Source organism: Pinus tabuliformis, chromosome Q (genome assembly GCF_031772625.1).
Source record: "Pinus tabuliformis cultivar Carrire ecotype Pingquan chromosome Q, CPIR1, whole genome shotgun sequence".
Taxonomy (NCBI): Eukaryota; Viridiplantae; Streptophyta; class Pinopsida; order Pinales; family Pinaceae; genus Pinus; species Pinus tabuliformis.
In genome coordinates this window covers 1,030,626,484-1,030,698,572 of record NC_142296.1, presented here as the reverse complement: position 1 = coordinate 1,030,698,572, position 72,089 = coordinate 1,030,626,484, and the positions used below count along the sequence as shown (strand labels likewise).

The 72,089-nt window shown below is 36.2% G+C and overlaps 2 protein-coding genes across 2 annotated transcripts; one reads left to right on the top strand and one right to left on the bottom strand.

Annotated features, from left to right (window-relative positions):
• Positions 1–15,738: 15,738 nt before the first annotated feature.
• LOC149223009 (cysteine-rich receptor-like protein kinase 44) lies at positions 15,739–20,867 on the top strand. Its single transcript, XM_089387747.1, has 7 exons — positions 15,739–16,032; positions 19,053–19,206; positions 19,423–19,565; positions 19,693–19,900; positions 20,014–20,248; positions 20,364–20,514; positions 20,601–20,867. Exons 1-7 carry the CDS (start codon positions 15,739–15,741, stop codon positions 20,865–20,867), a joined length of 1,452 nt encoding a protein of 483 aa, XP_089243873.1.
• A 33,790-nt stretch (positions 20,868–54,657) lies between these two features.
• On the bottom strand, positions 54,658–55,032 carry LOC149223008 (uncharacterized). The gene has a single exon (XM_089387746.1). The coding sequence runs from the start codon at positions 55,030–55,032 to the stop codon at positions 54,658–54,660; it is 375 nt and encodes a 124-aa protein (XP_089243872.1).
• Positions 55,033–72,089: the final 17,057 nt, after the last annotated feature.

Genomic DNA, 72,089 nt, shown 5'->3' with positions numbered 1-72,089 from the left:
AGATTGCATGGTGTTCCTAAGAAGATTGTATCAGACAAAGATGCCAAGTTCACTTCCAGGTTTTGGAAGGAGTTGTTTGCAGGCTTGGGGACATAACTGGCTTTCAATACAACTTATTATCCGTAGACAAATGAATAGACAAAGAGGTTTAAAAAGATTATTGAGAATGTATGTCATGTATCAATAGAGGAAGTGAGAAGAGTATCTTCCACTTGTGAAGTTTGAATATAAAAATGGGTATTAGGAGTCTTCGAGGATGAGTCCATTTGAGGATCTTTATGAGAAAATTTGTAATAATCCTATTAGTTGGACGACCCAGTGAAAAAAGTGTTGATCAAACCGGATATGTTGGTAGAGATGGAACATGAAATGCATGTTATTAAGAGGAATTTGAAGGCAACACAAGACATGCATAAGAGTTATGCATATCAACACATGGAATTCAAGGAGTTTCAGGTTGGGGAGCATGTGTAATTGCACATAAATCCCAAGAAGAGATATTTGAGGATTGGATAACGTGCCAATCTTACACCTCAGTATTGGACCAATGGCCTACAAACTTGCACTGTCGCCAACAATGAAATTCCATGATGTTTTCCATATTTCATTTCTTAAGAAGTATGTCTAGGATTCTGACCGTGTGATTGATTGGTATGTATTGTAGGTGGAACAAGAGGGATAATTCCAGCCATAACCTTAATGCATTTTGCTTCGGAAACAACTAATGCTTCGGAACATAGCAATTGAGTAGGTTAAAGTGTAGTGGAAGCACTTTGGGCCTAATGAAGCTACATGGGATATGGTTGATCAAATGCGGGCTATATATCCTTCATTATTTGTTGGTTCAAGAAAATGAGTTTTTGGTATATGTATATGTATATGGATTTTGTAAATACCACAATGATTTGTGTTATAAAGCTCCAATAAGCAGTATGTTTGATTTTTTTTTCAACATGATGTCATTGTAATTATTGCATTGAGCTATGTTATAAATCTCCATGGGTAGTATGTTTTGCTTTTAACGATTTGCTAGTCATAGGTGTCATTGAACATCGAGGACGTGTTACCCCAAGGGGGAGTGGTTTTTAACATCCCCTAGATGATTTTCCATGTAAATAAAATTATACCAAGATCACGGGACACATATTCCATGCTGAATGTTAGGAAAAACACTTTAGTGGGAATCAGTTGTGATTAATTAATGACTATGTAAATCGAGAAAGACATTGGCAAAGAAAAAGTGGCAATAATTGTCATTTAATTATGAAAATAAAGGAAAATAGGAGAAAAGGAAGGTGAAGAGACACAAATTTGCATGCAAGGGAAATTAAAGGAAAATTGAAGGAAAATGAAGAAAATAGAGGCCTCAATGATAAAAAGGCTTCTAAGGACCAGTTCATAGCTTTATGTTAGTTCAATTTTGGAGCTCTCATTTCATTATCTCATTGTCTCATACTCTTGCACACTTAGATAAATATTGGAGCATTCTTGGATCACTCTAGAATTCGCTTGGATTTGGAGAAAGAAGACAAAGGAAAGTAGAGAAGCGTGAGGAAACAACTGGATCAATAACTGCAACTTTATTTCTTTGAAAGTAATAGATTGCATGTGTAATTTACTTGCTTATTTTTCAAGCATGGTATATGCATGTGATTCTATGGTTATGTGTTTTCATTGGCATGGATATTTTTCTGAATTAACAGTGGTTTCAGGCTTGCCTTGCCATTTCCTAGATATCCATGGTGTTGTGTTGTCATTGGCCTGGATATTTTCTTGGATTGATAGTGGTTTCAGGCTTACCTTGCCATTTGTTTGATAGCTTAGGTTCCCGATGGTTGTGGATTGGAACAAATGATTTGGAGGCCCTGGTTTAACAACTTGGGTTGCGTTACTAGTTCCTAGAGTTGTTGGTTGGGACAAATAGTCTAGAGCCTGTTGGTATCATCCCAAGACCCTTTTTCCTTCCCAAAAACATATCATTTATCCATACATTTTCATTATATATCCCTCAAAATCCTTGAATATTGATTATTAATCGTTTTATAGTTATTAAATTGCATAGAAATTAATTTAGGGGTTTTATGTTCAAGAATTGGAAGTTTTTGATGACATGGTTACAGGAAGTACCCACATCCTGTAATGAGCTTATCGTTTGACATGTGGCGCAGCAAATGAGCTAGAACGAAAGGCATGGGCGAAAAGCAGAATGTCCAATCATGGACAAACACCTCTCTCCCAGCCAAATCGAACCTCCTATGTATGCGGTCAACTCAAGTCAAAGCAGGGCACTCTGACAGACAAAAGCAGCAACAGCATTGTTCCATTTTCATTTTAGTTTTTTTGTTCTTTTTGAAACACTTGGCATGGAAACATTTTGAAAAGGCTTATGTGATAAAAGCGGCAACAGCCGAATGTACATTCATTGTATCGATGACATGGCTGTGCGTACGCATATGTAAATACAGTCAGGGTTATGTTTAGAGTTAGTTGTTGAATTGTTTTTCTCAGAACAGAATTTTAAGTTAATACACAGACCTATTCACAGTCACGACGTGTGTATACTTTTTGCGTTGATTTGATAGCTGATCAGTTATAGCCAGTATACCCTTAGGCGCGGACGGGCCCTGCGTTCTTCGATTGGTATACTGTTCACTTGTTTTGTTACATTTCAGTTATCACATGTTCGCACAATATTTATATTGGATTTGATTTATATCGCATATGGTTTGCATCACAGTTACGATTACATAGCTTTCGATTTATATAGCATATGGTTTGCATCGCAGTTACATAGCTTTCGATTTACACAGCCTTTGATTTTCATTGCATGTATATTGTGTGCGCTTATGAATGGTTTATGGTTATGTTGAATGGTCAGCACTAGGATCTGGAAGGGAGTCTTGTAAGGGATTCGATCCCTGTGTGACTCATAGAGACATTATCATAAACTCTGTTTTGCTTCACAGTTCATTTATGCTCTCTTTATATAGTTTGATAGTGTAAATATCTTTGCATGCTGTGTGTGTTTACCAAACAAGGGTTTTCTGAGTGATATCTCTGTAAGGAGGTTAAAATCATTGTTACAGTCATACACAGTACTTAGGTTCATGGTTTTATTTGATAGATGCATCTCATAACAAGCACTATAATCAAGCATATCAGTAGAGTAATCTAGGTGTGTGAATGTTAGGCTACATATTCCGGTCTTTCGTAAAGAAGCCTTGTATCCTACATCCTAATCACTTGGCCAGAGATTCTTTATGTCTATATATTTTAGACCACGCCTCTAAGCTTACGTACCTCGGTCGATATTAAAATAGAGTCTTGTCTAGTACCCTAGCTAGAACCACTACATATATCGAGTTGGTTACCTGGTATATATATATCGCTTCCTTCAGTCTTCAATATGGTGCTTGGCCGGTCGATATGACTGTGATGGGAGTTAGAAATAAAATGGTGATGCTTTCCCTTTTCGGCATTCACTGGTTTCACTGTGTAAACCGACCCCAAACGGTGATACTCTCCTCGGCGCTCCTTGCTTCAGAGTTTCACTTTGTAACTCCACCCAAATGATAATAATCTCCTCGCGCTCCTTGCTTTTGATTCTCACCTTAGAAGTTATGGGAATCATTCATCGTTATGGAAGTGAAATAACTCTGTACTCACTTTACAATGTAATCATTCATTTAAAAACAGAGTGTTGTACGCTTGCATGCATGTTATCACAAGAACGCTGAGAGCGTACCCATAGTGCTGGGCTATAATGCTGGGTGGCGAAGTTATGATTCGGCTGTGTGTGGAGTCAAATATATATAGGCCGCTTGGTATGATTTATCTGTATGGAGTGAAATATATATATATATATATATATAGGCCGCTTCCACATCTATCTCATCCTTTCTATTTAAAAATACATAGCTCACCACGTGCCCTCTTCAATTAGCATTCGGTCACATAGAGAATGTTGGTATGCCTGTAGGGTATATGACAAGGTAGATGTGTTGGTAATGGATATGGATAGGTTAATGTAGGGGAATGATGAGAATTGGTGGGATAAGGGTGATGGATTGATGTATATGGGTGTCCTTGAAATCAATTACAACAGCTTATAGTCACCAAAGTTACATTAAAAACCAATCTAGGAAATTAAATGTTTAAGAACAGAAATACATTACTCCTTTGTTGATCATTTGACATGTTGAGTTGCTAATTCTTTTTGACTGTTCTTTTTGACAGGTCCTCTGAGGGAGGTTGAATGCACAGGTCACAGGTCTTTTGAGAAAATTTTTTGAAGATATAACAGGTCCCTTGGAAAGATTTGAATGTACAGGTCCCTTAGAGAACTGAAGATGTAACAAGTCCTTTGAGAAAACTGAAGGTGTTCATGCAGCTCTTTGTATTGTTACAGGTTCACTGAGCTTGCCATTTGCTGAAGTGTTGGTACCCAAATCCTTGTAAAATCTTGGTGAAAGTCTGTTGAAGTAGCCTTTGGTGTCAAAAACTTTATTTTAACAGGTCCCAACTGAATGTTTTAAACAGGTCCCATTACTGCTGATTGGAATGTCTTAACACGTGTCAATTGCTGAAACAGGTCCCTTCTGAAAATCTTAAACAGGTCCCATGGCTGCTGGTGTTGGACTACTAGTGTTGGTAGCATAGATGTCTAAACAGAACAGGTCCCCCTGCAAAATATTTATAACCAGGTCCCTTTGAAATAAAATCATGACAGAACAACTTATTTGTTAAAGTCTGGAATTACTGCTGGTAACAAGCTGCTGTTGGAAATTTACAGTGAAATATAGAATAAGAAATCTGAAGTATTTACAAGGGAGAGATAAAAGTAACAGAACAGATGCCTCTCTCCCCGACTTAAAGGTTGACTTGTCCTCAAGTCATGATTCAACTGAGAAATGAAACAATGAACAAAAGAAAGAGAATTCATACCCGCCAATAAATTGGTTTTCAGGTAGGAATTCGGGGTTAGATTGTGCCAGATACTGGTTTTCACATCTAACCCATTATTATTTTTTTAGTTTTTGTTTTATTTATTTATTTATTTTTTATTATTTTTGTTTTTTTTTTCTTTTTATTTTTTCTTCTTGATTTTGAAATTGAAAGGAAATGAAACTAAGGCAGTGATACTGCAGCTGAGGGCTGCAGTATCACTGCCTTAGTTTCATTTCCTTTCAATTTCAAAATCAAGAAGAAAAAATAAAAAGAAAAAAAAAAACAAAAATAATAAAAAATAAATAAATAAATAAAACAAAAACTAAAAAAATAATAATGGGTTAGATGTGAAAACCAGTATCTGGCACAATCTAACCCCGAATTCCTACCTGAAAACCAATTTATTGGCAGGTATGAATTCTCTTTCTTTTGTTCATTGCTTCATTTCTCAGTTGAATCATGACTTGAGGACAAGTCAACCTTTAAGTCGGGGAGAGAGGCATCTGTTCTGTTACTTTTATCTCTCCCTTGTAAATACTTCAGATTTCTTATTCTATATTTCACTGTAAATTTCCAACAGCAGCTTGTTACCAGCAGTAATTCCAGACTTTAACAAATAAGTTGTTTTGTCATGATTTTATTTCAGAGGGACCTGGTTATAAATATTTTGCAGGGGGACCAGTTCTGTTCAGACATCTATGCTACCAACACTAGTAGTCCAACACCAGCAGCCATGGGACCTGTTTAAGATTTTCAGAAGGGACCTGTTTCAGCAATTGACACCTGTTAAGACATTCCAATCAGCAGTAATGGGACCTGTTTAAAACATTCAGTTGGGACCTGTTAAAATAAAGTTTTTGACACCAAAGGCTACTTCAACAGACTTTCACCAAGCTTTTACAAGGATTTGGGTACCAACACTTCAGCAAATGGCAAGCTCAGTGAACCTGTAACAATACAAAGAGCTGCATGAACACCTTCAGTTTTCTCAAAGGACTTGTTACATCTTCAGTTCTCTAAGGGACCTGTACATTCAAATCTTTCAAAGGGACCTGTTATATCTTCAAAAAAATTTCTCAAAAGACCTGTGACCTGTGCATTCAACCTCCCTCAGAGGACCTGTCAAAAAGAACAGTCAAAAAGAATTAGCAACTCAGCATGTCAAATGATCAACAAAGGAGTAATGTATTTCTGTTCTTAAACATTTAATTTCCTAGATTAGTTTTTAATGTAACTTTGGTGACTATAAGCTGTTGTAATTGATTTCAAGGACACCCATATACATCAATCCATCACCCTTATCCCACCAATTCTCATCATTCCCCTACATTAACCTATCCATATCCATTACCAACACATCTACCTTGTCATATACCCTACAGGCATACCAACATTCTCTATGTGACCGAATGCTAATTGAAGAGGGCACGTGGTGAGCTGTGTATTTTTAAATAGAAAGGATGAGATAGATGTGGAAGCGGCCTATATATATATATATATATATATATATATATATATATATATATATATATATTTCACTCCATACAGTTAAATCATACCAAGCGGCCTATATATATTTGACTCCACACACAGCCGAATCATAACTTCGCCACCCAGCATTATAGCCCAGCACTATGGGTACGCTCTCAGCGTTCTTGTGATAACATGCATGCAAGTGTACAACACTCTGTTTTTAAATGAATGATTACATTGTAAAGTGAGTACAGGGTTATTTCACTTCCATAACGATGAATGATTCCCATAACTTCTAAGGTGAGAATCAAAAGCAAGGAGCGCGAGGAGATTATTATCATTTGGGTGGAGTTACAAAGTGAAACTCTGAAGCAAGGAGCGCCGAGGAGAGTATCACCGTTTGGGGTCGGTTTACACAGTGAAACCAGTGAACGCCGAAAAGGGAAAGCATCACCATTTTATTTCTAATTCCCATCACAGTCATATCGACCGGCCAAGCACCATATTGAAGACTGAAGGAAGCGATATATATATACCAGGTAACCAACTCGACATTTCTGTGCTTAAATTTTAAAGGGTATAGACAGAGAAGGGTTAGAGGCACAACCCTCTGCCATCACCATGACTAATAGGGTCGAACCCAGTATATTTGACAGCTCACAATACCATAAGGATTGCATTGAGATTCTTAGAGAAGCACAGTGGTTACCTTTTCTGGAAAAATTCCATGGGAGTAATGAGGAAATCACCAAGCAATTTGCCTTCACCTTTAATGGAGAAAAGGCCCTAATAGGCACCTTCTCCTTCAGAATCTCAAAGGATACTATAGCTCAGGCAATTGGACTCAGTCCTGAGGGAGAGAAGTACTTTAAAACCAAACAATTTAAGGAGAAATCATGGACACAATTCATGTCCAGATCTAGAGTTTCCTCAGTAAATTGGAAGAAGGGTGTTCCAAGAAGCTGGTTAGTTCATCCTTGGGATGAAATGGTTTATATTCTTCAAAAGTTCATAACCTGTGAAGGTAGGTATAGTATTGTTTATCTATACCACATCAAGCTACTCCTCCATTTAAAGAAACAATGTGTAATGAGTGTGCCATATTTTCTGCTGCAAAGTTTAACAAAGATGGCCAAAACTATTCAGAAGCAAAAAGGGAATGAAGACAAAAGCCTGTACCATTTTGGCCTAATTAAAATCCTCATTGAACATGAGTTGCAGAAGCGAGGGAAGCCATGGGAAGAATTCTTAGCTGTCAATCAAATCAGAGATGAGGAGGAAAAAGAGGAAGCGCAAGAAGATTCAGGGTTTATGAAGGACATTGATGAGGAAATTCCAGTGTCCAAAGCTAGCAGAGCATCTATACCTGTGGGCAGCATAAGGACCAGGAACATGCAAAAAGAGGATGCCAAGAGGGCTGAGAAAGACAAAAATTTTACCACCTACTCACGAAGAACAAGGAGGACACCAAAAACTCAGCTGCAAGAAGACCAGTTTGAATCTTATGCACCTGCACAAATGGATGCTGGGAGTGGTGACCATTCACTACCAGCACCAAAAGTTGACATAGAGGTAGAGAGCCATAACAAACAAGAAAAATGTTCACCACCTCCCACCAAAAGACAGAAGAAATTAGAAAAACAGATTGAAGAATTGAAGGAAGAGCTCATGGAAGCTAACATGTTGGAAAAAGTTATTAAAAGGGAAAATGAAATGCTCAGGGCGCAAAGCAAAGAAACACAGAAAACAAATGAAAAGCTAAAGGAAAGAATCAGTGAGTTGGAGACTGAGCAAACTGAGATTTCCAACTGGGCCACTAAGTGGTACAATCAGAAGAAGGCTCTTAAAGAAAAATATAAAAATTTAAAGCAAGAGCTCAAGGGACAGAAAGATCACCAGGTGCAGAAGAATGTAGATACCTTGTTGAAAGGCAGCAGAGATCCATGCAGGGACAGAGTTCAAGGGGAGTACTTCTGGGGTAGCATGAGGACATGCTAAGTCCTTAAGTCGGGGAGAGATGTTGGTATCATCCCAAGACCCTTTTTCCTTCCCAAAAACATATCATTTATCCATACATTTTCATTATATATCCCTCAAAATCCTTGAATATTGATTATTAATCGTTTTATAGTTATTAAATTGCATAGAAATTAATTTAGGGGTTTTATGTTCAAGAATTGGAAGTTTTTGATGACATGGTTACAGGAAGTACCCACATCCTGTAATGAGCTTATCGTTTGACATGTGGCGCAGCAAATGAGCTAGAACGAAAGGCATGGGCGAAAAGCAGAATGTCCAAGCATGGACAAACACCTCTCTCCCAGCCAAATCGAACCTCCTATGTATGCGGTCAACTCAAGTCAAAGCAGGGCACTCTGACAGACAAAAGCAGCAACAACATTGTTCCATTTTCATTTTAGTTTTTTTTGTTCTTTTTGAAACACTTGGCATGGAAACATTTTGAAAAGGCTTATGTGATAAAAGCGGCAACAGCCGAATGTACATTCATTGTATCGATGACATGGCTGTGCGTACGCATATGTAAATACAGTCAGGGTTATGTTTAGAGTTAGTTGTTGAATTGTTGAATCGTTTTTCTCATAACAGAATTTTAAGTTAATACACAGACCTATTCACAGTCACGACGTGTGTATACTTTTTGCGTTGATTTGATAGCTGATCAGTTATAGCCAGTATACCCTTAGGCGCGGACGGGCCCTGCGTTCTTCGATTGGTATACTGTTCACTTGTTTTGTTACATTTCAGTTATCACATGTTCGCACAATATTTATATTGGATTTGATTTATATCGCATATGGTTTGCATCACAGTTACGATTACATAGCTTTTGATTTATATAGCATATGGTTTGCATCGCAGTTACATAGCTTTCGATTTACACAGCCTTTGATTTTCATTGCATGTATATTGTGTGCGCTTATGAATGGTTTATGGTTATGTTGAATGGTCAGCACTAGGATCTGGAAGGGAGTCTTGTAAGGGATTCGATCCCTGTGTGACTCATAGAGACATTATCATAAACTTTGTTTTGCTTTACAGTTCATTTATGCTCTCTTTATATAGTTTGATAGTGTAAATATCTTTGCATGCTGTGTGTGTTTACCAAACAAGGGTTTTCTGAGTGATATCTCTGTAAGGAGGTTAAAATCATTGTTACAGTCATACACAGTACTTAGGTTCATGGTTTGATTTGATAGATGCATCTCATAACAAGCACTGTAATCAAGCATATCAGTAGAGTAATCTAGGTGTGTGAATGTTAGGCTACATATTCCGGTCTTCCGTAAAGAAGCCTTGTATCCTACATCCTAATCACTTGGCCAGAGATTCTTTATGTCTATATATTTTAGACCACGCCTCTAAGCTTACGCACCTCGGTCGATATTAAATATAGAGTCTAGTCTAGTACGCTAGCTAGAACCACTACAGAGCCCTTGGTGGTTTGAGTTATTAGCCCCTGGATTCACGGTTGGAAAAAACACTCTGGAGCCTTGGAAGGCTGTGGGTTGAGTTAATAATTCTTGGAGCCTTTGACAACTTGGGTAGAGACCGATTTGGTTGATGTTAGTGATTTCCGAACTGTAGAGGTGGAATCACTGTGGTTGAGGGTTGAGGTGGTTTAACATCTGGAAGCCCTGGTTGGTTTTGTTTTGGTTTATTTCATAATATCCCACATTCATGCTTGCAATATGGCGTGGGGGTGATTTGATGAAAGAGAGATTTGATTCAGCCAATCTATGGTCGAGTGGTATGTGGAAGTCTGTGGCATGGTTGGTTTTTTCCTATATTAATTGTTAGAAAATTATATATTACAAAGCAATGGAACACATAAAATATTGCAGAAACACAAACAAATAAAAACACATAAAACAAGAGAGACACAGATATACATGGTTCGTCCAATTTGGGCTATGTCCATGGAGAAACAACTAGTCCTTCCTTTAATATTATCTAGAAAAATGAAGAGATACAACCTACAACAAATCTGTTGTAATTTCCTCTTCGCTCTCACAAAGTCTCCTCTCTCTTTCTTAGTCAGAATACACACCCACAACCGCATACAATTACCTCATATAAATCGAGGGGTTTCCTTCTAGGGAAAAAACCCTAAATTAAACATAACTTCTACTGTAAGAGCATTTTCCTAATGAATGACTCAGATTGATAACGAAATTACAATATTTTACAAGGCAATTTTTCATCTATTTTTAGCTTGGGGGGGCTCATAAAATTGCCTTCACCCCCCTGGACCCCCCTGATGGCAATTAAATAGGTGGCGTTGCCACCCCATTATGAACTGGGGTCCAACACACTGATACCTCTGAATAAACAAGATAATCAAGCTCCACACCCAACATTAATAAGAGCTATTTTACTACTGTGATTTATGAATACTTGTAGTGATTATGTTGGTGATATTATGGACGAATTTCAATGGTTGCTATGTTGGTTATACGCTAGTTAAATGATGCAATATATCTGTGTCTCTTGTCATGATTTATTTAGTTATCGAATGGTTGATGAATTTATGGAATAACAATCGTTGTTGTAGCTAACTAGAGAGGGTATAGATCCTTCTCGATGATTCTCGGATGGAGACTATCGTTTTATGATTAGATATTCATTAATGACCTATAGATTACATCTTTTCGATATGTTTGATGAAATATTTGTCATGGATTAGACAGTCTAAGACAAATGGTTTATTCAGGTTTGAATGTTTGGATTTGTCATCATGTGAATTATGATTATCAAAAGTTGCAAGCAATTCTAGGTAGTGGTCTAGAGGTTGTCCTAAAAATGTGACATATATCTGAGGACCGCATGCTCAAATATGAAGAGTTTAAGCCATAACTACATGGAAGAAGGCTTGTGTGTGCGGTTGGAGGCCTATAAATGCATCCTTTCCTTGTTATGTGTGCGGCTTGGGTGTTAGGTCAGAGAAACAGAGTTCCATCTTAGGGATTGATCACCAAGGGTGGTTGTTAAACTCTTGAGTTATCTGTAGTTCTTGTAGGATGTTAGTATGTGTTCAATTTGTAGGCCCCACTTCCTTAACTATAACTTGGAGGTTGGGTCATGTCATAGTGAAAATTATCTCATGTTTACCCTAGCAAGCTTGTGAATTTGGATAAATGTGGGAGGGGATGGTTACAATAATGTCTAGTTCACACTATTCTCTTCATTTGATTTCTGTTTTTGGTATTAAATTTCTTATTGTCCCTGTCTGGCTTGCATGTTCCCAGTTGCCCTCCATATTCCTCCTAGTCCACACTTGAAGCTCTGTATTCATCCTTGTCCACTCTTGAAGCTATGTATTATTCCCTTGGTCATTTAGTCACATGCTATTGTTTACTTTTGTTAGATTCCTTAGCAGGCTTAACATTTTCCCTCATCACCCCTCATGCTCTCATTGATTTTCTGTGAAAAGTTGACGCCCTCCTAGAATCTGACTTTTGGCTTCATCTATCTCTCCACTGTTGAGCCCCTTTCCCTCCTTATGTGGCACTCCACCCTGAGTCCACTACTTATTCACTCACCTTCTCAACAGGTCACTTTGGTATCATTTTTTGGCCTTTTGATATGCCCCATTAGAGAGCACACATTTTTTGATGGGTAGCCTACTATGAAGAACAAGCCTCTTAGGGGCACACATGTGCACACCAATAGATATAAGAATCAGTTTCTAGGTTTTTAGATCTCACCTCAGGGCCCATCCAAGAGGAGCTAACTCATATGGAACGTGAATGGACTTCCCAATGTGGCAATGACAATAAATTTCAGATATAAAGGTTCTTTCTAATCTGGTTGATTGGGTGGACATTGGCCATACCAAAGGCTACTTTAACCAGTATATTTACACCATTGACATATACTGGCATTTAAAGTTTCTCTTTGGTAGAACTTTTATGGACCGCTTTGAGCACTAGTCTAACATCCTACACTCTTTGGAGCACCTTCACCATAACCCAAGGGACATGGATTAACGCTTGGGCCATATTAAGAAATGCCTTAGGACACATTGAGAAATGTCTTGGAATTTCCCCCCTTGCAAGAAAAACTCCTAAAAACACTGAAAACCCTATTCAAGTTGCTGCTACCTACTCTGATCCCTCATCTAGTCTTATTATGCTGTAATTTATTTTGCATTCAGATTATGCAGTTCATTCTCCTAGCCAATGTGGCCCATTATTTAGTATATGTATCATCTATTTAGTGTTTTCTTAATCATAATTTCCTAATCCTATCGTCGAAGAGTACACTTTTGGTTAAGGTTCAGTCGCCCTAGTAAACAATTGACCTAGAGTATCTAATATATCTATATATACCAATTGAGAAGACAATACATGTAATATTCCCTTTTTTGAATATGGTCAAAATGGATAGAATCTACCCTTGGTATTTACCGTGGTATTTTCCCATGGTATCCGCCCATGGTATTTTCCTTCACTTTTCAAGGGAAAATAATAAAATAAGGTTTCTAGAGAGCCCATCAAGCCTATAAAAGGGGATAGGAGCTAGGCATTGGGATCATCTTGAGTCTATCTATCTTATTGTGTTTTTCTTGAGAACTTGGTGTAGCTAGTTCTAATTTGATCCTAGGGACAAAAAATCCATGGGTGTAATTTTTCTGGTGGATCCATCCAGGTTCCACGATTGTGCTTCAGTGTTTTTGTTTTCTCTTTGATGAACAGTCGTGCATGCTATTGCAGGGGCCTCAATATATTGTATGGGGATGTACTATTTTATTTAATTAATAACATAAATAAGGACTCCATTTCTTTTATGTCCCTCGTGTTTAGTTTTTGACTTGTCAGTATTTCAATTAGGACACTAAAATATTATATATCTGTTGATTATTTAGAAATTTGGGATATTATAGTAGTGTCACAGTTGTGCATCATGCTATCCTAAGGGATTTATTGGAAATTTTTAAATTATTTGTAGGGTTATTTGGAGGTTTCATGCAGGGAACTTTGGTGGAATTTATGCTCACCCTAGCCGACATTTCCATCTTCGGTTGTATTCCATATCACCCTAGTTGGTTTTATTTTTCGGTTGATTGAAAGGATATTTTTTGCATTCGTTTGAGAGTTAAAAAAAGAGGTCGTTGCTACATTCTAGATTGGTGGTCGAATTTCAGGAGGACGTGTTCATTCCCTTAGAGGGTCAGGAATCTTCTCTAATTGGGTCAAGATCAATTCCTACCAGGAGACTGAGAACTAGAAAATATAGAGGTTAAATTCTTCACATATTGGGAGGATGAGTCTATCAAATTTTTAGAGGCCAAGATCTAGAATTATCACCAAAGATTGAGGTCAAATTTAGGAGACTGAAAATGTTTATTGACAGAGGATCGAATTTTCATATTGAAGGTTGATTTTAATCTTTAATTGAGGGCCAAATTCTTGTAGATCATATTCTGGATCCACTTTCTAAGAAAGTAGAGAACAAGTGTGAAAGAGGTCAAAATATGCCTACTGTTGGAAGCCACTCTCTTCTTATCTCGACATATTAGAGCCTTATTCACTAAAGAGGCCAAGAGCCTATTCCTTGAGGACCAAATACATATTCTTAGGCATCTTGTATTGATTATTTTGAGGTCGATTTTCTTTTAGAAGTTTTGTGGACTGAATTTCTTGTGCAAGGACCAAATTGCCTGTCTGTTTCCAGCATAATTTCTTATGGGATGAATCTATTCTTGTAGTTGATCATCATTTATTTTTCTAAAGGATGGATCTCACTTGATCTAAGGAGGTTCAATCTCAGACTTGGGAGGCTCAATTATATATCCAAATGAGAGGCACAATTTATCCTTTACTAGAGGTCATCTTAACAGTTGATTAAAGGGCCTCTACATTGAATGCTGCATACAGTGAGAGACACGCGCCCTGAAGGGAGAATATCGAGAATGGGAGCATGACTAATCCAACATCATACGAGCCGTTGATGTTCAATTAAAAGAAGATAGAATCTATCTACAGACTCTTCGTTCAATTAAACATCTTGATGATTTGGTGAGAATATATTGTCCTTTATGCAATAACACCTCCTTAAACCAAAATGACGGTCAAAGCAACAAACAATTCTCGAAAAGGGTCCATATCATTCTACAGTCGAAGCACCCATTGGAAATGAAGGAAGGACAGGGAAGAGGGGCTAAGGTCTTCACACTTGGAAATGAATTGCAACAAACAAAGACAAAAATAAACCTTCATAAATTGGAGGAATTAGACACATGCTTGTCTAGGGTGGGGCAGCCAAAATGGAAGAAACTCAGTTGGGATCTCAAGCCATCCCTGCTTGCATTAATAGAACCCAAAATCTGGGAGCATCCTTGTGAAGAGGTCAGGCTCACACTTGCTTCTTGTCTCAGTAGGATCATAGATTTAACATCACCACAATTGCCTTACAATAATGATATCATGAGAGATATATTACAATTGATAGTGGAAACCCTTTAGGGGCCTTACAACATCATGCTTCCCACCTTTCGGAAGAGACGCGGAATATTAGAACTCATGGCAGAGTTTAGCTTTGGCACATTCATGTTGAATCTAGAATGTGAGGACTTGATCTTTCAGGTGTTCCAAAACTTTTACACTAGAATTACATCAACTCATCCAAACAGTGTCAAAATGAGCATGCAAAAGGTTATGTCCCTATTTTTAGAAGGAGATGTTGACATCTGCAAGATACTAAGGTCCAAATGTTGACCATTTGGAGAAAGGAACTAATTGTATCACCAATCACCTATGATCTAGTCAAGAAGTTGGTCATACAAAAATAAAAATTGCTCAAAAGGGTGCTGACTAAGAAAGAGCTTAAAACAATTGATTGAGGAAGCACGAACAAAGGTAGTAAAACCCGCAGCAAGTATGAACTACGAAGGAGAGGAATATGCTTTATATGTAAGGGACCTTGGGAACTTAAGCATTTATGTCCAGGTGATAGGGAGGAGGCAACAAGAACAGAACAAGAGGAGATTCCTTTAGATCATGGGGAGTCTTCTATAGTTGATTTTCTAGATGGTGGGTAACAACGTGATATTATCTAGGGAGACTTGTAGGATGAAAAGAATTTGGAAGTAAATGAGGAAATTATACCTATAGGTATTGATGAGGTAGATTCCTATATAACTGAGTCCATAGATCTCCATGGGGATGTCCATAAAGAATATGAGCAGTTAAGTATAGATAGCAGTCCACTAGTGCACCTATTTTGAAAATTAGAGAAGATGAACAACATATTGTCTTCACAGATGGAGGAGGCCAAAAAAACTTCAGTGAGAAGACAATGGTATTGAACCAATGTGATGAGCATGATCATGAGGAGAAGCATGATAGCCATAATGTGAAAAATGAATCATTCCCAGAGAGTTGGTCAAAGGCTCAAGTTAAAGCTGTGGTCGTGGGGCATTCAATGCAAACGGGTATAGAGACATTCAGCATGGCACCAAAATCGCCAGTAGAGGACTTTCGAAGAAAGATCACACATTTCAAGACAAATCTTATGATGTTGAAGCAAAGAGTCTGGACAATCCTAGACACTATCTTACAGGAGAACAAGAAACTTGAGGAACTCATAGAGGTATGTGCCAAGTCAGTGGCCAAACTATCTAGTGTAGAGGAACATCTCATGTCCTCACAAGGCATCATGAGGAATACAATTGGGAGTTCTAGATCAATCCTCTACAAGAGTACATAGATAGGGCTTGCGACACCACCAAACCATCTTTATACATTAGAGAGAGCAAGATAGAGTTATACAAATGGATCATGTTGGGTGATCAGGTGGAGCAACATGAGTTGAGCATTAGGCAACATCAACATGGTAGAATTATTCCATGTGCATGCGTTCATGCATTATATCCTTTGCACGAGATGGATTGGCGAGAGATTATGAGTTGGAACTTTATTGATGGAATACTCTTAGCCAAGAGCATATTTTAGCATGGGTGATTAAGCATGGACAACGATGGACGAATGAGATGGTATCATAACCCATAGGTCCCAAGACTTAGGTGCCATTGAGATCTAGGAGAATCCATTGGAGGCAGGACTGGCCAAAGAATTGTTTGGGATCCAGGTGAATCTATCGTGGGAAGGATTACACTGAGGATTATTTGGGATAGAGGTATTAAAGGATCCATTCAGGATCATTTAGTATGGAGACATGGAATAGCACACTAGGGTGTATGGGATCACGGTATCAATGTATAGATGCTTCTGTCGTGGATAACAGTGGATTGCTTGAGGACAAGAAATCTTTGGACAGGAGGATTTGCAATATTCCCTTTTCTGGATATGGTCAAAATGGACGAAATATTCCCTTTTCTTGATATGATCAAAATGGATGGAATATTCCCTTTTCTGGATATGGTCAAAATGGATAGAATATTCCCTTTTCTGGATATGGTCAAAATGGACAAAATCTACCCATGGTATTTATTGTGGTATTTGCCCATGGTATCTGCCCATGGTATTTTCCTTCGCTTTTCAAGGGAAAATAATAGAAGAAGGTTTCTAGAGAGCTCATCAAGCTTATAAAAGGAGATAGGAGTTAGGCATTGGGATCATCTTGAGTCTATCTATATTATTGTGTTTTTCTTGAGAACTTGGCATGGCTAGTTCCAGTTTGATCCTAGGGACGAAAATCCATGGGTGTAATTTGTTAGGTGGATCCATCTAGGGTCCATGGGTCCACGATTGTGGTTCAGTGTTTTTGCTTTCTCTTGGATGAGCAATAGTGCACGCTATTGCAAGGGCCTCGAGGCTGATATTATTGTATGTACATGTACTATTTTCTTCAGTTAATAATATAAATAAGGGCTACATTTATTTTAGATCCCTCGTGTTTTGTGTTTGGCTTTTTAGTTTTTCAACAAGAACACTAAAATATTCCAGATATGTTGATTATTTAGCCATTTGGGATCTTACAAAACAATATTTAACCGAAAAAAAACAAAAAAAAACTAAGAAAATTGATTATTACATTCACTGATATATCATATGACATATACATTTTTCCAAGCAACTAACTATATATATAATTACACATTATTATATTAAAATATAATAGATTATGATGCGAAGGTCGCCGTTTAGAAACTTTGTGCGCAAAAATCCAGTGATGTTAAGAGTTGGTGTCGCACAGGCCAAGTGAAATCCCTTAGTGATTTTGATAACTTAGATGTCATTGGGTCGACCTGCTATAATCTCCAATAAACTCAAACCACTTGCCAAACAAAAAAAATATAATAAATTATAAATAATTAAATTAAGACTTTCATAATAAATACAATATATTCCACCCTCTAATATTCACTTAATTGCAAAAGGAAAAATATAAAACAAATGACATGAATAAGTTTTATTCACCCCAAACACAAGCTTCAAAAATGGCTCTTTGTCATTACCTGTTGTCATGTCATACGAAGGCTTCTGGCCTCTGCATCTGATTTGGTTTCAAGGGTTTTAACTATTTTTTTCGTTGGCACAGGATCGAATCTGTATACATGTACCTTTCAGAATTTTCACAGAATCGAATATTCGGACTGATGAGGGCGAACATCCACCAGTCGATCACAGCCCAAACGATACCAAATTTAATTAAACTTCGTGCCAAATTTTAAAACAGCACGATATAACAAACCAATCGCTGTTCCAGAACTCGTGATGAATAAAAAACTATGTTCGCATCTATTTTACTGTGCTGAATGTTTACTTCCTTTATAAAAACCGTGTAGCTTCTGCATCATTTATTTATAATATTTTTGACAGTAACATCTGGAGACATCAAAAAATAAAAATTGTCTGGTATTTTCTTGGCCACACGAAATGATGGGTGACACATGAACAACATGGAACATTATTGATTGGAAGACATGGGCACAGCAGTCGAGGACGGATGATGGCCACACGAAGTGATGGGTGACACAAGAACAACTTGGAACATTATTGATTGGAAGACATGGGCACAGCAGTCGAGGACGGATGATGCGACGATATCAGCACAACAATCGAAGGAGGACATCCTCTTACTTGTTGGAACATTATTGATTGGAATACAGCAGCACAGCAATCGAATGAGGACATCCCCTTCTTTGTTGGAAGTCATCAACACAGCAGTCAAGGATGGAGGACACCTGCAGACCACTACCCATATTTGCCTGCAACTTTCCATTGCTTCTGTGATCTAATTCCATTCCATCAATTTTATAGAGGCCTGAATCGCATATTCATCAGATTCCTTAACAAAGCCTACCAGTTACCAAGATCATGAGAATTGTTTCCGTTATGGATAGTTTATTTTCTGCTAATTCCAGCAAACAACCAACCATTCTATTTAATTTGATCGTTTCACTATTCATTGCCAGTTTTCCATCGGTTACATCGCAGATTGACTCATATACATGCAATAATAGCTCTACTTACGCTGATGGAAGTACATTTTCGAGCAATTTGAATTGGGTAATGAGTGACCTAGTAAAAAACACACCTAAAACAGGGTTCAACACTTCTTCCTATGGTCAAATTCCCAACAGAATCTATGGCCTCCTCCAGTGCACAGGTAACATATCTAAACAAGACTGTTCAATCTGTTCACAGCAAGCACATGATGGGGTTCTACAACATTGCGGAAGCGGCGTAGGCGGTCGAGTATGGCTCGATAACTGCTTCGTCCGATACGAGAAGTATAGCTTCTTTTCAAAGCTAGACACCCACGGGAACTATCTGATGAACGTCAACGATATTAATATAGGTAGTCTATATTAATTCTAGCGTTAATGGTCTGTCTGTTTGCCATTAGGAGCAAACTGTATTGTGCCATTTCACGGGGGCATGCACAGACGGAAGGTAGAATCCGCAATTTTGACCCATGGGCTATCCAATAAAACTGCAATCGACTTAAGAAACAGTTAACTTTGCGCTATCCAATAAAACTAGATTCTTTATATTCACTTTTTCTTCTGAACAGAAATGCCTCACAATTACGAGACAGAGTTGACAATACTCCAGCAGGAGCAAATTCTTTTCAGCTTAGAAGCACTCAGAGAAGCAACGGATAATTTTGATGAAAAGAACAAGGTTGGACAGGGAGGCTTTGGCCATGTATACAAGGTATGTATTTATGTACCCATTGCCTTAAAACCATGAATTTAATGACATGACATGATCTTTGAGAGAGAGGATAGAGGAAGAATGGGTTTTGTTGATAGGCTTTTCTTGATGTGGTTGGTTGTTGTAGGGATTAACCAGAGATGGAAAAGAAATAGCAGTGAAGAAATTGTGTATAAGATCTGGGCAGGGCAAGCAAGAATTTATGAATGAGGTGAAGCTTTTGGCCATTCACCACCGAAATCTTGTGAAGCTGCTTGGGTGTTGTGTCGAGGGACAAGAAAGATTACTTGTTTACGAATATTTGCGAAACAAGAGTCTTGACACTTTTCTGTTTGGTATGTCGTTTTGGACTTTTTTGTTGAGGGGGCGATAATAATTCTCGAGTAAATTTAACGAGTTTGATTATTTGAATGTTTTCAAATTTGTTATTCTTGAAATACAAATACAGATCCAGAGAAGAAGAGACATCTCGATTGGAAAAAGCGTCATAACATCATAATGGGAATAGCTCGTGGTCTTCTTTATCTGCACGAAGATTCTCACATGCGAATCATTCATAGAGACATTAAAGCAAATAACATTTTGCTGGATGAGGAATTGAATGCGAAGATAGCAGACTTCGGGTTAGCAAAACTCTTTCCTGAAGACGAAACTCATATCCAAACAAGCGTTGCAGGGACATAGTATGAATATTTCCCTCTATCCTTCCTCTAATCCAATTGATTGATAGAACATACATGCAATTGTGCGATATTTAGCACCCCACTCATTTGAATGGTTTGTGAATGGAGTATGCAGCGGTTACATGGCGCCAGAATACGCAATGAGGGGAAAGCTATCGGTGAAAGCTGATGTGTATAGCTTTGGAGTGTTAGTCCTGGAGATCGTTAGTGGAAGGAAGAGCAGTGACCTAAAATTTCCCAATGAAGCCCAAAGCTTATTAGAATGGGTAACACTTCCACTTCATCAACCGGTGGTTTGCCATGGAGATGTTAAGTAACCATTAATTTACCTTTGAAAATGTGATACATGCAGGCATGGAGATTATACAAGCAAGGGCGTCTTCTGGATATGGTAGATTCTGGTGTAAGGGGTTCATGTCGGCAGGAGGAAGCATTAAGATGCATTCACGTTGGGCTTGTATGCACACAGGCTGATCCGGGCATCCGCCCTGCTATCTCTAATGCGGTACTCATGATCTCCAGCTCTTCTGTGACATTGCCGGATCCGAAAAAGCCCGCGTTTGTGGAAAGTAGTGAGAGCAGCTACGGAGGATCCACAGCCGCCAGCTGTCAACAGTAATGGTCATCGGCTACCGCATCATCTGTGTCATCTGCCTCCACACAAAATCCCCTCCCGGTTCGTTAACGATGTTACATTTACTGTCAATTGGAAACCAGGTGGTTATATTCTCAAAATGTATTCAGAATCTATCCACCCCGTAGAGGCAAATTCCAACTCTCGACCACTGGAAACTGGAATGGGCTAAAATAAAGTATTTTCCATAATACAAAGTTGCGATATAATTTCCCTGTAAAATTTATGATCAAGGAATTCAAAATGTTGATATTTACCAAACAAGTCCTAATAATTATTAAAATATAATAAATTGTCTCCAATTCCCGGTATCAAGAAGCAGAATAGAATAATATTTTTCTACAATTTATGGTTCGACGAAATAAAATAATTTGCATTGTCTTTTATTTTTAATTACCTTACCATGTAATATACTATTTTTTTTGTTACGGAAAAAAAAAACTCAACATGGAATATGTTATTTTGGTTGTTAGGTGGGGACAACATCTTTAATATTTAATATTACTGCATAGTCAGAATAAAAAATAAAAATCACTCATTCGAATTTGTTAAATGTGATAGTTAGATCGTTATAACAAATATGTTTAAATGTGATAGTTATAACTGTGTAACAAGTATTTGTTGCTGGCTTTGCTTTGGCTTTGGAGTGGGGAAAAGTATAATTTGAATTTAATTTACAAATAAATTACAACTTGAATTTAATTTACAAATTTTGGAATCATATAATTTCATGGTCTGTTTTAATGTAAATCAATAAAAAAAAATTAAGCTATATATTTTATTAAATTAAAATGAATAAATGTATAAGAAAATAAGTGAAAAATGCAATAAAAAATAATTTTTTTTTCTTTTTCTTTAAAAAATTATATATCTTATTTTATTATTTTAAATATTATTTTATTATTTTCTTTCTAAGACTTATTTTAGACCTCACCCTTAATCCCCACATACCTACAATATATTAATTTTATTTTTCATAATTTGAAAACCTCTTTATGAATAAACATGACAAGGTATTGTTAAACAAAAAAGTGGATTACTTAACCAATGATACTAAGTAGACAGTATATAGCCAAATATTTTAGGACTAACAATGTCAATAATAGGAAATAAACAAAAATGGATGGACTTCTAACTTTTTATAGGAGATAGGTCCATTCAACCAATGGATTACAATTGGGAGGTCTAAATCTCTCCATGATTCACACTTTTACAGAAATGCAATCAAAGTGGTAGATAATCTCAAGTTCCCAAGAGCACAACATGATATTCACTCTTCTCTTCTTTGTGTAGATCTAGAGTTGAACGAATTGCTCTTGGATTGTTCAATTCACATGGTAATCCAACAATCTTTGTAACCTCTTACCTCCTCCTATGCTATCTCTATGAATGCAACTCACATGGTAGTCAAACAATCTTTGTAACCCCTTACCTCCTCCTAGGTTATCTCTATAAATGCAATGGGTAGTTTGTGCTCTTGACCATTGGAATTTAGTTTTACGTATTTATCTTTTAGCATTCTAGTAACATGTGACAATTCTATAGTTTCTGTTTTTATTCTATTAAGCTAAGTATTAAATAATATGAAACACATCAATATTTGATGTCTATTTGATCAATTGGATCATTATATCATGTTTGGTCTATTTTGATGCTTTTAAATTGAAAAATTGGAGGAATTAGTTTGTAGGGTCATTTTAAACAACACGTCTTAGTTTGGAGAGTTTGTGTTTGAAACCCTTCAAAGCCATTTTGAGGCATTAAACAATGTTTTTGGGGTAAAATAAATCCACACTTATATAAGAACATTTCACACTATTCTACACTTATAAACCTTTCCAATGGTGCAAGAATCCCATCAAATGGAGTTCACATGCAAAAGTTATCCCTCCCACAACTTACTTATTGTGTTGACCATCATGGTATAAGAGAATGCCACATCAACCTCTATTACACATACATATTGAGCTAGCCATATCTAAAGTTTTAAGAAGAGTCTAGAAGGTCCAAAATGTAACTTTAATTGGCTATTGGGCTATGTTAAATATTGAACTGCTAGGAGGAGTAAGGGTTTCATTCTATGCTATTTTATTTTGATCCATAGTTGAGTATAGAAAATAGAACTCGGAAGTTAGAGTGAAAAACAAAGGGGGTTAGGATTTTGTACTAGCCTTACAAGCCATACTCTCATGTACTCTATAGATAATACCTCTTTCTTTTGTAATTGCACATTTTCTATATTAGAGAAAAGAGAGTAGAGCAACCTCACATTCTAGTTGGGTTTTCTCCAGTAAGGGTTTCCAAATTGTATCCACGCATAATTTTAAAGATGAAAATTTATCTTAAAGTATAAAAACCTTGGAAAATACTACTTATCATTAATCTACAAGTTGTAACATGTTTGGGATATTTTTGTAAAAGTATTCAAATTTCTAATGATTTTATAAATTTTCTATAAATTTTTGGTGATTTTCAGGGTAAAATGATTTTAACCAATAAAATTTGGACAAGCCTTTTAAAAAAAAAATTGAAATTAACAAATATTATTTTTAGAAGAAACATGGAAAACTAGACCAGTTACCAAGATTAACCTAAAAAAATTTCCCTAATTATATCTACTATAAAATTAAAAATTAAAAATAAAAAATAAAACTCACAATAAAAATTTCATTAATTTTTCAAATTTCTTCTCATAAATTCTTTTAATAAATTATAAACTACAACTATATGATAGATACCATTTACCATTCAAATTTAATTTTAATTATAAATTACAACTAGTGAATACCATTTACCATTCAAATTTAATTTTGATGGTAAAATAATAATAATAAAAATGTTTTAAATATGGTGTGGAAATAAATACATATCTTATAATCCCTTAAACCTATTTTTTAGATTTATAAAATCTCCTCTCTTTTTTTTTATACACGTATTTTCATTACTTACATTTTGTGACATCTTAAAATATTTTGATTTAGTAGCTTTGTAATTATGCCCATAAAGTTATATGCCCCACATTTTAATTTGCGCGTGTTTGTGGGATGTAGTTATGGGAATTGAGTCGTGTAACATAGGATTCTCCTCCCGCTCCTCTGTACAAATTTTGATTTAATAGCTTTTTATTGTTTCCCATTAAGTTTATGCCCATATTTTGATTTGCACGTGTTTGTGGGTTGTAGTCTTGAAAATTGAGTCGTGTAATATAGTAGTATAGGACTAACCAAGAGAGGCAGCTAGGTTTGTTAAATAAGGAAAATTGTATTTAGATTTCCATAATCAAATAAATAATAATTAGTAATTGTTTTAAAAGTTACAAAGAGAGGCCGATAGGATTATTAAATTGGAATTGTTGAATTTCTTTAGAAGAGATGTTGGTTCAAGCCTTGTGGAAAACTTTGTTTTCTTGGACTGGGTCATTGCGCAATTAATTTTCTTTAGATGTTTTGTTTATATCTATATTACACGAAACACATTGAATGTCTTCTTTCATTTTAGAGTAAGTTAAATACCCAAAATCAAGAAACCTCTATAGATGGCCAAGCATCTACGAAGCTTGTTAGTGACAAAGGCAATAGCAGGAGACAGTCAAATGCAAGTACCAAGTATAATGAAGTTGCAACCAGCTGCAGGATTACTTGAAGAGTAGTTGCATGTTCAGTTGGTGAAAATAATAAAAGCAAAGCAAATCAAGAGCAATAGGAAAACACAAGTAGGAATAACACTTCCAGCAACCATAGCGCAAAAAGAGGCTGAAATCCACATTTGATGGACATAAGTTTTCCCCTTTTATATATTTATATTGGGAAGAAGATATCTACACATTTTGCAAAACCTACCATGTATGCCTTAAAAGTGTGTATTTTGCTTGATACTTTGCTCTAAAATTATATATCTATAAATTCACAAACATTCTTGCACTGAAAATTTATTGATTATGACCCTGTTCACCTTCTTCACAAACCAAACAATCCCCTGCAAGTTATGGACAACCATGTTCACAATTTTTTATCGACTTACCAGAAATGTAAACCAACACAAATTTTTGTCTGTGAAAATAATTGTATATTGTATATATAGCTATCTCGAACATGTAGTAATTAAATAACTAATGTAGCCAGTGTCATGGGTTTCTTGCTATTGTGCTTTCTATCTCTTCACATTCCATATAACTGTTTGTCTTTCTGTTCAGGGAAGTCACAGGCCACAAGTACTGAATAGTTGATCACAGCCACAACATTTTTCCTTACATTGATAAACCACTTCCAAGCAAACTTCAAATTCAATTTGGGTAATGCAAAATAGAACTGGAAAACACGTTGTTTTCTTTCAAATGTACAACTACTGAAAAAACAATTTAAAAAAGGTAGAGACAAAATCTTAAAATTATCAGAATTAAAACTATAATTATAAACAATGATTTTTAGATCTTTAGCCTTCAATCAAAATCATCACCTCTGGATGAGTAAAAAGAGAATATACTTGATGTGAATCACATTGAATAAAAGAATAACACAGTAGATATCACTGAATGTAACGCTATCATGAAATGGGTGGTACAATAGGCATACAAAGTTTATGAAACGAGAACTATCACATATACATAATGCCAACTCCATGTTACATAATAGGAATCCAGCTACTGTTTTCTGATAGTAGACAGGTATAATGCACCAGATAGCTCACAATATAGGTTGATAGAACCTCTGCTGGCCCACCTTCTGAGCTGCTATTGATATTGTACAGCTTATTAAATCTGAAATAGAGTAAAAGATATAGGAGACAAAACACACTAGGAATGTGAGTCCTTTATACTGGAAGAGAAAAAAAGAAAAGAGCAACATGTAAGTGCAGAAGAACATAAAGAAAACCACAAGAATTTCTGATTCAACATGTATTTCTTAGGGTCTAGATTCATTCACATGTATTTAAAAACCCTGACATGCTTGAACCATAAAAGGAAGAGAACTTGAGAATTTCAAATGCTGTCCTAGCTGTTTTAGATATATTTTCTACAATAAAAAGGAAAAATCATGAATACATTGGCCTGGAAAGCTTACATTGCAAGTGTGATAATACATGAATGGAGCCCCATCTTGATGTACAATGTTCTCTATCCTCAACACTTCACAAGAATCTATTATAAATGTCCATTAACTAAGATTCCATTGCTCTCGATGGTTATTTAATAAAATACTAACCAACTGCCTTGCCTCTAACAAAGACTTTTTTGGATCTGTTGCACCTTGACGCTCATCCAAGTCACTGTCATGAAATTGAGTATTTGCAAAAGATTCTAGCAGTTTCAAATCAACCTCAATTCCCATAACAACATTTGTATTGAACCGCTTAATGTTATCACTGAGAAATGTGGCTACAATGCAATCTGATATGTGCTTCAGAACACCCCTGATCACATTATCCAAAACCTGCGAAGGAAAGTCTTCAAAAAGATTTCGAGCAAGAGACTTCACAAGGTCCTTTGAGGCTTTCTCTTGACTCATGAAACTTCGCAAGAACCCGGACTATCAAAGATCCACAACAGGTATGGGGTTGAACTTACTAAATTTTAAGTTTGTTTTTGGTCAAGCATGTATCTCTTGAATGAAATCTTCATGGCATGCGCTTTGAAACAAATTAAGTTATTCATGACGAAGAAGAACTGATATAATTCCCCTGTGTAAGAGAATGAGGACTACATTGCAAAGATCAACTTAAAGAGAAACCACAATGGAATTTGGTAAACAATATTTATAGCCATATGTATTTTTCACAACTTTGTTGTCTCCCAGGTCCCAAATCCAAGAAAATCTCAGCTCCTTTTATCATTCTTCCCACCCAAACCATTTGCAAGGCACTGTATCATTCTTCCACTTTGATCCACATTTATAACAAAACTTGCAGCCACATCTGAAACAACACCAACCACCATATGTTTCAGTTCTCCTTGTGGTTTAAATAACCAAGCAATGCCTCTTAGTTTTCTAGTATTGAACAACAAATTTCAATGACAGATTCACCAGAGGCGAGGGAAAGATATTAGATAAGTAGTTTTCAAATACCAGTTTTGCCCAAGCTAGATACATTTGAAGAAACATCTTTGTTAAGCCATTGACAATTAGTATGTAGCTTTGCTTTTCAATTGGAAATACTTAGGCATCCATGTGCACACAGTAAAGATATCATAACCTACAGCTAGGATTAGAAAATCTAATTTTCAGATTGGAACCAATTATCTTTATCAAAGAAAAATAGGGTATTATAATAAAAAAAATAGTCAACAAAAATGCATTTTACCGGTTCACTGACCTGAAAATCATGTTACGGCATTCAGACGTTTTTTCAACAATTTGTCCACATTTTCCACACAGTCGCCAAGCATTTTTTATGGCGAGCTATAAGAGCAACAAATCATCTTTGTCCCTCTCGGAAAAAGAGAGTTTCTCCAGGTTAGAGCAATCGAAACCCACATGCCATGGCACACCACATTGAGCACAAAATGACCTTCTGCAATTAGGGCATTCCGACTCTTTAATAACAACAACAGCTGACTCAGTTGAGCTTCCTACTTCAGGCACATCCTTCAACAAGAGTGCCAAGCAATCCTTGACTTACGGATCATGTCAAACAAAACATTTTCAGAAAGAATAGTTATCCTGCAATAGATCAGTCCGATGAGAAACCAAATACCTAAATGGAAATACATCACAAGTGGTATCCACAGAAGAATAGTAAAAAAATCTAATTGATTACAAACCCCAGTTCTTTTGCTTTCTGAGATTTGCGACCCCCAATATCTTCATCAACCAACAAATAGCTCTGGATAGGGCATATATGAAAACAGAAAGGTTTCAAAACATTGTTGCTCAAAAAATATCCAATTATGATAGGGAACTATAAAGAAATTAATTGTTAATTACTTATGACATAAATGGGGGAAAATACAAAAATGAAAAAAAAAAGTGCAATGTTAGGAAATCTATAACAACCGTTTTCTTGCTGACAGATCCAATGACGCGCCCTCCGTGACTCTTAATCATATCTTCTACCTCCTCCCTCTCTAAGCTGTGCATTAACATGAAAGTTCATGATCTCAAGATAGATATTAAAAAGCTTTCTAAACTTTGGGAATTTGAAAATGAGGATTTAAAAACAATAGAACAGCAAATTAACAGTCATAACTTGAGAAAAAAACCTGTCAAGGATCCCAGTAATCACAAAGGTCAAACCAGGCGATAAAGGGTAATTTCAAGTGATAAAAAATCCAAACTCAAATGATGTTTTAGGCAATAATTTATTTTCTATTTTGGATATGCTTTGATTTTGAGGGGTGCAAATTGACGTAGGAAAAGTTGAAGTCATGTTGGAGTGACCTAATCCCATTAATGTTTTGGATTTAAAGGGTTATTTAGGGGTATAAACATTTTGAGGAAGCTAAGTTATTGTCCTTTTAATCAGCTTAGTGCACACTGTAAAGGAAGGGTAGCTAAGTGGTTGACAGAAAACCAGGCCTTTTCTAATCAAGAAATTAAGAGACTAATCATAACAAGCACCTCTCTAGTCTGTACACATTCCATCTTAAAGATAAAATCAAGAGTTCCATGGAGCACATCTCTCATGAAAATTTAAGCAAGCATCTACTTCGATTGCATTTTAGCAACTCCATGTATGCATTGTTAATCGACTCGACTTGAGGTCATGGAATTCTCAAATCATTTTATGAAAACATTACTATGATAAATACTGTTTTAAATATTTGTTGGAGTGGCATACTGCTACTAATGCTTTGGATCTTAAGAGTTGCCGAGGGGTATAAACATTTTTGAGAGAGCTGGGTCATTATCCTCTTTATCAGCTTTCTGCATTCTGTAGAGGAGGGGTAGTCAAGTGGTTGACACAAGACCACAGAAGGTCTTGGATCAACTATTGTTATTGTCATGGATAATTCAACTGATGTAGTAGATGCAATAGTTCATCTTTCCTTTGTTATGGGATGGATTTGCAAGAATATGGAAAAACTGAAGGTATACAATACTAAACTTAGATCAAACCTGTGCCTAAAATTTCATAATTATGCCTAAATTTTCAGACATGTAACATTTGTTGTGCTCGAACTTGTGGAAGAGGATTTGTGACCTGTAAACTCTTGGACATGAGGCATATGTCTTGTGTGAAAAAATGCCTAGTAGCTCGAACTTCTAACAGTATCTCAGACCTATGTACAATGAAGACTTGTAACTGAAGCAAAAGTTTTTGAACTGTCACATATCTTTGTGACATTAAGTACTTTTGCATAGATTTTTGACATATGGCAAAGGATCTATAACAATCTCGAGCTTGTGAGAAGACAAGTTTAAAACAGTATGTGCACAGCAGTTTAGACCTACTTATTTTTTAGAAGACATAGTTCATATCTGTGCAGAGATTCTCAGAACTGTGACTTAAATCAAACATGTGCCTAAAATTTCAGAATTGTGCCTAAATTTTCAGACATGTAACATTTGTTGTGCTCCGACTTGTGGAAGAGAATTTGTGACCTGTAAACTCTTGGACATGAGGCATATGTCTTGTGTGCAAAAATGCCTAGTAGCTCGAACTTCTGACTATATCTCAGACCTATGTACAATGAAGACTTGTAACTGAAGCAAGAGTTTTTGAATTGTCACATATCTTTGTGACATTAAGTACTTTTGCATAGATTTTTGACCTATGGCAAAGGATCTACAACAATCTCGGGCCTGTGAGAAGACAAGTTTAAAATAGTATGTGGACAGCAGTTTAGACCTACTTATTTTTTAGAAGACATAGTTTATATCTGTGCAAAGATTCTCAGACCTGTGACTTAGATTAAACCATTGCCTAGAATTTCATAATTGTGCCTAAATTTTCAAACATGTAAAAATGCCAACAGTCCTGAAGATATACAGAGCCATGTCAAAGAATTCAGAGAAACATTGCAGTTGTTTGAGGGGATGCATCCTTTTCAAAATTACACTATCCATGCTCAGTACTGAAAGCGTTCACCTAGAGTCTTATTAAAATATCCAAACCAAATTCTTTGGTTGAGAAAGGATCCAACCGGAAATCAAAGGAAGTTCAAATAAAGGGTGGAAATGATGCCAGCAAGAGAATATTATATAAGTTAGAAAAAGAGAAAATGGACTTCCGCATAGGAATTGGAGAAGGAGAATACAGTTCAGTGACGAACACTAAAAGGGGAGCTATGGAAAATGACAACAGGAAGGATTCAGATTACACTGTCACTGGATTCAGATTATACTGTCACGAATTGTTATTGTCTCCTTGTTGAACCAGTTGAGTTAAGAAATATGGAAATTGAATCAACGACTCTTGTATTTGCCATAGGATGGAACGAATTGCTGCAGGATCTTCATATGGATATATTCTATTGGCTTCCTGTGCAATTTGTGTATATCGAATTGTGTGCCAGCAATGGAACAACTTGCTTCCCACAAACTATTCCATAACTTGGTTTTGTGGGGCGTCTATCACGAGGCAACCATATTTGGCATTATAAGTCAGAGATCTCCTCTTATCAAAACAGATTTTGTTTTGAAGGATAATCATGCCGAATGAAGGAAAAGGAGAAAGCAGAGGACAACCATGTAGAAAAAATTCATAAGCCTATCATTAATGAAGTCTAGCAAATCCCTAGGAAGCATAACAGGACTGAGAGAGATGATATGGCAAGGAAAGGGAAACAAAGTAGTTGAAGAAGGACCTGACCTGGAAGAAATGATGTTGTGCGGATGTATTCTAAACACAGCTCCGACTCATGATTTCCAGCTCCATTCGTGAGATTGTCAAACAAGGCTCCTTTGTTAGTTTGAACACTGCTATACTTTGTGAGATTGTCAAACAGGGCTGTCCGTTTGTTGAAGTGGAAGCCCGAAGCAAGTGAAGGGAGGAAGACGTCTCTGGCGGAAGCTTCTTGCACTGAAAGAAAGCGCATGTTCCTCGTCCAATTATTATAAACATCACTCTAGTTCAGGCATTTCACCTATTGTGTCATATTGTGAGAAATAAAGGAAGGTGGTGTCTCGAAACCCCCATCGCTGCTAACTTTAAACTGCCTTCTCAGTAATTTGTAACGTTTTGTTCACGGATTACAGGAATCTGTAACAAATTTGCGGATATTTATGCCGGCTTCATGTAGTGGGTGAAGATTCGAGACCGCCATCATTATGGAGAAAGGCGTTGGCATAACAGTTTTCCGTTGAGGTTTTGCGAGACCCGGGCAATAGAACTCGCGCCAGCTGCAAAGATTCTCAGTTGAGACCATGACGAGTAATTGAAGGAGACCATGACGAATATCTTGAAAATGCACATAGACGACACATATGAACAATTTCCCGCTGAATGCCCCTGAATGTGGATGCCAGGTGTCAACGTTAGAAAGAAAAGGACGACGAAAGTCTCTTTCAAAGGAAGCCTATCAGCCTAATTAATATATAAAAATTAATTTTTTAAGTATATTTTTGTTTTGTGTTATGTATGTATGTATATATATATATATATATATATATATATATATATATATATATATATATATATATATATATATATATATATATATCTAGATATATATATATATATCATTAGACATGTATGTTGTATGTTTTCATTTAGTGAATTTCAGTATCTGAGGGTTTGATCAACATAGTTATGTCCATAAAAAGGTTTGTACTACCAATCATATTTGTCAATTAATATGGCACCGAAGTACTTTAAACAAGCCATATAACAAATTGTCTGCATTTTAGGATTTAATGTATTTTCTATCTGTAATGTCCTAACTATTGCTTTTTAAAATATGCGTAGATTACACACCAAAATACATGTATATATGACTTTTTGGAGCAAGATTTAGGTTTATATATACATATGCAATAAATTTTGAAAAGTTTGGAACCGACCAATAAATAGATCTAGCATGAATGACGTTGGTTTATGTTTGATTTGATTCGAAACAATAGGTGGCCTGACTTGAGATAGCCTTGGTCAAAGCTAACCTTTGTGTTATGCATATTTGAACTTGAACCAACTCATTTTGTTTTAAATAGTAATGTAAGCCAAAATTTAACTGTTGACTTGAAGAAGTTTTGCATTTTGAATTTGGGGATCATTATGTATCATATTAAGGACGGATTTGGAGGTTTGTCCCTAATTTGGTGTTTGTTATGGGTGAGGTTAGTTGGTCTTGGAAGGTAGGAGGTTCCACCTTGGAAGATGAAAATTCATGCATTAGATCTCAGGTTAGTTTTGTTGGGATTTGATGAGATGGTTTTTTGGAGGTTATTTTAATAGATATATATGCAAAATCTGGGAAATGTCGAAGTTGCTATGAACTCAATCATAAATTTTGTGACATTGCAATTAACTAGGTTGGGATTCTTTATCATGCGATGAAGTGTGAGGCATCTAGATATCACTATGTTTTGGATGTTGATGTTGACTTTCAACATGGTGATGGAGTTGAGGAGGAATTCTACACAAAGAATAGGGTTGTGAAAATATTATTCTACACAAAGAATAGGGTTGTGATGGAGTTGAGGAGGCATTCTACACTACAGGCTGACTATGCTCGGTCTTCATGGCAGTGCTCTGTGGGCGCTTCACTTCCAAAGGGATCCATAGCTCTCAATTTCTCACTCTGCCAAAAACTCTGGCTCTGAATTTCTCACTCTGCCAAAAGACTTCATACACAAGATGCTATTAGAGACGTCAATTTCTCACTTTGCCAGAGACTCTGGCTCTCAATTTCTCACTCTGCCAAAAGACTTCATACACAAGATGCTATCAGAGACGTCAATTTCTCACTCTGCCAAAGACTTAATTCGCAAGATGATACATCACCAGTAAACTCAACGCATAGCAAATCCTAGGTACCTACGTCCCTTCATCCCATCTTCTCTTCTCTCAATGAGCTCCATTCTGACAATATCTAAAAAAAAATATGTAACATTGACCCTTTATGAGAGGTGGAGAAATGTTGAAAGTTTGGTGGGCAATGACTGCAGAACATTGTTGGATCTCCTCTCATACTTATGCCAATTCCTCCTCGGATTAACCAATCTATGTTATTCGTCATCAAATACAACAAAAATTTTGAATATAGATATTTATACAGTGGAGAGGATATAAATTGACATTTTGACGGACTACCGGTACTGAGAGTTGAGCTGGTTTTCGACCTAGCAAGGGTAGTGTTATGCAGGTAAATAGAAGTGACATTTAGGCAGTTTCTGAGGTAAAGTTACAAGTGGAGTGTTGAATCCTTCAGGTGGAGAGGATATTTTAATATCATAAACCCATATATATCTGTAATATTGAAAATCTATGAATTAAAAACGCAAGTCGATAGTAGAACTATGAAAAATTCTAATACTAAACATATGAGGGATAAAATGTAATTGTGACGAATGCGTCGTAAACAGAAGTGGCATCTAGGCAGTTTCTGCGGTCGAGTTGCAAGTGGAATGCTGAATCCATCAAGTGGAGGGAGATCTTTTAATATCATAAAACCACACACACACACACACACACACACACACACACACACACACACACACATATATTGAAAATCTAAGAATCATAATATATATATCTATAATATATAAAATCTATGAATTAAAAACGTAATTGGGTGGCAGAACTATGTATATATATATATTGAAAATCTATGAATCATAATATATATATCTATAATATATAAAATCTATGAATTAAAAACGTAATTGGGTGGCAGAACTATGAAAATGACATATGACGGATAGAAAGTAATTGTGATGAATGAGTCGAAAACGTTGTTTACCATAGTTAATAGGGATGAGTTATTTTTGGCATAATCACAAATTAATGAATATCGAAGAAGGTGAAAATTCTTTAGCATGATCACTTAAGTGTATGAATATGAAATATGGTGATTTTAGCTTAAACGTTGAACATCAATAAGATGACCAAGTCTTACGTATCACTAAATTGGTTTTATGTGAAAAAATTAATTTTAAAATGAATGTTCTTAAATTTTATTAAATTGGGGTTATTATAAAGTTATTCACTAGAGGAAAAATGAAAAGTCATATTAGATGGTATGATGAAAGAATATTAAATTAGAATATCAAGGAACTTAGGACGCATATAATTAAGTATTGTTATGAACATTAGTTAATAAAATTATATTTTATTTCTAAGTAAAATTTATAATCATAAAAATTTATAGATTTACATAAATCAGTTTTGGAAGCTTCTTCCTCGTGAGAGATAGAGACAAATATTTTTCCATGCTTCTTCCCCATGAAAAATAGAGACAAATATCCTTGCATGAAATTGAAATAATGAACACAGAGTTCAAAGGGGTAGAAAATTGAAATTCTAGAGAGAGGGATGTTTTCCCTATTTGTAATCAATTTTCTCATTCAATATAGCACATTTTCTTTTCGTTCATATGATAACAAAATTTTAATAAAATGAAGCATAGCTAAAGAATCATCAGTGGCGGATTCAAATAAGGCAAATTCAATTAGGAAATTTACCCAAGGACATACATATTTGCTCTAGTCCTCAATATCCAAATCATCCACAAACATTCCAAGTGCCTACTAGTATTATGCCAATAACAAAAGAAGGAAAATTATGAAAAGTGAGTTGCCACTCCACACCCTAAATCGATAAAGGACACAACAACTGAAGCAAATATTTCATATTATTTAAAAGAAAATATATATTATATAAAGATTATTTTTCTTTTGGAAAAAAAAATAATGACCATGTATAACTATAAAATAATCAATGGCAAGGTTCAAACAAGGCAAGTTCAATCAAGAAAATTACCCAAGTGCCTACTAGTAAACAAAAGAAGAAATATTATGAAAAGTTAGTTGTGGATCGATAAAGAATAAAGAAACTGAAGCAAATACTTTATATTATTTAAAAGAATATATATATATATATATATATATATATATATATATATATATATATATATATATATATAAAGATTATTTTTCTCTTGGAAAAAAAAACTAATAATGGAAGGGGTTTCATTAAAATTGTTTATTAACATAATCTTTTTCTTTTCCAATCTTGAAATGCTTGCCATATTTTAAATATTTAATTGCTTGGAAACTTTTTCAAGTAACATAATGCCCATTATGCAACAACTGGAGAAATACAATATGGGACACTCCACAATTAGAAATTGGCATTGCAATACCAAGAGAGCCTTCAAAGTTGAGTTTCCGGCTGACCTTTGTGAAAACAAATAAATCATTAACAATTTTACCAATAGTTTTTTCCATCATAAACATCCATACAAAGCTCTTTGTTTTCTGTCTGCATAACTTTATACTTTATATTATTTAAAAGAAAATATATATTATATAAAGATTATTTTTCTCTTCGAAAAAAAAACTAATAATGGAAGGGGTTTCATTAAAATTGTTTATTAACATAATCTTTTTCTTTTCCAATCTTGAAATGCTTGCCATATTTTAAATATTTAATTGTTTGGAAACTTATTCAAGTAACATAATGCCCATTATGCAACAACTGGAGAAATACAATATGGGACACTCCACAATTAGAAATTGGCATTGCAATACCAAGAGAGCCTTCAAAGTTGAGTTTCCGTCTAACCTTTGTGAAAAAAAAAAAAATCACTGACAATTTTACCAATAGTTTTTTTCCATCATAAACATCCATACAAAGCTCTTTGTTTTCTGTCTGCATAACTTTGATAGCCTATTACAATGACAATATAACATTAATAAATTATTTGAACCTTCTAAATAGGAAATTTAACATGTGTCATAGGATGAGGATAATCCTAGATGCATCTTTCTATTAACATAATGAAATAATGGGCTCTTTGGAGTTTAGCACCTGTTTCTATTTATGGAAAAAAATAAATGATGCACTAATGCTAAGGTAAAAATCATTTCAGATATAATAAAGGCAAGGAAGCATAGATAACATTTGTGAAAGGAAATCATTAAATATCCTTGCTCATTTACAGTAAAATTTCATTCTATGCATAGATTGGAAGGAAATCACCAATGTAGGAAGTGAAATGGAACAAGTTGATTACTTTTGTTCTTTGATATAAAATCAGAGTCCTGTATTTTCCTGGTTTCCCATGTGACTTAAGTAGACTGCAATATGTATCAACCAGCTTTGTGATTGGGCCATTGGGAGCCTCTTCCTTTGTTCCATATTTGAACTCATCCACAACTATCTTGTGCATCTCTTTCTCAACATGGTTGAGCTTTACCTAATCCTTTTTGTAGGGAACTGTCCTATTGCATGTGCCTCCAAGTTACTCTAAACAGACCTATCCATGTCCTCACAATCATATGGTTGTTCTAGCCAATTTCCAATAGTTACATGATTAGCATGGCTTTTAGCCTTCTGATCTAGTGTTGATATTGCATTCTGATCTGGTGTTGATATTGCATTAGCGGGATTATCGAGCCCTACATGGTCGTGCTTAAAATGTGCAGTAACATATTTTTGGGGAACCGCACTCCCAATCCTTAAATTTGGGACGGTTGTTGCAACTACACGCGCAATTCACATATTTTGGCAATAATTCATTTAGGATGTTGTATGCATAACCACAAGACAAACTTGCTACTTCAATCACAATGACCGAAGATAAATCTTCCAAAATTTTAGCTAGATGATCTTCCCAAATCTTCCATACCTTCGGTGTATCTTTGCACCTTTAGGGGAAATTTCTAGTTACTTACCTGTCAAAATCTCTCACCGTCGTTACCTCCCACCTTAGAATATTAAGGGGATATATTTTTGTAAAGGTGCATGTGCCACTGTCCCACTTGGTATAACTAAAAGGCTAACATCATAAAAGACGAAATGCGAACAAGATGAGGATGGAATATCAATATTATTTATTAATTTCCTGTCAAAATCTCTACTCGTCATTGTCAAAATATCTAAACGTCGTTGCGTTTGTGGGTTGTAGTTATGAGAACTCAGTGGTGTCACATATGATTATTTTAGAATTTTAGAAGTTTATTGTGATCATGGTTAACAACCCAAATTTTTTGGAGAGATTTTTTGGTGGGTTTTTCTAGTCTAATTTCTCTAAAATCCGGTAGAAAATTATTGAAATCACAAGTTTGATGGATAACACCTATACAATCGAAGTGCCCTAGGGTTTTTTGAGGGTGTTGAATCCATATATACAGTCAAAAACCAATTTAAATAACACAAATCAAGATTTCACCTCAAAGTTTTCCTCCGGATTCCGCCACTGGAAATTCCAAAAAATCGCACTAAAGACAACTCCAAACTTTTTCATAACTTTATCCTCTTTTATGGTTAAGAGTTTGGAGTGTTGTTTTGTGTGAAGCTCAAAATTAGATTTTTTGAATCCTAGATCAAAAAAAACTATTTGATTTAATAGGTTATTGTTGAGTTTTATTTATTAAAAAATAAAACATAAAAATTAGTATAATTTTTTATTTAGTGTTTTAATTTTGTTGTAACTAATTCTATATATTTTATAAATATGATTTATAAATCTAAATCTAAATTTTAATGCAATTGACTTTGGATTTCATAGAATAAAAGAAGAGATCTTTATATCTATTATATATTATTTAATACAAAAGGATGTTTGGTAGATATATAACAGTGGAAGAGGCATAGTATCAAAAAATGATAGTTGTCATAGCTAGGAAGATAAGGATGCCTAGATAAGTTTACAATTAATAGTAGTTGGTTGTGTTCGAAAATTGGAACATAATGCTAACAAGAACACTAAAACTACTCAGTAAGAAAAATGTAGAAAGTAAAGATAAAAAAATCCAGTCCTAGAAATGAGGCCTTATTAGGTACCCAAGTATAAAATAGACTCTCACAAATAGAGAAAAGGAGAAAAACTCATAGGGAACAACTTCTTTCCAAAAGAGAAAATATTCTAGCTTTGAAAAAGGGCATTGGAGATGTAACTAAAGATATCATAATGATAAGATGAATGGAAAGAGTAGGAGAGCCATGGAGTGTGAAGCTTCCAATTGCAAAGTAAGTAATTTGAATTAACTTGGTTACATTATGAAGCATGCGAGGTTTCGTTATAGAGGAAAAATGACAAACTATTAGCCTATGACTTCAATATTATTATAAATTCTTGCACTCCTTTGTTTAATTTCACATTATGGGATATATTTTTTATCCTAAGTGTGCATTAGATCTTATTAGCCTATCTCTTGATGAGATTTCAATGTGAGAGAAAATGAGGTGGTGTCATTCATGTATTATAAATTGTATCACTAGAATGACTATTGTGAATACAAGATTATATTGTTTGAGGCCCTTTCCACCAAGTTCTTTTGTCTCAAATCATGTCACGTGTTCTTCTTTTAACATGGTATTAGAGCTCCTTTATTCTTTAGGGGCCTATTAATTCCATCATACTTTTCTGTGGAGGCTATTGAAGAGATAATGACGATTGTGATGAATTTTCGCCATGGTAGTGATTCATGAGAGAATAATAACACTACCTATTCTAAGGAAATTATAGATCTACATCCGTTGGCATTAAAACTACAAAATAAGGTCATCGCTATTTCATTCCCTTTCTAGCCTTAGTAATCTCATTTTTTTTATTTATGATATATATTATGTAGGATTATAGATTTGATCTACTAATTGCGTGAACTTTTTAGGCTCAAAACCTTTACCTACTCTTAATGGTCACATGTTTTGGGCACCTAAAACTCTCTTTCTTTGAAATCAAGTTATATGTAAAGAAGAATGCTATGTCACCAAATATTGGAAAATATAGGTGAGAAGGGAGTTCAAGGATTGAAAAAGACAAATCTTGTTGATAGACTAAATAATTGTGCTCTTGAATTTGATTTTTGTGAGCATTTCATATATGGAAACTAATTGTGCTCAATTTTTTCATAGTTCCCATAAATCTTTTGAGTTGTCATACTTAATTCATCTTGATCTATTTGGTCCAATTAAAGTTCCTTCAATTTCAAGGAATTTATATGATATTTCAGTTATTGATGATTATCTAAAATGCTTTTCGTTTATTTAAGGAGTTTAAAGATCTCTCGGGAAATTAGATTGCTAAGAAGATTAAGATGCTGAGGATTGATTTTGGTGGTAAGTTTTATTCCACAAAGTTTGATAAGCTTTGAAAGGAGAATGATATTAATGGAAATTAGACAAATCCACACACCCCTCAATAGAATGGAGTTACAAAATGAATGAACAAAACATTGATGGAGAGAGCTTGGTGGAGACAACTTAAAGGAGAATATATAGATAGAAGTAGTTGTTGTTGCATGTTAATTTATGAACATGTCTCCCACATCAACTCTTGTGCATAAGACCTCTATGGATGTTTGGACAAGTAATAAGCCCCCACTTCAACATCTTCATGTTTTTCACTATGAGGTATATGCTCATGTGCCTAAGGAGAAGTGGTTAAACATGGATAACAAGGTTATGAAATGTATCTTCATTTTTGATGACATTGGTGTGAAAGGGTACAATATTTGGGATCCTGTAGCTAGAATTTTTTTTTATAGAAGGAATGTTATTTTTAAAGAAGTTAAGTCCTTTCATATTGGCATATTTAGAAGAGGATGAGAAGAAGTTGATGATTCATCTACCACTTAATATTGAGAAATATGAAAAAAAAATCAACAAACATTTCATGATGACTTGATTAGGGCGAGGGTTCAAATATTTTGAAAGAGGAAGAAGAAAATCCACCTCCAACTTTAAGGAGGTTCATGTTTCAAAGCACAAAATTAGACAAGTATAATTATGATTCTTCTTATTTTATTTATGTGCTAACACTAATTAGCCTAGAACAACAAAGCAGGCACCAGAAATGGAAGATAAGGAGCCTTGGAGATTGGCCATGGACGATTGAAGAGCAGTGACCTCAAATTTCCTGATGAAGCTTACTAGAATGGGTAACAATTTCACTTGTTTGCCATGCATAATTATAGAGATGTTATAATGTGAGCATGCATTTACCTTTGAAAATGTGATACATGCAGGCATGGAGACTATACGAGCAAGGGCGTCCTCTGGATATGGTGGATTCTACAGTAAGGGGTACATGCCGGCGGGAGGAAGCATTAAGATGCATTCATGTTGGGCTTGTATGCACACAGGCTGATCTGGGCATCCGCCCTGCTATCTCTAATGCGGTACTCATGATCTCCAGCTCTTCTATGACATTGCCGGATCCGAAAAAGCCAGCGTTTGTGAAAAGTAGTGAGAGCAGCTACAGAGGATCCACAGCCGCCAGCTCTAGCAGTGGTATTCAACAGTCACAGTTATCTGCTACCGCATCATCTGTGTCATCTCCCTCCACACAAAATCATCCCCCAATAATGCTGTCACCATCACTCAAATGGAAACCGGGTGGTTATCTTTTCTAAATGTGTCTAATGTATTTTCCATAAGATACAGTTTATCTGTAAGATTTTTTTTTATCAAAGATTAAAAATATTGAATTATTATTAAATTTACTATATATTAAGATATATATGTGTTAAATTTAAAATTGTTGTGATCTATAATGTAGATATTAATTTTTTAGATTAATTAGTTTTTTGGATGAATCACATTAGTTGTTTCGAAATGTTGACTAAATCTCAACAATGTGATAATAAAAATAGTAATGATTATATTATCGTAATATAATAATAATAATAATAATATATTATTATTATACTATTATAATAATATTATAATAATATAATAGAAATATTAAATATATATGGTATATTAAATTGAAATATAATATAATTATATATATTATAATAATTATAATATTAATCTATTTACTGTATAATATAAATATAAATATTGGTTAAGCATCTTAATATTACTTGATTTTAGACTTGTGATTCATACTATTTTGATAAGTCTTTTGGATTAAAATCTTGTATATACCAACAACTTATGATGTGATTAAACCAAAAGACTTATTAAACATCTTAATATTATTATTAATATATTAATATTAAATATTAATATATAAATTTAAGAGTTTAATAGAATTAAAAGATTATTATTATTAAAAGTTTAAAAAATTACTAAATCCAATATTTATATATTTATTAATATAATTGTCAATATATTTTATATATTTACTTGGAGTATATCAATAATGTTAACTATATATACACACCATATATTAAACTAAAATATTTATACTATTACTTGGAATATATATATATATATATATATATATATATATATATATATATATATATAAAGAAACCTTAGGGTTTAAACCCTTATATATTAAACGTTAGGGTTTATTAATCCCTTCTATTTTAAATATTGATTTTAAGATATAAATAATTCCTAGTAATTAATATTTTAAACTCAACCGATTAATAAATTATAGGGATTAAATTATAAACCCAAGATATTATTAATAATATAAACCAAAGCAATTAATAAACCCAAAGGTTTAATATTATAGATCCAATGAATTAGTAAACCCAAGGGATACATATTATAAACGTAAAGGATCAACAAACCCAATAAATCAATATTTAAAACACATGGGATTGATAAGACGTAACAAACATTTTAAACCTAACGGATTAATAAACCCATATTAATTGTAACAACCCTCGGTTAAAAGTTCATGTAATAAAAGTTAATAAATTCAAAATAAGACCATAGTTAAAGGACACTTAGTCCAAGTTGAATGTTAAGCAAAGATATGCCACTGGACATCACTTGATATGTTTATGGCTAAATGAAAATTGGAAAAAAAATGACTAAGGCATTAGAAAAGCAAAAATGTATTTTTGGCATTTTATTTATGAAAATAAAGGAAAATACTAGAAAAGGAAGGTGAAATGCCACAGGTTGCATGTGATGAGGAAATTGAGGGAAATAATGAAAAATTGAAGAAATTAGGAGCATGAATAATAGAAAGACCTCAGAGCATTAGTTGGGAGCTTTTTGTTAGTTCATTTTAAGAATTAGTCTAAGAGAGGAGAAGAGTGCCAAGAAGAGAATAAGATCAAAAAACCAAAGGAAAGAAAGAAAGCAAAGAAAGGAAAATGAAAGGAAATGAAAGAAAAGATCAAGCAAGGAAAGGTTGGCTCAAGCAGCTTCAACAAGAATACATGCAGGGAACAGATTGCATGTATGATTTCCTAGCTGGTTTTGACATGCATGGTATGTGCATGTTGGTATTTTGTTCTCTTCTTGTCGATGGCATGTTTTGCCAGGTTTTGACAGTGGATTTCAGCCTTGCCTTTTCATTTCTGGATAGCCATGGTGTGATTGGATTGTTCTCAATTTTGAGCTTTGGAATTGCGGGATGGTTTCAGAATCCAGGGTGGAGGTGGTCTTAGGAAAATTCCTAAGGGCCTAGGAATCCCTGGACTGGTCATGGCAAGATACACGGTAAATCCTGAGGGTAAAGATGGGGAAATTCCTCAAGGATGGTGAAGGAATCCAGAGGAATTCCAAGCTTCATTTGGTTTTGTGATCTCAGGACCAATTTAGGTGAGATCACGGTACGGTGAGAGTGGAGGTGGTTTAACCTATGGATTCCTCTAGTTGTTTCTAGATTGGTTTATCCATGAGATACCACATTCATGCTTTGAATATGGAACATGGGTGACTGGCTTAAAGAAAGATTTGGTTCAACCATGTCTATGGTCGGGTGGTACGTGGAAGTCCCAAACTTGGCTGGCTCTTGCCTATGTTTAATGAAAGCTAAATTCTCATGCTTTGATTGGTAGATGTACTTGTTATTTTGTGGCTTTAATGGTTGTTCTCTTAATGTTATTAATATGGCTATATGCTGGTTATAAGCATCGTTATGTTATTGTTCTCAGTCATGGTTCTTTTCATGTTTTTACTTGTAACTGAAAGAATAATGGATGCAATGCCTAATTGATGTTAAGACAACTAATGTGAGATGGTGTGACCCTTCTTGTTAAGTCTCAGATGAGTTTTCAGTCTCTTATATTCAGATTTGCATTCATGACTTGTAGGTTACATATCTACCAAGTGTTTGACGGAATGTCAATCCCAGTTGGGGATGGTCATGTCTAGTCTTGGTGTCAGTTTTTGGTTTACAAGGATTGTGCTTATGTATTTCATGAATTATGGAAGTCACATGGATTTCTAGGCAGAGACTTAGCCCCAAACCCTTAAAAATAGCCTTAAATTCCATATTCGCTAGCACAACACTAGCAGGAAAAGTCCACAGTCACACTCATAGAGGCTCATGTGAGCGATTCTAACCCATAGTCACATGGATGCCATGGCAAGGGATGGAATGGGGGTGAAACTCAGTAAAAATTTGAGTTGTCTCAGGGGATGGATTCCTAGAGGGGTTGGGATACTCCTAGAGGGTCTCTGGCACCTGAAGGAAGTCAGCAAGGTCTGTTATGTCGACTCTATTTCCTTAAGGTCACATAGGAAGTTGAGTCTTGTCATAGTAACCCCTCATCTCATGTTTACCTTGGGTAAGCCAGTGAAAATGGGTAGATATGAGGGGATGTGTCGTTACACTAATATTATAAACCTAACAAATTAGTAAACTGAAGCGATAAATATTATAAAACTAAGGGATCAATAAACCCAAGGGATAAATATTGAAAATCCAACGAATTAATAAACCTTAGGAATTAATATTTTTTTTCAAGGGATTAATAAACCCAAGCCATTATTTTTTTTTGTTTTTCAAGTTGTTTGTGATCCTTTAGGCTTGACCTATGGCTTGAGGAGTCGCGACCCAAGGGCATTTAAGCTGTCAAAGTCACCCCGAGATCTCACCCGTCCTCGGCCACACCAACCCTTAGTTGAATGAATTTTTGATCATGTCTCCTCCCCTAGCACAGGGCACAACCACCCCTGTGAGGTTTGGTCCTAGGTCACCTTTCTAACGAAGCCTACCCTCAATTGATTGTGCTAGTGGGACTTGACATAAACCCAAGTGATTATTAATATTATAAATCCAAGGGATTAAATTATAAACCTAAGGAATTATTAGTATTATAAATCCAAAGTATTAGTAAACTCAAGGGATAGACATTATAAACCTTAACGATCAACAAACCTAAGGGATCAATATTAAAAACACAAGGGATTTATAAACCCAAAAATTAATATTCTAAACCCAAGGGATTGATGTTTTAAACCCAAGGGATACGTATTAAAAACCCAAGGAATTAATAAACCCTAAGAATTTAATATTTTAAACTCAAGGGATTAATAAACTCAGAGAGTTATTAATATTATAAACCTAAGAAATTAAATTATAAATCCAAGAAATAAATTGAAGGACATTGATAAGCGTTAATGGTATAAATATAATATTTATCATAAAATTAATATTCATATTAATATTAATATTAATATTATTAATATTATTATTATTTTAAAATAATTATTATTGTTACTAATTATTGTTATTAAGTCAAGTCTTTCTGTAGAAATCACATAAGAGAAAAATTTTGGCTATGCGTTTCGAACCAATAAGTGTGGTTCATCATGAGGGCCAAATACCATGAATATAGAAACCCCAAAATTATTGTTATTATTAATAATATTATTTTTATTTTTATTTTTATAATTATTAATATTAGTTATTATTTTTATCTTTATTGTTAATTAAGTTTAAAATTATTATTAATTAATAAATATTAATAAAATTAATTAATTCATATAATTAAATATTAATAATAATTAGCTAATAATATGAATTAATAATAATAAATTAGTTAATTAACAATATTCAAATGTATAAAATATTTTTCGAAAGATGTCACATTGAAGATTTTGGTCGACGCGTTTCGAACCAACAAGTGTTTTTCATCTTCAGGACACAATGAAGAAACAGATCTATGAATAAGGTTAAATAGGGAGACAGGGCAACCTAACAGCTAGAAAAAAATAGCTATATTTGACGAGGAGAGGAAAAGAGAAGAGTTTAATATTATTTAAATAAATTTAATTAATTTGTTAATTGTTTATTTATTTTTATTTAAGCTATATATATATATATATATATATATATATATATATATATAAACTTATTAACTCAACGACTATATTTGACTTGTTTTTAATAATATTTACTTATTTCTAAAAATGTCATACTTGAAACTATTTATTTTTATCTTATTTAAATATATATTAATATATTATCTTATTAATTTATCTCAACAACTATATTTGACTAGGGTTTACTTAATAATATTTATTTAATTTACAAAACTACTATTATTATTTTATTTTATTTTATTTTATTTTTACTAATAAACTAACAATAGATATGAAATTTTAATATTACTAGATACTAATATTAATATTAATAATACTCATAATACTAATATTCATATTACTAATAATACTAATACACATATTATCATAAAACTAATAAATAATACTAATAATAAATAAATAAATAAAGAGAGGACAAAGGGCCTAGACAAAGATGGAGAAAAACTAAGAAGAGAGGGCGGGAATCCAACAGCCACTAATTTTCCAGTCGTCATGCCTATTAATATTACTAGAAGACCTGTTAATTAATTATTATTATTATCTAGTAAAAGAATAGGAATAATATTTTTTATAATATATATTATTTAATAATAATAATAATAACAAATTTAATAATAATTTATAAATAAAAAACATTATTAAATGATAATAAAAATTAATTAAATAACAATAATAATAATTAATTCATTTTTTATTTTATATATATATATATATATATATATATATATATATATATAGATATATATATATATATATATATATATATATATATATATATATATATATATATATATATATATATATATATATATATATAATTGTTAATTAATTAAATCCACGGGATTGATATTATAAATCCACAGGAATAATAGACACAAGGGATTATAAACCCAAGGGAATAATATTACACCCAATAGATTAATATTATAAACCCAAGGTACATAAACCTTAAGATAAATATTGTAAACCCTAGAATTATCATGTTTGACCATGATTGATATTCATATACAAACAATCTTTGTCACAATGCAACATTAGAGCATGGTTGATTTTCATATTGAGAATATCTTTGTCAAAATGAGACGTTACACCATGGTTGACCATGATTATAAACCAAGGGGATTTATATTAGACACAAGGATTAATATTATAAACCCTATGAATAATATTAGACCTTAGGAATAAGAACCCTTAGATTAATAAACACAAGGGATTGATATTATAAACCAAAGGGAATAATAAACCAAAGAGATTAATACTAAAAACCCAAGGGATTATAAACCCAAGATATATAAACCCTAAGATAAATATTGTAAACCCTAAAATAAACATGGTTGACCATGATTTACCGTGGTTGATTTTTATATTGAGACAATATTTGTCACAATGCGTCATTGGACCATGGTAGACCATGTTGGAGCATGGTAGACCACAGTTGATTTTCATATTGAGACAATATTTGTCACAATGTGACATTGGACCATGGTTGACCATCATTAACCATGATTATAAACCCAAGGGATTTATATTAAGCCCCAGGATTAATAGTGTAAACCATATGAATAATATTATACCCTAGGAATATGAACCCTTAGATTAATAAACCCAAGGGACTGATATTATAAACCCAAAGGAATAATAAACCCAAGAGATTATTTCTAAAATCCCAACTTTTTATAAACTTAAGGGAATAATATTAAAACCAAGGGAGTAATATTAGAAACCTAAGGTATATAAACCCTAAAATAAATACTATAAACTATAAAATAAACATGGTTTACTAAAATAAACATGATTGACTATGGTTGACTATAAAATCCCTTAAGATTTAAAATCCCAAGGGACTATGAACCCAAGGCAATAATATTGATTCCAAGGGATGAATATTATAAACCCAATTTATAAATACCCAAAGATAAATATTATAAACCCTAAAATAAACATGGTTGCTCATGGTTGATTTTTATATAGAGACAGTCCTTGTCACAATGTGACGTAAGACAATGGTCGACCATGTTTGACCATTATTGATTGTCATATCAACACAATATTTGTCATAATGTGACGTTGGACCGTGGTTGACCAAGGTTGATTTTCATATTGACAAAATATTTGTTACCATGCGACGTTGGACCATGGTTGACCATGATTGATTTCACACAACATTACTAGCGATGGTTGACCAAGATTGAACATGGCTAATGAATATTGACCTTCATTCACCATGGTTGACCATGATTGACCACGGTTGAACATGATTTATATTGTGTGGTTGTATCTTCCAGATTCATCGCATCTGTTGTTTTAGTGCATCGACGTTTCGAACCAGCCTCTGTGGTTCATCATCAGGATGAGAATTATTGAAGAAGTCAGAGATGGGATATGGTGAATAAATAGGTGAAGATAAGGGAGAGTGCAGGACCGACAAGATTTAAATAAGAGTGGTTTATTAATTAGATTTAGGATGAAATTTTTTAATTTTTATAAATATTTTATTACTATTATCATTTATCCTTTTATTTATTTGTATTGTGTTTAAATCTTTTTTGACTTAATCATGATTTTCCGTTATGAATGGACTTATTAGTTCATTTGTATATAAATGTTTATTTATATTTATTATGCTTTGACATAATTTGTTTTGTTTTTTAAACTAATTACAAGTACTTGATTTAATGTATTAAGATATGTATGTTGATTGATATGGTCAGAACATGCTGCGGATATTAACCATAACCGCTCCAAAACCTCAGCCTTAGCTGAACACTCAAGCAAAACCAATCACCACATTTGCATCGAAGACTCCTGTGTCATGGCCAAAATTGAGCATTACCACCATAGGAAATTCAGAGAAGCTATTGAAATAAGAAAACACCCTAATAACCTAAATCGCGATGACGGTTGGAAGATAAGCGACAACTGGATTCCCACAATAATAAAGGATTCCGCCACTTCCTAGTCCCCCGTTTCCATTTCCCCTTTCATCCCTGTGTCCGATCAATTTCCCTTACCTTCTTAATGCAATATACCCTTCACCTCATCCAATTAATTTAATTTCCATAATAAAATTCTATATATATTAAATATTATTTATATCATAACAATATTAAATTAATATATATATATATCATAATATATTAAATCAACCAATATACATATAAATAGGTATAAAAAGAAATATACTAAGCTTTCATATTCAAAACAATGTAGGTAATTATAACAAAATCATAATACACATTAAATCAATAAATATACATCACAATATAATAAAACAAAACATAATATATATTAAATCAAAATATACATATATATCATAACATAATAAATCAATATATACATATCTTAATACATTAATACCAATACCAATCAATATACAAATATAGGTATAAAGAAATAAACATAATACACGATACATATTAAATCAAAATATATATATATATATCACAAGATAATAAAACAAAGCATAATATATATTAAAATCAATATATATTAAATCAAAACATAATATATAGTAAATCAAAATATATATATATATATCTTAATACATTAAATCAATCAACATACATATCTTAATACATTAAATCAAGTACTTGTAATTAGTTTAATAAACAAAACAAATTATGTCAAAGCATAATAAATATAAATAAACATTTATATACAAATGAACTAATAAGTCCATTCATAACGGAAAATCATGATTAAGTCAAAAAAGATTTAAACACAATACAAATAAATAAAAGGATAAATGATAATAGTAATAAAATATTTATAAAAATTAAAAATTTTCATCCTAAATCTAATTAATAAACCACTCTTATTTAAATCTTGTCGGTCCTGCACTCTCCCTTATCTTCACCTATTTATTCACCATATCCCATCTCTGACTTCTTCAATAATTCTCATCCTGATGATGAACCACAGAGGCTGGTTCGAAACGTCGATGCACTAAAACAACAGATGCGATGAATCCGGAAGATACAACCACACAGAATACAAATCGCAGAAGTCTCAAATCCATAATGATTTATATTTTAAAGCAAAGGGAATAGTAAACACAAGGAAATAATACTAAAACACCAATGGATTAAAAACCCTAGGGAATAACATTCAATCAAAGGAAACAATATAAACCCAAGGTATATAAACACTAAGATAAATATTATAAACCCTTAAATAAACATGTTTGGCCATGATTGACCATGGTCTATTTTCATATTGAGACAATCTTTATCACAATGCGACATTGGACAATGTCTGACCATGGTTCAACCCTTACATTAATAAACCCGTTGGATTGATTTTATAAACGCAAGGAAACAATAAACTCATGGGATAAATACTAAAACCCCAAGGGATTCTAAACCCTAGGCAACAACATTGAACCAAAGGCATTAATATTATAGACCCATGGTATATAAATCCTAAAATAAATATTATAAACCCTAAAATAAACATGGTTGACCATGGTTTATTTTGATATTGAGACAGTCCCTATCACAATGCAATATTGAACAATGGTTGATCCCGCTTGGCCATGATTTATTTTCATATGGAGACAATATTTTTCACAATGCGACATTAGACCATGGTTGATTTTCATATTGAGACAATATTTGTCACAATGCAATGTTCGAACATGGTTGACCATGATTGAACGTGGATTGAACATGGTTCTCCATGATTGATTTTACCAAAAGTGGTTGAGCATGGCTAACCATGATTGACCATGGCTAACCATGATTGATATTATAAACCCAAGGGAATAATAAACTCAAGCGATCCATACTAGAAACCAAGGAATTATAAATCCAAGGGAACAATATTAAACCCAAGGGAATAATATTAAACCCTAGGAATAAACCCAAACGAATAATAAACCCAGAGGATTAATACCAAAACCCTATGGGATTATGAACCCGAGCAAATAATATTAAATCGAAGGGATTAATATCATAAACCAACGGTATATATTTATGACATAAATATTATAAGCCCTAAAATAAACATGGTTGACCATGGTTGATTTTGATATTGAGAGAGCTCTTATCACAATGCGATCTCCAAACATGGTTACTCATGCTCGACCATGATTAATTTTCATATCAAGACAATCTTCATGATAATGAGATGTTGAACCAGGGTTGACCATGGTTGGTTTTCATATTGAGACAATCTATGTCACAACGCAATGTTGGACCATGGTAGACCATTATTCACCATGGTTGACCATTACTAAATTTATACAATATGATTGACCATGGATGACTATGCATGACCATGATTGGCGATGGTTAACCATGATTAATATTATAAACCCAAGCGAATAATATTTACCCAAGGGAAGAATAGTAAAAAATCAAGAGATTATAAACCGAAGGGAATAATATTAAACCCAAGCAATAAATATTATAAACCCAAGGTATATAAATCCTAAAAATACATTGTTGGCCATGACTGACCATGATTCACTATCATATTGACAAAATCCTTGTCACACTGCAACATGATCAACCATACTTAAGCATTATTGATTTTTATTAATAAAACAATATTGTTAATGTAAGATTATTAATCTAACAAAGTATTAATGCATCATTATATTTACTAATAATACTATTATTAATAATATTTAATAAAAAAAAATTAAACATCAATATTAATATAATAATATTATTATTATAATAGTTATTAGTGTTAATATGAGTGATATATAATGTTAAAATATTAATAATAATAATAAATATTAATGTGATTATGACGCCTACCATTATTAATAATATTGATAATATTTAATATTTAAAAATATTATATTAATATTAATATATTTAATAATATTACGAAGCATTATTTTAATATAAAACTAAAGTAACTATAAACCTAATTTAATAATAATAATAATAATAATAATATTCTTATAAACTTGATAAAATTTAATATTGTTTTTATATTACTACATTAATTAAAACTTAATAATTTAATAAAAATTATAATAATATTAAAATACCGAAATTTAATAACAATAAAAAAACTAAAAAGCTAAACCTAATAACAAACCTAAATCTATAATAAAACATATTTTATTATATTAAAACTATTGTGAAATTTAAATAGTGGTATATATAACACTTTTTATTAAGGTTTGCCATTCTATACATTATTCGAATTCAAGCTTCTGTGATCTCTTTTCCCAACATCTCAATAATCAGTCTAACTCCATCAAGTTTACGATGGAGCCTGAGGTTAATGGTTGCCTTCCTTTTCTCGATGTCCTCATTTCTAGGAAAACTGATGGATCTTTCTCCCATGAGGTATATCAAAAGAAGACTCACACTGAGCAGTATCTTCATGCCAGTTCCCATCATTTTCCTGCTCATAAGATAGGTGTTCTCAGCACGTTAGCCACTCGTGCTCTGAGAATTTCTGATGAAGACCACTTTTCTAAAGAAAAGTCCCACCTCCTTTATGTTTTTGTCCAGAATGGCTATAGTAGGCAGTAGGATGTCAAAGCCTTCCTCAAAGCGAGCAAAGGTCCCAAGATCAAGAAAGAATCCATCGACCGCAGTTCAAGAGTCCACCTCCCCTTCATCCAAGGGATGACTGACAAGATTGTGAGAATCCTAAAGAAGCATAATATTTCCTCGATCTTTAGACCCCTCAGCAGCATTAGGAGTTCCCTCAAGTCTGTTAAATACCAAGTGAACCCTATGGATATGAAAGACGTTTATATCCCTTGTTCATGTGGAACCTCTTACATAGGTGAAACTGGTCGTTCTATAAACGAGAGGATTAAGGAACACGCTGCTAATATTAAACATGGGAGAACAAAATCCTCAGCTTTAGCCGAACATGCAAAGAAGAATAAGCATCATATATGCATTGAGGAGGCTAGGGTTATCACCAAGATTCCTCATTTTCATCATCGTAAGTTTAGGGAAGCCATTGAAATTGAGAGGTCTTCTAGTAATATTAATAGGGGCAATGGATGGAAAATTAGTAGTTGTTGGATTCTCGCCCTCTCTTCTTAATTCTCTCTGGCCTATTGTTCCTTTTTTTTTAAATTAATCCATTATATATATATATATATATATATATATATATATATATATATATATATAAACAATAATTATTAACATTCTGATAGAATTTGTTCTTGCATTATAAATATTTTTGTGGTAATATTAATATAAATATTAGTAATTCTAATATTAATATGAATTTTTAATTTTTATACATAGTGATTTATATATATTCTTTATATACAATTTAACATTAATATTATTTACTAATATAAGTAGGTGTTTATTAAGAATCTTTTATATTATTTTTATATATATAATATATATTTAATCGTTATTATTAGTTTTAATCTTTATATATATATATATATATATATATAGAAAGTAAAAAATGAATCGAATATTATTAACCATAATATACAATTTTATATTAATATTAATTTTTATACATAGTGATTTATATATATATTTTTATTATATATATACAATTTAACATTAATATTATTTATTAATATGAGTAGGTGTTTATTAAGAATCCTTTATATTTTTTTTTTTGTAATCAAGGTAGTACTTTCTATATTTACTTTTTCAAAATTTACATTCACAACATATCGATTAACCAGCCACCTGCCCGAGGGAAACCAGGTGGCCATCGATCAGCATTGTATCCACTCCAAAATTTAAATAAGTTCATTATCATCATCAATATCTCCCAAGTTCCTCTCTCTGGTCTTGCAGACATAAACATTCAAAAAACTATAGACAGAAAAACTAAAGATAAAGCAACTACTCCTCATCTGAGGAGGCTATCTAAAAAGTTTCTTTCTCTTCCGGAGTCATCATCTTCTTTCCGTTGTTCTGCAGCTTTACCCCTGTGCTTGATAGCTCTCGTCCCTGCTAAAACAGTTTCCATTTTAGCTCGGACAAAGTTTGCTCAATACGGCCCAAAGCCAGATTGTTCCTGTATGTTTGTATCTGGATGGTTGCCAATTCCTTCATTATTTCCCCTCTGCCATATTCTAATTCTTTGTGGCGCTCTTGCCAATTCACCACTTATCCTTCCATGTGCTCCTGATGGAGGGTCATAGCGCGAGCGACTATGTGTTTCATGATCTAGTATTGTTGCAAAGTCCTGGTATAGAGAGATTGCCTACCATTTGTTGTGCCTGGGTCTTGTACCATTTCTTCCCACTCATGCAGGGGAAGGTCTCTACCTCGAAGATTTTGTCTCAAGTCACGTTCCCAGCTCCAGATTTGGTCCCGTATTTCCTGTGAATTTGCTTTCATGTAGGTGTCCACTAGTTTCTTAACATGTTCACCTGTTGATTTCCTTCCTTTTTTCTGGCCCGTGCTGCTTGTTCCGACTTCCTGCTTGACATTTCTTTTGCTTCGCCTGGGTGCCATGTTTTTGCTAGGCAGCTTACTGATGCTTTGATCCTTCAAGTAGACTTGTTGGGTTGTAGTTGTCCCCTCACTATTTGTTAGACCTATCACAGTGTGAACACAATGGTCAGTTTTAACTGCTGGGCTAGTATGATTAGAGGGGATAGCGCTACCACCTCTCTTCTTAGGTCCTCTCGAGTTATGGCTATCACTTGAATGTAGATCCAAATCCTCTCTAGAACTTTCCAGTTCTGAGTTTTCTTTTATGAGGTTTACTCTAGGATAGTTAGCGTATTTTTTCTGGGCCACGCGGATCTCCTTGCATTCCATGCCCCTCCCAGCTCTCCTAGGTTTTCCTATCCCCCTTCCCAGTTTGAGTTCCTCTGGCTCAGGGTCCCCCTCCCTATTTTTCCCCGATTCTCTGGCTCCAATGGGAGGCACCTGCTTACTCTCTTGGGTGTTCCAGGTTTGCCTTACCAATGGCATAGTCTCAAGGTTTGGAGTTCCAGGAATTTCCCATCGGTTGCATGGGTCAAGGGATGATGGGTCCTTATTTTCCTGTGAGCCCATCTCCTTACTGATATAATCACCTTTCCCGGCCATGGATTCTCGGGGTTCTCCCCTGTCCCAGACTACCTTAACTTTGTAACTGAATCTGGGGTGATGCAGATTATCCCTATCTAACTGCATGCCTACGTTATACTTCATGCAAGAGCTTTTTTCCAAGTGAGGGGGAGGAGTTTTAACATACCCGTTGGCTTGGATCCACTGTTCTATCTTCTGCAGCTGTCTTTAGCCGTCGACGCGTTCTCGCTCGCCACCTTCCTTCTTCCGCATCCACATGCAATATGCATAGTGTCCCTCATACTTTGTTCTTTTAACATTCCTCTGTCTTAACCTTGCCTCCAGCTATCTCCATTTCCGTCGATCCATGGCGTGCTTTCCAGCCCATTTTCCTTGGGATTCTACCCAAATGTCTTGTCCTCCATGCTTCATTAATGTTTATCTTCTCCCAGCTACTCTTGCCGTCCATTTGCTGACTTCGCATTGCCATCTGGCTCTCCTCTGCTGTCCCTTCTCGGTCCTGCTGTCCTGTTCTCCCTGTGCCCACCTCTTTCCATTTCTGCCCCCACGCTTCTCGGGTCAGTCCTTTCTCTTTCCTCTTCCATCATCCATGTCCTCTCGGTCCTTTCTTCCGTCCTGTGCTGTTCCATGGATGATCTGTGTTGATCTACCTGCGCCTGCCTTCATCTTTCTGCCCTCCTATCTACGTCATCCGAATTCTCTTGTTGTCTCTGATCTGCCTCGATTGCCTATTTCATCTGATTCATTTCCTCATTCTGGTTGAGCTCTGCTTCTCCCACGTCTAACTGGTGCTCTCTGTTTCGGCATCCCCAGTTCGCGAGGAGATCTGCCGGGGCATTTCCTTTCCTTTTCACATGGGACGAGATAGTATATGCCAGTCGTTGAAGTTGCTTTTCAACTTCTGTGATTACCCACGCCGTCTGCCAACTTTTGCTTAGTTTTTCCGCGGTTACTCCTTGCTGTAATTGTTTTATGGTGTCTATGACCAGCTTAGAATCCCCTTCTATCTGCAATCTTTGGTACCCTTCTCGTATCGCTATCTCCAGTCCCCTATTTAGTGCGTGATATTCTGCTTCATTGTTTGTGGCAATGCCACAGTCCATTGCATATGCCCTTATGATCTTTCCTTCTTCGTCTCTGAATATCCCTCCTATACCCGCCTCCCCTGGGTTGCCTTTGGCTACCCCGTCAAAGTTTAGTTTTATGAATCCTTGGGGGGGGGGGGGTTCCTGTAACTTTCTTCTGCTCTTACCTTTTCTGCATCTTGTATCTTCCTTGTGCTGCTTGTGTTTTTTACTTTAATTTCCAGTCGGTTCATAATATTGGTTTCCATACCTTCCGTCTTCCAGTCTTCCTCTGTCCAGGTTCCTTGAATTATTGTTTCCCTTATATTCCTCATAATTTGGTTCTAGATTTCCCTTGTGTCCTTTTTGTCTGTTCTGAATATTACCCTATTTCGGGCTTTCCAGAGGTTCCACAGGAAGAACCCAATTGACAGGTTCCAAGCATGGTTGAGGATTACGTTGCGGTACGGTTTGCTGCTCCATAGTTCAATTGTTGTTTTAAATCCCAAAAATTTGTTGGTGATTTTGCCACAGGATGTTACTTACATTACACGAGTTAGCAACATGCTCCATGGTTTCCTCTTTCCTTTGGCAAAGCACGCAGCATGAGGGCCCATGCGTCCCTTTCCATCTTAGTTGATCCCAAGTCAAAGCTCTCCCATGTAGCATTGTCCCGGTAAAAAACGCCACTTTTGGCCAGGTTTTTAGCTGCCAGATTCTTTTCCATTTTTTAGTGTCTGTATTTCCAGCTCCTCTTGTTTTCAGATGGTAGCCTTCTGATATTGTGAACATGCCTTTAATGCGTTTGCCCCATATTATTATATCTGTTCCTTCTTTGATAGCTATTTTCCTAGTTGCCAGTTCTTTGTGATAAGTAGTCCATTGATCAGTTTTTGGGGCTTCAGGCCAGTCATTCTTCGTCTTCCATTGTCTCCAATAACTGTTTTGGTCCCCTACCCAATAGTTCCTCACTGCGTCCTCCACTATTTGGGTTGTGTACTGTTGTATTTCATGTAACTGGGGTTCTTGACTCAGGGTACCTCTTTGTTGCCACCCTTCCTACCAAAAATCTACTTTGTTTCCCTCTCGAATTTCCCAGAAGTTGTTGTCTCTTATTAGGGCTCTGTTCATGTTGGCTAGGTTCCAAATCGCTGAGCCTTTCTTTTCCATCAGGGTTCAAATTTTACCCTCCGGTGTCCGTGCTACTTCATATTTTTGTTCCGACAGCAATTTCCAGAGATCATTCCCTCCTTGAATCCATCTCCACCATAATACTGCCCCCATGACTTGGTTTAAAATATTAGGGTCTCTGAGTCCCAGACCTCCCTCTGATACTGACCTGCTTAACCATGTCCATGATAGTAATGCCCATTTTTTTGTTTTGTTTGCCCCTTGCCATAGAAAATTTTTAAAGATTTGCACTATTTTCTGACATATGGTCTTAGGGATTGCTTGACTTTCCATCTGGTAGATCGGCCTAGCTTGGAGTACTGATTTCAAGAGTATGAGACAGCTCAGTGTATTGAGCATTCTAAACGTCCAAATGTCCATTGTTTTTTGAATTTTCCTTATCAGACCTTGCCAATTCGCTACTCTATACTGTTGGTCACTCAATTGTACTCCTAAGTATTTTGTTGGGAACTGGTCGGAACCCCAATGTTCTTGCGAGGAAGGCTTGGCTCACTCTTGGTGTGTTGAAAAAGAAGATTTCAGTTTTCTCTTTATTCACCTCTGTTCCTGAAGCTTTGGTGAATTCTGTTAAGATCTCCCCTAGTTTTTTTGCTTCCTTGAGGTTTGCTTGGTTGTACATCATCACATCGTCCACAAATTGTTGATGTGTGATAGTTAAGTCTTCCCCCCATAATCTGATCCCTTCTAATTCTCCTCTTCTTACTTTGGCGTTGGTTAAGTGGCCTAAACCATCTGCTGCTAGGATGAACAGGAACAGTGAGAGAGGGTCTCCCTGTCGTAGGCCACGGGTAGGCTTGAAGGTATCGGCAGGGGTCCCATTTAGCAGGATTGACATACTAGGTGTGGATATCATGGACATTATCCATGCAATCCATCTATCATCAAATCCATAGGCTTGAAGGATTTCTTGTAGATATTTCCAGCTGAGTTTATCATATGCCTTCACTAAGTCAAGTTTGATCATCATTCCTTTATTTCCAGTTTTATTTAGGGAATGGATCACCTCTTGCGCAACTACAATCCCATCCACTATCTGTCTGCCTTTCACAAACCCTGTTTGTTCTTTTGCTATCAACTCTAGGAGCAGGGGTTGTAATATTTTTACCATTATAGTGGCCATGATTTTATAGATTACATTGCATAGAGCTATAGGTCTGAAGCTATGGGGTTCTTCAACTTGATCTACTTTTGGTATTAAGGCCAGGAAGGTAGCATTCCATGCTGGGTGCATTCGTTTGTGGCTTCTTGATTCTTCTACTACATTAACAATATCTTTTTTCATGAACCGCCATGTTGCTTGAAAAAATTCTGCTGTAAAACCATCCAGGCCAGGGGCTTTGTTTTTCGCCATTGTCTTGATTACTTCCTCTACCTCCTTTTCCATAATCACCCGTAGAAGCGCTAGGTTTTGGTCCCTGCTTACTTTTTTTGGGATGAATTGTTTTATCTTTGCTATCTCCTCATTTTTGTTGATTTGCGGCTCTGTCAATATGCCCTTGAAATGTTGGGTTAGGATATTTTCCATTTCCTCTTTTTGGATTACTCTGTTACCTTATTTAATTTTTAGGGAGAAAATTCAATTTTGCTGCCTGTGTTGCAGCATTGCTCAATGGAAGAATTTTGTATTATGTTCTCCCTCTTTTAGCCACTGAACTCTTGACTTTTAGCGCCACAAGATTTCCTCCTACTTTCTCCTTTCCTCTAGTTTGATTAGCACTTCCCCTTCTTCCTTTGCTCTCTCCTCGGTTCTTCCTTCTTCTATGATTTTTTGTTGTATCCTTTTCATTGCTATTTGGAGTTGTTCCTTGTCTTTATGGATATTGCCAAATTCCTCTTTATTCCATGTCTTAATTTCACTTTTCAGCTCCTTGAGTCTCAATTGGAGTGTGTGCATCTTATTCTTGCCTTGTATTACTCCCCCACTTTTTTGCCACCAGGTTTCTAGCTTGTCAACTAGTGTTGGGTCTCTTAGCCAAAAGGCTTCAAACCTAAAAGGTTTGTGCTAGTTTTGATTGTTCATGGCAATTTCAAGTTTTATTGGCCAGTGACCCGATCCTTGGCAAGGTAAGATCATTGCTTCATAGAATATATCTTTCCCTAGGAAGTGTTCTGTGGCTAAGAACCTGTGCAATCTGGAGGCTATCTGTCTACTACCTCCTCTTCTATTATTCCAGGTATATTTTCCATTGATAGTATTGATATCAATCAATTGGAGGGTTGTCTGGGTTTCCCTAAATCTCTCCATATATTCATCCTCTCGTTGTAGTCCTCCTTTCTTTTTTGATGTGTTTGTTATCATATTTGTTACACTAAAATTTGTCACCATGACTATTTGCAGTTAGTATGGCTCCATCAACTGTCATACTATCCTCCTTGGCAAGTCTCATACCTCTGCTCTCCATGTCAAATTCCAAGAATGAGAGAAAGTCATTAAAAATCTATATATCTCTGGGTACGCAGTTTCTCTTAGCCTTACCTGCGTGTACGCACCCCAAGTTCACAATACCTGCGTACTTGTACGCTCTGTCTGTAAAGGGGAGGGTGCATACTCCTGTAAAGGTCAAAAGGCGCAAGTTTCACTCCAAAAAAGTTACTTGTAGTCATTTCTAGAGCATTCTAGAAGCTTGTTTGACGTGTATGGAGCACCTCCAGATGGTTCATGTATCCCTATCAAAGAGGAACTTATCCCATCAAGAGGGGAGCTATCCCATCCAAAGAGGGGCTTATCCCATTGATGGTGGACCTGAATAACTTCCTCTAGAGCACTATAAATACAGGCATTGGGCCAGAGGGAGGGGAGGTTGAAAGCTGAACATTCCTAAGGGTAGATGCTGCTGGAATTAGGACTCCCTTGTAAAGCTTGAGAGGAGAGATTCCCATCCTTTCCTAGCCTTATTTGAGAGTGGGTGAGCTGATCAAAGTAAAGGAAAACTCTTGCTGGACCCTAGGAGGGACCTGCACAACACAAAGGCTCAGGTTGTAATGGTTTCTTTTGTTTCCACTTAATACAAATGAACTCATTTTTCTCAACAGATTGTTATTCATGATTTGTTTCATATACTCCTTGGTCTGTATGATGGATATGTATTGTTTTATGAGTTTATCAGGTGCTATTTAATCTTTTGGCTTGTTAGTGAATGCAGGTTTCGAAGAGAAGGAGGAGCTCATCCGGATCGGCGAGGCTGGACTACTACAAAGCGTTGGACTAAAGGTATGTTAAAATCACCTGATTACTTGTATTCTCAATGCATGTTTAGAGAAAGGTAGTGTTTATTTGTCTTGTTTGTCACTAGAAAGCCTTTGCTTCTAGGGAGGTCGGTTTTGTCCGCATTATCGACTCTTTCCGCATGACAAAATGGCGACTTTAACTAATTAACTGAGTGCTCGATTGAAAACTTTAACTAATTAACTATCTACTGTTCTGATACAGGAATGATTTTGCAGTACATCATAATCATAGACTTTTTGTAGACACAGTATGGACGCAGCCATCTGTTTATAGTTGGTCTACTATATAATGAATACAAAACTCCTCGCAGCCTAGATGGTGGAAACTAGATCCAGGGTCTTCATTTCTACTTCCCGAACAGGTACGATTCTATCCATGCGAATAAATGAGTTGATGTCGAACATGGTAGAAACCACTTGATTACCAGTCAGTGATGTAAACTGTTAACAAGTGTGAGAGAGACCACCAGTGATGTCAATGGTTCTCAAAGTACCCAGTACAATCCATGAGATGTGAATGAATGAGTTGATGTCGAACATTTCACGGAATCGTTCGATCGAAAGTCAATGATGTAAACCGTCGTCAAAGGCGAGAAACCTGCCATTGATGCATGCAGATTTCAAGGTACTGACGATTCCTAGGTCATCTTTCTAGATAATGTGCTGATGTCGATAGAAAGTGACTCGTTGCAGGCAAGCCCACAACACGAAATCATAGATCAAGTTGAAGAAATGTAGCTGTAAGGACTGACTCAGGGATGGTCAAAATGGATGACGGGTATTTTGCAGATGAATGGTTTATATGCAGAGACCTCTTGAACAAATAACGACACAACAGATGGCTTGGTGACACTTGACCCAAAGTTAATACCCGGCTGAAATCTTTCAATGTGGTTTGATCAACTGTGAGGCAAAGGATTTCCCAACCCAGGTGAATGCAAAGTGTCGTGTTCAAGAGTGGTAATAAGGCTTCTTCTGAGACAAAGGATAACAAATAGGCTCATTTTTCTCTCTTTTCCCCCACCATTTCTGGCAAGTACCTCTTTATTTTTTACAAGCTTGAGGAGGATAACATATGCTTGATTATAAGCTCATCCTTCGGATGAGTCCAACTTAGTTTTGATTCGAACCCTAAGAAGGAGTGGTCCGTTCCTGTTTGTAATCGAACAGGTCCTTTACTGTGAAATTTTAACGAGTCCAGTATAGGAGAAACTCGGCGTTTTTCATTTTAGAGAGTCTGAAAAAACTTAAGAAGACTCCAGGTTGAACTTTTTCGTAAAGTTGTGTCTCCCAAGCCCGAAAAAGTATAAAATAATACTTGAGAGAACCGCTTGATCTTGCGACCAAGGAGTACTTTCATGATTAGTGCCTCTGACCTGAAAAGTAAAAAGCGATCAAGGACACGTCGTTTTATTTCCAATATCGAGTTTGAAACGACAAAAACCCAACAATCTTTTCCTGTTTTTACGGTCAGAAAAGGGTTATAAGGGGACCGTCTTTTAATTCCGTTTTAACTAGTGTAAAAGGAACGCTCAACAATCTTTTCATGTTTTAGGAGTCAGAAAAGGGCTTAAAAGATGACTCTGATGTTTTGGTTCATAAAAAAATGATAATTTTCCCTGAAAGTCCTTTTGTCCTGCACAAAAACGACACATTACTCATACCTGTTTAAGATAGGCAAAAATACATTGAAAAATATCCTTCCATGGTGAAAAATAAACAAACTTAGCATTCATTTATCCAAAAAACCTATAAAAAGACCTTTTACCATGTCATTTTTACCATTTTACTGTTTTGGGAGAGAAAAGGGCTTTTGGCAAGAAACTTCCCGTGGACTTTGCGGAGAATCCGACCGTCGGAATCGAGCGCCGTCTCTTTCAGGTATTTCACAACATCTTCCTCTTTGTTTTCATCCGTTTAGATTTTCATTTTAGGCCCTAGTTTGATTTTTTGGGGGCTTTGGGGTTTCAAGATCCGCTTTTCGGGGTACGCAGGTGCCCCATGGGTAACTTGCGTACCCCGACATTTTTTCCATTGGGAAAATGGCAGGTGTACGCAACCTACCTTCAGAGCAGTTGCGTACCCACGCTCTGTTTCTGAACGCGGGGTGCATACTCCGCGCAAAGCATTTTTAAACCCCCAAATCTCAAATTTGAACCATTAATTTTTGATTTAGTGAATTCTAATGGATGTTTTCTGGTGTGTAGATTGCCCACCATGCTTGATTGGCGCGAAAGAGAACACGAAGATGTCGATTTGGCCGCAATAGATCATCAACCTTCCATTGATGCTTTGAAGGCATGCGGTCTCTACAAATACTGGGCCATACCTGGCATGAGGGCCCAGGTGCGATTCTTAGAGTGGCTGGTTGAAAGGTGGAACGTTCAGGATCAATGTTTTTACATCGGAGGGCACCAGCTCGAGATAGAGCCCTCAGACATATATTTTCTCACTGGTTTGCCTAATAGGGGCAAGCAACTGTCTCTGTTCGGGACTAGGCCGGGTGGCCAATCCCTTGCTAGTCTCCGGCTAGAGTGGTGCAATAATCAGAACCAGGATAAGGGGATAGAAATCAAATACATATCCCGACCTGAACTTATGGTAATTGCCTTTACAGTTACCAGACTCTGCGGCGCAGCCGCTTTGCACATTGCCACCGGGTCCCAAATGCGGATGGCGATTGATTGCTTCCGAGGCACCATTTTCAACTGGTGCGACGCTGTGTTGGCCAATATGAAGGGCCAACTGACTAGGGCAAAGAACGGGCAATTAAAGACCTTTGGGTATGGGCCTTTAGTTGTGAGCTTTGCCCTAGAGAGAGTTCCGATGCTGATCCCGCAGCATCTCACTGTTGAGGTTGGGCCTCCTCGGGAGCCAAAGTTGATGCGATGGGTTGCGGTGATGGCCCGACATCCTGATGAGGGAGCGGGAGTTGTCCGATTTCCTGCGGGTTACTTTCACTGGTTGGAGGACCAGGTCTTTGCGATCCAGGATTTTCCTTATGCCGGAGTGGATTTTCGCGGTGATCCGGACATGGTTCTTCCACAGGGAGAACAATGGGACGACAGAGGTACTTCATTTTTCACAAGTTTTTAAATTATTTTTTTTTTTTTTTATATCGTCTCAAAACTGACAGTGACAATTTTCAAAATGCAGATGTAGGTCCATAGCGTCCGGCCAATCTCCAGCCTTTCGAGAGGAGAGTACCAGTTGCACCAGCACCAACCCCACAGGATGCGGCCGCAGAGACCTTAGCCGAGTTGGAACAGGACCTAGAGCGTCTTACGGCGGACATACCAGAGACGACTATAGATGATATCCCTATCAGACTTCAGCGCTATGTGGTCGCAGTCCCAGGACCTTTTAGGAGGTTCTTGTGTAGGGTAGTGCGTGCAGTGGTGTCGTATAGAGAGCACCACCAGTGATTGGCTAGTCACTTTTGTGGATACATGTGACATTTTGGTTTTTTTGTACTTATCATTTTTGCCGATCATAAGGTGTTTTTCAACCTATGATCGAAGACGATGTATATTTTGACACACTCCTATCTATATATATCATTATTACCAACTTATCTTGTTAAACATGTGTGATGAAATGTTTTTAAATTTACATGCATGATTATCGCAAATGTCTGTCTAACATTCGAGAAGCAATTGCATCTGCTAATGTATTTAATGACCTTGGAATATGCTGATATTGAATGTAATCAAATTCACGTTCCAAGAGGCGCACTTTCAAAAATAACCTTAATAACACTGGATTTCTAATGGCATATACTCTATTAAGCTGTAATACAACGAGTTCAGAATCTAACCTCACTATCAAACTCCGAATCCCAAATGAAATAGATTCAGACAATAATTCAATCACTGCACTGTATTCTGCAATGTTGTTTGTTGTTTGACCGAGGCTCACCCCATGCATAGAAACTAACTCGTCAGAGGGCGAATAGATAACCCAAGCTGCGGAAGAGATATTCTGTGTACTACGACAAGCACCATCAGCGAATCCAATGTACGTTTGGAGAGGCGTCGACATCTGCAATATCAAGAGTAAAACCAAGATAAGCCAGAATAACGACGAAAAACACACTCTCTAAGCTAAGCACACTGTCTATACTAACAAACACACCAGCTAGAAAGAAAAACTAACCTAACTAAATCTCCATACCCATCATTTAAGCATAATACCTCTTTAGGTAAAGTCCATTTTTGGGCTTACCCAAAGAGTCCCCATCAAAATCTACCAGCTCATAGGCCCCTTTTGCTAGCTTTCGCTTGACAATGTAGGGCCCATGCCACATAGGAACGAATTTTCCAACACCTAATTTATCGTTAGCTTGATCATATAATAGCACTAGGTTTCCTTCTGAAAAATTTCGAGGGGTCACGTTACGGTCATACTGAGCTTTCATCCGTTTTGCGTGAGTCTCGATTGCCAATGCAGCGTCATGTCGAGTCTCATCTAATTGAGCTAAGTATAATAAACGCTTCTCCTCTTCGGAAGTAGCTGGAAGTAATTCTACAGCCATTTGAAGTGACGGGATTTCGCATTCAATGGGCAGCACAGCTTCCAAACCATAAACTAGTTGGAAAGGAGTGAACCCTGTTGATGTTTTTACTGAGGTTCGGTATGCCCAAAGCGCGGAAAATAACATGTTGTGCCAATTCGACCGATGAATACCAATGATTCGTCGGATCATGATAACTAAAACTTTGTTGATTGACTCAACCAGGCCATTGGCTTGTGGATAATAAGGAGTTGAGCTATCGTGACGCAAACCAAGCTGGCCTGTAAGTTCTGTCATCATAATGTTTCGAAAATGGCGCTCATGGTCAGTGATTATCACTTGTGGGACACCAAACCTAGCAATAATGTGATTGAATACGAAAATCGCAGCTGTCTTGCCGTCTGCCTCGAATGTAGGCATCGCCTCGGCCCACTTAGTAAAATAGTCAACCGCAAGGATTATATACGCACACCCCCCGGCCAAGTGAGGGTTACATGTAATAAAATCGATACCCCATTTGGCAAAAGGACCAACGGCAATTATAGGGTGGAGAGGAGCAGGTGGTGCGCGCATCTTGCGATCAAACACTTGATAGTTGTGGCATTTTCGGACCGCAATGATACAATCTTTAAACATGGACGGCCAGAAGTAGCCAGCACGCAACACCTTCTGGGCTGTGGCATACCCAGACATATGACCGCCACACGCTCCAGAATGACAGTCATTCAAAACCCTTTCTGCCTCTTCGTGAGTTAAGCAACGTCGGAAAACCAAGTCTGCCCCACGGCGATAAAGAGTATCTCCAATAATTTTGTACTGTTGGGACTGGAATCAAATTTTTCGACGTTCCGACTTTGAAAGTTTGGGCCGAAAGGATTGGTTTTGGAGATAGACAATTATATCCCCATACCACGGATCTAAAGTGCTGATGAGAAACAAAGATTCGTTCGTAATTGATTCCTCTGCCACAGTTTCCGTGTCAGCACGCGGGAAATCACACATCAACTCTGCAAAAACTAAAGATTTCTTAGACTTAGACTTTTCAAATTCCAAGTCGAACTCCTGCAGGATAACGATCCATTTAGAGTACTTGCCCCCTAGCAATTGTTTAGTCAAAATGTAGATCATAGGGTTGCAATCCGAAATGACTATAGTTTTACGGAGAAGAATGTAGTGACGAAAACGTTGGACAGCTTGAACAACTGCCAAGGCCAATTTCTCCACATGTGAATATTTGAGCTCAGTGGGATTTAACGTCCGACTAAGGTAATAGATCACATGTTCCGTTCCGAATTCATCTTCCTGTACTAAGACCATTCCAATGGTGGAATGAGCGGCAGCGGGGTACAAAAAGTAATCCTGGTTGTAGTTGGGAGGATGCAGCAACGGTGCATGGGTCAACGCGTGCTTTAGCGCATCAAAAGATTTCTGAGCTATCTCATCCCAAGAGAATTGAGCATTTTGTTTCAACAATCGGGTAAAACCCTTGGTAATCTCGGCGTAGTTAGGAATGAATCGGCGTAAAAAGTTTGCTTTCCCCTGCAAACTTTGGAGTTGGCGCAGACTCGAAGGAGGAGGCAATTTGATGATAGCTTCTACCTTCGAGGGATCGACGCGAATGCCAGCTTTTGAAACTACAAACCCCAACAATCGTCCCACTTCTATGCAGAAGACACATTTGTGTGGGTTCAACCGTATACGATAATGCCTACACCTCATAAAAATTGCTCGTAAATGGACAAGGTGATCAGCTCGATGTAAGGAGTGAGCGGGCAAATCATCGAGATACGGTTGCACAATGTGCTTGATGTCATGAAATGCATAAGACATCGCCCTTTGAAAAGTGGCTCCGGCATTCTTAAGCCCAAAAATTAATTTGCAATAAGAAAATGTCCCCCATGGACAAATGAAAGCCGTTTTTGGTTGATCGGCAGGTAGAATATTGATTTGGTTGTAACCGGAAAAACCGTCCATAAAGGAAAATATTTCACTGCCGGCACAATCATCAATTATTTGATCGATATAGGGTGTTGGATAGTTGTCCTTGGGACAAGCACGATTGATATCCCTATAATCGATACATATTCTTATTGTTCCCTGTTTTTTGTTAACCGGAACAATATTCGATACCCAATCCGTTAACGGGATCGGATAAATGAAACCTGCTTTCAACAACTTCTCAACTTCTACTTTAATCGCAGCCGCTTTTCGTGGGTGAATCTGACGCAAACGTTGCCGAATGGGTTTAGCATCCGGGTAAGTCTTGATTTCATGGACAACAATGGCGGGATCAATTCCTGGCACTTCCTCGTAAGACCAGGGAAACACGTCGCGGAATTCTTGAAATAGGGCCTTGTATGTTTGAATTTCATCATCTGAACACGAGGCACCTATATGAATGTGTTCAATAATTCCGGGCTTCATTGAAATTTCAATGGGAATAGTGCGAGAAATGTTTCCCAAATTCAGCTCTGAATCAGGATGTTTCATTGGACTCTGAGCGTCTCTGACATATTCAGCTGTAAAGATTGATGAGAAATCGTTTTCAAAATGATCATCCTCAGGTAAAAACGAAGATCTATGATGGAGATCTTCCCATGGTAAATCGTCTACACACAGGACTTCACAAAGTTGTTCGTCAGATGACACAACTTCGGGAAACGTTATTAACTCTGAGGTTGATGTGAAAAGGGATTCCTCACGGACCACATTCATTTGGTCGATTTTGGTTGAACTTGGGTCAGTAAAAGACTGCACTGCTTCATAGGCTATTTCATATGGACCCAAAGGCATTGCATCACCAAATGAGTCTATCTCAGATTCAAAAGGAACGATCCAAGGATCGTCATAAATAATAGTGTCTGAAGTAATCATATGAATAGATGCAAACGAAGACACGGCGTTGATTGGAGGAAAAGGAAAAGTTCCCAGTAAACCGGCATCTTTAACTAATCCTACGCCAACATCCTTATAAGGGAGTCGTTTTACCGACATGCTGGATACTCTCTGAAAAGGCTGGGTCGGACGAAAAGTAAGCCAGCTGGTCTATGGTTACGATCTTGCCATTGTGTGGAAACTTTATTACTCTGAAGACCGATGAAACGACCGTTGTCATAGCGTAAGACCAACTTTGACCCAAAAGAAGGTTGTAGTCTAGAGGGGCATCAACCACCTCCACATCTAGACTAACGGTTTTTCCCTCAACCCCTATAGGCAAATCCTGTAGAATGCCAAACGGATGGAACCCACGGCCATCAAAGGCCTTAAGAATTGTCGGGGATTGATTTAGTGAAGGAGAACCAAGCGATCTCCAACACTGTATCGACATAATACACGTGGAAGCTCCCTCATCAATTACAGTCCGATGAATAGGCCTGTTTTTGACTATCACTGGGATCTGGAAAGCCATCTGATGAGGTAAACGCGGTGTACTATTTTCTAGATCAAAGATTATGAGGTTCGGGTCCTGAACATCAACAGCTCCTATAGCCGACAAAAGTAATTTTCGTTGTGCTGGGCATGATTGCAGCACTTCTAAAGTCGACATTGCTGAGGGTGAAACAGCTAAATCCTCAACAATGTTGTAATTCTGGGCCGCTCTCGCATGTGGATTGAAAGCAGACCTTCGAAGTACACCCTTGGCGGGCGGTTTTATTACTAAGTCAGGGTTAGGTTTCTCGATCTGTAGTGGATCGGAACCGGGAGCTGAAGTTGATGGATTTGAATGAGAAGATTCTGCTTCTTTCGATCCATCAACAAGACTTTTACTACCGTAATCTTGCAATCGAGTCGCAATCCTTACATGAGACATCATCAATATGGGTTCTTCAGTGGCACCCGAGGAAGAACCTATCATCTTACTCTCCTGCTTTGGAAATGGATCTTTCAAAACAGCAGGAGTTGAGGAACCTTTGATGATTTTCACAACCTCGGCCCGATGGGGGCAATCTCTTGTAAAATGATCCTCTTCACAAATAAAACAAGGATATCGAGGTTTGCGCTTTTCGTCATTGGTTTCCTACTTTTCTGTTTTCTCCTTTGGAGTCTTGTCTGCTTTACCCTTCTTCTTACCTTTCTTCTTCCCACCATTTTTTGATTTAGCCGTAGATGACTCTACGGCGTGAATATCAGCGGAAATTTCAGGAGAAGATTCTCCTGTCGGGGAATCTAGTAAGGTTATAATGGGCGAAGAATTCTTTGAAGATTTCTTCTTGCTTTTAGTATTTACCGTACCAATCATGCCATCAGCAGCATGAGATCCCGAAGGAGCAACAGCGATTTGATTTGACTTTGGAAGATCTGGGATCTTTTCATGTAACGTACCTGACTGAGTGTAAACTAAGTCAAGGTATTGCGCTTGAGCAATTACTTGCTCCTCAGTAACTACTCCGGCCTTAGCTACGTCTTCAATAATCTTCGGTAATAATGATTTAACAAACCATTCAGCTAAGATTTGGTCTAGGATGAAAAATTTCACTAATCGTCGTCGACGTCTCCATTCATGTATATGATCGGAAATATAAGTGGACGTCGACTGTTTTAGTGAAGTTAGTAACTCCGTACCATTATCATATCTGACCGGAAACTGAAAATGAGTTAGGAACGAGGTAGCTAACTGACTAAAATTGTAAAAAGAGGCCCGTGGTAACTCAATGTACCACTTGGCCACGAGACCAATGAGCGTATGCTGGAAAAGACATAAGCGGATCGAATCATCCGAGATGGAATTTGAAGCACACCAGAGGTGGTAAGTCATCACATGATTTGACGAATCCTCTCCAGACTTACCTTCGAACTTGAGTATATCACTGGGCAACTTATTTGGCATTGACGGCCAGAACGGAAGATAATTTATTGGATCGTTCGTCAAGCGCAACAAGTCTGGTAAATCCAAAGTTGCGATAAACGGTAATTGCCGATTAGGATCCCTAAAACTCTTGGTCACAAGACCAGTCCCAGGAGGAGGATATCCAGGATAACTTGGAATAGGTATCGCATTCGGGATATTATATCCTCCTGGAAAACCAGGATTAACCGGACCGTACTGGGGTTGCTGAGGTTGTTGATAAGTGTACCCAGGATACGGTTGATACTGGTAAACCGGCTGTTGGACAGCAGGCCTGTATTGGTACTGTCCCTGGTACGGTTGATAAGCGAATTGTGGTTGACTAGTGACAACTGTACTTAAACCAGGTTGTCCTACAGGCATCTGAACCGTAGTTTGAATCGTAGATCCATACAATGGTAAAGATGTCTGAGGAGTAGTTGCAGAGACAGTAGAAACCGGAGTTGTCGATACTCCAGAAGCAAGTGTGGTGGAAGGAACAGATGTTGCGGTAGTTGCAGCAGTCGTTTGAGTTGGAGTACTAGGTGCAATCGGCGACTGAGTAACTACCGAAGGTACAGAAGTTTGAACATTAGACTGGACTGGTTGCTGGGATGGACCAGCAACTAAGGATTGTCTAGCTTGAGATGACAACTGTACGCTTGGCTGCAATATCTGTTGAACTTGCGATGGATCCCACACTATGTTCATTCCGGGGTATTGACCCATTACAGGTTGAGGATATTGAGATCCATAACCGGATTGAGGGTAGGATTGATAATTGAAAGGTACATTTCCCGTACCTTGAACATAAGATTGACCTTGAGGTGGTTGATAACCTTGACTCGAGTATTGACCTTGAGGTTGATACCCTTGAGGTAAATACTGATACTGGGGTTGACCTTGAGCTATAAATTGATACTGAGGTTGACCTTGGGGTACATATTGAGGCTGGGGTTGACCTTGAGGAATGTATTGTACTATGGGTACATACTGTCCTTGAGGTTGCCCCCCAGACGCAACTTGTGTACCTTGAGGTTGCCCCCCAGGCGGTAATTGGCCACCTTGAGGTTGAGAACCGGGAACTAAACCTGACATCATATAAATTTCCCCTACACCCAACGGTTTGTTACCATTGTTTCCAGCTAATAACCCATGTTCAATGGGTTGAGGAGATGCTCTCGCAAAAGTACCAGAAAGTGACTGATACCCGGAGGGACAGAAGGACCGCCGTACAAGAAAGATTCAGGAGATTGAGTGAACACGGACGACTGACCAGACATATTTACAGGAGTATAAATACCTCCAGGTGGAAAAGGAGTACGAGGTGGAGAAAAACTTATCCCTGAGTTGTCTAAATAATTGGTTAACGAAAGGTACCAAGTAGTACTTCTAGGAGGACTGTAAAAGATGGATTCACGCTCCCTTAGATCAATAGTAGGTTGATCTTCAAGGATAGATATGCCAAATTCTTCCTCTGGAGCAAGTTCTTCAATAGCTATCAAACTAGCAGGAAGATTTTCGGTGATGACTCTTTCTACCCTAGGTGAATCAGGTGCACTAGAAGTTGGAGTAACAGGTTCAGATATTTCAGGTTCTTCGCCTATATCACTAGTAGATGAAAAACTACCAGCAAGCTCGGAAACTGCAACAACTTCGGGATTATAACTTGTTTCTAGACCTTGGTAATCTGGATGGACTACCAATGACAATTCTCCTTCTTCAGGTGAACCTACTTTACTTCCACTAGGAGTTACAAGGACTTTCAAACCTTCGTAATGACCCGGAACCTCTTCAGGAGGTTCGCCCCGAAGTCTACGGGACTTCCTCAACAAATCGGCCACGGTAACAATCTCAGGAGACTTGCCCCGAAGTCTACAGGACTGTCTCGGTAATTCAGCCACAGTTAAAAACTTTTAACTACTGCACACGCAAACAAAGTAAAATCTCAAAGAAAACCACCTAAAGTCTCTAAAGAACCAAACAAATTTGAATCACACGCCTAAAGAATCTAGGGCGTCAAACCATACACAAACAGTAGCCTTCCGGACCGAAAACACTAGTTGGAGATGAAACCCAACATCGCTGAATTCAGTACAGAAGTGGTGGGCGGAACAGTTACCCCGGCAACCTGCTTAATGAATAGACCGGCACAAGTTCCTCCACTTTAACCGTCTCGAGTGAAGTGAACCCCCCGGAAAATCCAAGTGAGTCTAGCCGACGTCTGCTCCAGGTACAGTGGGATCTTCCCTCCACCGTCACCTCGGTAGAATCCTAAAGATAATGGTCACTAAGGTTACCAACAGCAACAAATATACCTGGGGGAATAGTCTACGACCCGATAGCACGCAAGGGCAAAGTAACAAGCTCAATCCCCTTGCCGGCTCCTTGACAATAATCCAAGGTTTACCGACAAGTGACCCCAGGCTCCTCGACAATAATACGAGGTTTACCGTTTGTAGTACGTGCGTATCTGGCGTCTTTCCCAATGAAGGAGGATTGATCCCCTCACTGGTTCGGACACGGTCTCGTGCTTCTCCTTTAAGAGGAGCTTTCCCAGAGTACAAATGAAACAGTTGGATTTATCCTACCACAAGATGAGCTACTTGTTTGGTTTTTCTGTCTTGGAGAGTTAATTACTCTCCTACTCCAAGACACTAGCCTGATCTATATTGGTGTTTCAGAGCCCTAGTAAATAAAAAGTCACTAAGTTGATTTTACTTTAAGCGTTAATTTTTATGGTTTTTCTTTAATACAAAAGGTAGTGGAGATGAAACTGATGGTGTGTAGACTCGACTCAAATCCACTAAAAAGATGCACTTAGGATGATTTATACTAATTTTTTCTTTTTCAATGAATTCCCTAGCTAAGAGAGTTGGAGAATGCAAAATTGAATAAAGACAAATTTCTTGGCAATGAAAATCAAAGAAACAAACTCTTTATCTTTTCCAAAGCATACAACACATGACCACTAATTACTTCACGAAAATTCCTTTTTCTTTCAAAGACTCAAATGCTACCAAAGCAAACTTTCCTTCAAAAGATATTTTTTGTATTTTTCCTAATTAATAAAGCATGTAAAACTTACTTTAACAGAAATCAAAGTTAAAAAAGCTATGGCAATCAAATCAACTCAAAAGCAAATCTAAGAGAAATGCACCTAAAAACTAAATCTAACGAGGCAAAAGCCTACTAAAGATGATTCCCGGATGTTTTACTCAGTCAAAATGTAACTAAGGACTAGTTAATGCAGAACCAAAAACCAGTCAAAAACAAAAATCAAAATCTTTTGTTCTTTTTCTCAAGAATAAAATTCAAAGTTCAATCAACAAACTTTTT

Bases quoted from the DNA above. Each gene is read 5' to 3' on its own strand.
- LOC149223008 (XM_089387746.1), bottom strand. From the start codon at position 55,032: ATGGACTGTGGCATTGCCACAAACAATGAAGCAGAATATCACGCACTA.
- LOC149223009 (XM_089387747.1), top strand. From the start codon at position 15,739: ATGGTATTGAACCAATGTGATGAGCATGATCATGAGGAGAAGCATGAT. The intron at 19,207-19,422 runs GTAGTCTATATT...TCTTCTGAACAG, and splicing joins CGTCAACGATATTAATATAG to AAATGCCTCACAATTACGAG. The intron at 20,515-20,600 runs GTAACACTTCCA...TGATACATGCAG, and splicing joins CCCAAAGCTTATTAGAATGG to GCATGGAGATTATACAAGCA.